This window comes from Meriones unguiculatus, chromosome X (genome assembly GCF_030254825.1).
Source record: "Meriones unguiculatus strain TT.TT164.6M chromosome X, Bangor_MerUng_6.1, whole genome shotgun sequence".
Lineage (NCBI taxonomy): Eukaryota > Metazoa > Chordata > Mammalia > Rodentia > Muridae > Meriones > Meriones unguiculatus.
In genome coordinates this window covers 48,701,069-48,773,157 of record NC_083369.1, presented here as the reverse complement: position 1 = coordinate 48,773,157, position 72,089 = coordinate 48,701,069, and positions in this window count along the sequence as shown.

Below are 72,089 nucleotides of genomic sequence, written 5' to 3'. Positions count from 1 at the left end.
TTTGATGTATAATTAAAATAAATCCCACTATCAGGTCTTTTGTTATAAAAATAGTAAAATATCTTTGTTTACATTGAATTTTCAAAGAGAATCTTTGATACATTCATTCTGTACAATCTCCCAAGCTTAGAAGTTCTCTGTATCAGAGAATTTTGTATTTCTTAACTGCCAAATGAATATTTCATATTTGTAATAAGCAGAGATGTTACTCTTTTTTTATTGGATAGGGAAAAACTCATCTTTGATAATCCCACATTGTTTATCAAACCACCTTGAAAGTGTTGCCTCCTTGCTTTTCTTATTGACTAATTATAATTTGAATATGTTTTGGCACCATCTTATAGTACAGAACCTTATTTTAGATGTCTAATGTAGCAAACTTGTCCTCTTTCATTTTCTTTAAAGTAAAACCCTTTGAAAATGTTAGGATTTGAAGTGTTTCTGAGAAATATGGTTCTCTAACAAAATTTTAAAAATTAACAGGCTGTGTGTGTGTGTGTGTGTGTGTGTGTGTTTAGGTAGAGAGGTAGGTAGGGTAAAGTAATTGGGAAGAAAGAAGACTACGGAGCAATACAGAAGACTAATGTGGGATATACTGCAGTAAAATTTCTGTTAAAGGGTGCAGGAACAGTTTGTCATTAATATGCATATCAGACAACATCATAGTAGTTGCCTGGAAACAAGTAATTAGGAGTCAAATAATGAAAAGACTGATTCCCCTTCAACTTTAAAACTACTAGAAAAATGGATAGTGACCAAATTAACTCATGGAATTCAGTGCTACGAAACGGGCTTCTAAAAAAATAAACATACTTTTTTATAGTGTTTTTTTATTTTTATTTTTTATTATTAGTTAAGTTTTATTAACTCTGTATACCAGGCTCCTTCATTTCCTCTCAATCTTTCCCTCCCTCCCTCCCTCCATCCCTCATCTCCTCCATGCCCCTTTCCAAGTCCACTGATTGGGGAGGACCTCCTCCCCTTTCATCTGACCCTGATTTATCAGGTATGTTCAGGATTGGCTGCAAAGTCTTCCTCTTTGACCTAGCAGAACTGTTCCTCCATTGTGGGGTGGGGAATTGGTTTCCCATAAACATACTTTTAGTTATCCTGTCACCTTAGCATTTTTTCAATGAGATACTGAGAATCAGTATTAATTAACATTCCAAAAATTTTGAAAAATACAATGGGAAAAGCTTAAATAAATGCTTTATGGGACCATTTGACATCATATCAATGAGAAGGTATCTCTTAGGACAACCTTTCTTATGACACATGATCATGGCATGCTGAAATATTCTGTACTGTTGAGAGAAGTGCCTGTTAATGTGACAGTTTAAATAAATGCTTAAAAGAGTCCCTGTAACAGAAACATGAAACTTCAGAAATGACTTCTCAATGTTCAGAGTGAATGATATAATGCTGCTCTGGGGTTTCCGGTGGAAGATACAAGAATATTATACAGTGAGATGAGAAGGTCGCTCTGGTTAATGCACTTCCTTGTAAGCACAGAAGATATTCCATGTATTAAACTTGACAGGACGAATGCATATGCTTTTACAGAAGGTAGTATAACATATAAGTGTGATGGGAAACAAAAAACAAAACAAGAAAAGAAACTGGTCCAGAAATTCTAACATTTTTTGCTCAAAAATAAAACTTATTAGTGATCCTTTATTTTTAATGTAGTTAAATGTCTATTTTTAAGCACTAGACACTTCTGTATTGAACTAATATATTCTGGGCTTACTACTACATAACCTTAAAGGTACTATTTATCCAACAAGCATTTACCAGTTATATAATGAGAATATATTCTGTCCAAGGTCCTATGTAAAAAGGTATGAAAGTGATAAAACTTCAGGGCATGAAATTTGGTGCCCATGGTCTAGTGAAGAATAAAGTATGTGAGTTCTATGAGTGCACAATTGTCATAGTTCAATGAACTTGTATAGCACAATGTTGCACAATAGTTTCCCGAAATGTAGAAGAAGTAATACATTATTATCACTCAGAGAACATGGAAAAAATTCAATTTTCTCAAATTGGGTTTAAAATCATGAATGGGGGGGCAGAGCCAAGATGGGACTAGCACACACAGTTTCTGCGCTGTGGAAGAGCTAAACTTCTGAGTTGGTGAGTGGAAGGACCTCTAACACAGGAAAACAATGGTGAGGCTTTCAAAACAACAGGGAACATTGCAGGAGGTGAAAACTTTGGTCTCTCCTCACCCGGGGACTTGTTTGGGGAAGGTGAGTAACGATCCTTTGATCTCCCTCACTCCCCTCCCCCAGACCTCCCTCCTCCTAGGGAAAGCAGACTCATCTTTCTCAGCGCAGACCTAACTGCCTGGGGTCTGCAGCCACTGAGGCAGAGCTCCAAGCCCTTTAGCGGCAAATGCCAGCAGTACCTGTCCCAGAGTCCAAGATTCACGAGGCGGCTGCACCATCCTCCCAGGGCCCGAGTCTGCTAGACACCATACTAGCTCCACAAGATCAGGAAAACTGAGGGTACGGCCCGCCCAATCCCACAGTGACAGAGAATACACTATATACTCACCAAAACCAGGCAGAAACACCATACAAGCTGGGCACACCAGGCACTGGGCCTCCCAAGCTTGGAGAACACAGTGAAAAGACCCCAGGACTTCCCAGAAAGCATCTAGACTAGCAACCCAGTCTCCAGTTACAGCAAGACTTTCTAACCTGGCGGCAGAGAAGCACTGAGCTGGCGGGGCACATCAGCCCTCCAGTTTAAGACTAACTAGGGCCAAACCAGAGAACAGAGAGCCTGGTTACCCTGATCCCTACTGATGTGACCACCTTGAAATCTCCAGCTGCAGCAAGACCTCATAACCTGACAGTGACAGCAGCATGGAGCTGGCAGAGCACATCAAAGAAGCAGGGCCAAACCAGAGAGCAGAAAGCCTGGATACCCTGATCTCTGCCAAGTGACCTGCCTGTAAGTGAGTGCACACTTGAGAATCTGCAGAACCCCAGATCCCGGGTACTTCTAAAACAGAAGCCAGGCATCGAACCCCTCCCACCCATATACCCACTTTGGGAAACAGAGGAGCACTTGGGACATTGAAGTTCCTGCTCTGTGGGTCTAATTGAGGAGTTAAGGCAGTTAATGCCAGAAATGGTGCTGCGATCATCACTAGCACCTGCGACATATACAGTGGAGAGCCCCTCCCACACACTCAAGGGTTAAAAATTAGCCATCACTATGTCCCTCGAGACACAAGTTCATGCACACTTACACACACACACACAAGCTTGCATTTGCCCCTTTTGTGCCTGCATACATTTCTCCCACAGGTACAGCTATTCCTCAGCACACACTAAGGACACAGGACCTCTCTCAGCTTCCTGAAGAACTCTCCAGACACAAGACATAGACAGTACCAGTCTGATATGCAGAATCCAAAAACAAACAGGGAAGGTTTCAGATAAGCCAATGGCCAGGTGTAGGTGAAAGAACACTTCCAACATAAGTCAGGACATCATGACTTCACCAGCAAACCCCAAAATCGATGGATACACCAATTCAGCAGAAGCACAGGAAAATGATTTTAAAGCCATGCTTGCCCAATTATTTGAGGCTCATACGGAGGAAATGAACAAATCTTTCAAAGAGATGGCCAGTCAATTGGAGGTAAAGAAAGAAGAAATAGACAAAATCCTTAAAGAAATACAGGAAAACATAGCCAAACAAATAGAGGCACAAGTAGAGATAAAATTAGTGACATATAAAAAGGAAATGAACAAAGAAATAGAGACCATAGTAGAGACACAGGAATCCAAATTCAAACACATGAAAGAAATGGTGTAAGGCATGAAAACAGAATTAGAATCAATAAAGAAAACACAAATTGAGAAAACGCTTGAGCTGGAGAACTTGGAGATAAGATCAGGAACCACAAAAGTAAGCATCACCAACAGAATATGAGAGATGGAAGAGAGAATCTCTGGAGCTGAAGACACACTTGCAGAAACTGATACTTATCTCAAAGAAAAAGTAAAAACAGAAAATTTCCAATCACAAAATATCCAAGAAATCAAGGACATTATGAAAAGACAAAATCTAAGAATAGGAATTGATGAAAAAGAAGACTCCAGGCTCCAAGATCCAGAAAATATTTTCAAGAAAATCATAGAAGAAAATTTTCCCAGCCTAAAGAAAGAGATGTCCATAAATATACAAGAGGCCTACAGAACACTAAATAGATTAGACCAGAAAAAAAAAAAAAAAACATCAAGTCACATCATAGTCAAACACTAAATCTACAGAAAAAAGAAAAGATATTAAAAGCAGCAAGGGAAAAAGGCCAAGTAACATATGAAGGTAGACCTATGAGAATCACACTGGACTTCTCATCAGAAACTATGAAAGCCAGAAGGGCCTGGGCAAGTATCATGGAGACTCTAAGAGATCACAAATGTCAACCCAGACTACTATACACTGCAAAGTTTTCAATCAACATAGATGGAGAAAACAAAATATTCCATGACAAAACTAAATTTACGCAATATCTACACAGCAAACCAACCCTACAGAAGATACCTGAAGGAAAATTCCAATCCAACGAAAACAACTTCATCCAAGTAAACAGGGCATACAGATAATATCCCAACAAAAATGAAAAAAAAAAAAAAACAAGCAATGAAACAGGCTTAGATCACCAACTCCATTGCAAAAGGAACTAACATGCATTGGTCACTATTATCTATCAATATCAATGGACTCAACTCGCCAATAAAAAGACACAGACTAAAAGAATGGTTACACAAACAGGATCCAATATTCTGTTGCATCCAAGAAACACACCTCTGCAACAAAGATAAACAATACCTCAGAGTAAAGGGCTGGAAAACTGTTTTTCAAGCAAATGGTTCCAGAAAACAAGCTGGAGTAGCCATCCTAATATCTAATAAAATAGACTTTCATCCAAAGTTAATAAAAAAAGATAAAAAGGGCCACTATATTCTCATCAAAGGAAAAATCCACCAAGAGGACATCACAATCTTGAATATCTATGCCCCAAATACAAGAGCACCTACATTCGTAAATGAAACATTATTAAAGCTTAAATCATACATTGATCCTAGTACCTTAATAGTGGGAGACTTCAACACCCCACTCTGATCAAGGGACAGATCAACTAGACAGACACCAAATAGGGAAATAAAAGCACTCACAGAATCCCTAAATCAAATGGACCTAATAGACATCTATAGATCTTTTCACCCAAACTCAAAAGAGTACAACTTCTTTTCAGCACCGCATGGAACCTTCTCCAAAATAGACCATATATTGGGTCACAAAGCAAGCCTCAACAGATACAAAAGGATAGAAATAATCCCTTGTATACTATCTGACCACCATGGACTACGGGTGGACAACAATAAACAACAGAAACAACAAAAAGCCAACACGCACATGGAAACTGAACAACTTACTACTCAATGACAGCTGGGTTAAGGAAGAAATAAAGAAAGAACTTAAAGACTTCCTAGAATTCAATGAAAATGAAAGCACAACATACCCAAATTTATGGGATACATTGAAAGCAGTGCTCAGAGGTAAATTTATAGCACTAAGTGCTTGAAAGAAGAAATTTGTAACATCACAAGCAAATTAATGGCCCAACTGAAAACCCTAGAAAAAAAAAGAAGCAGATGCACCCAAGAGGAGCAGACGGCTGGAAATAATCAAACTCAGGGCTGAAATCAGTCAATTAGAAACAAATAAAACTATTCAAAGAATCAATGAAACAAAAAGCTGGTTCTTTGAGAAAATCAACAATAGACAAACACTTAGCCAAACTAACTAAAAAGCAGAGCCATACTATCCAAATCAGCAAAATCAGAAATGAAAATGGGGACATAACTACAGACACTGAGGAAATCCAAACAATTATTAGGTCATACTACAAAAACCTATATGCCACAAAATGTGAAAATCTAAATGAAATGGATAATTTTCTTGAAAGTTTCCATCTACCAAAATTAAGTCAAGATCAGGTAGAAAGACTGAATAGCCCTATATCTGCCAAGGAAATTGAAGCAGTCATTAAGTGTCTCCCCTCGAAAAAAAACCCTGGACCAGATGGCTTCAGTGCAGAATTCTACAAGTCTTTCAAAAAAGAGCTAACACCAATTCTCCTCAAACTTTTCCACAAAATATAAACAGAAGGAAACACTACCAAACTCATTCTATGAAGCCACAGTCACCTTGATACCTAAAGCACACAAAGATCCAACAAAAAAAAAAAAAGAGAACTTCAGACCTATCTCTCTTAGGAACATTGATGCAAAAATACTCAATAAAATACTTGCAAACTGAATCCAAGAACACATCAAAGATAGCATCCACCATGACCAAGTAGGCTTCATCCCAGGCATACAAGAGTGGTTCAACATATGGAAATCCATCAATGTCATCCACCACATAAACAAACTGAAGGAGAAAAACCACATGATCATCTCTTTAGGTGACAAAAAGCATTTGACAAACTCCAACACCCATTCATGTTTAAAGTCTTGGAGAGATCAGGGATACAAGGCACATACCTAAAAATAGTAAAGGCAATATACAGCAAGCCTATAGCCAACATCAAACTCAATGGAGAGAAACTTAAATCAATCCGACTGAAATCAGGGAAATGCAAATCAAAATGACCCTGAGATTTCACCTTACACCCATCAGAATGGCCAAGATGAAAAACTCAAGTGAGAACACATTCTGGAGAGGTTGTGGAGAAAGGGGAACCCTCCTTTACTGCTAGTGGGAATGTAAACTGGTACAACCACTTTGGAAGTCAATCTGGTGCTTTCTCAGACAATTAGGAGTAGTGCTACCTCAAGACCCAACTATAGCACTCCTAGGTATATACCCAAAATTTGCTCAAGTACACAACAATGACATTTGTTCAACCATGTTTGTAGCGGCTTTATTTGTAATAGCCAGAACTTGGAAACAACCCAGATGTCCATCAACGGAGGAATGGATACAGAAATTGTATTTTTACACAATGGAATTCTACTCAGCAATCAAAAAGGAGGAAAGCATGAAATTTGTAGGCAAATGGTGGGATCTAGAAAAGATCATTCTGAGTGAAGTATCCCAGAAGGAGAAAGACAAACTTGGTATATATTCGCTTATATAGACCTACAAGATTTGATAAACATAATGAAATCTAAACACCTAAAGAAGATAATCAAGAAGGTGGACATGGGTGAAGATGATCAATCCTCATTTAGAAAGACAAACGGGATGTGCATTGAATGTATGACAGGAGTCTACCGCAAAAGGCATCTGAAAGACTCTAAATAGCAGTGTTTCAAAGCAGACACTAACATTCATAACCAAACCCTCGGCAGAGTGCAGGGAATCATATGAAAAAAGGGGAGTTAGTATCATATGGAAAGGATAGGAGCTCTACAAGTACCAAATATATCTGGGCACAGGGTCTTTAATGAGACTGACACTCAACCAAGGACTATCTATAGAAATAACATAGAACTTCTGCTCGGATGTGGCCCGTGGTAGCTCAGTAACCAAGTAGTTTCCAAAGTAAGGGGAACAAGAACTATTTCTAACAGTATCTCAAGGGCAGGCGCTTTGACCTCCCAAGGGGAGGAGCAGTCCTGTTAGGCCACAGAGGAGGACTTTGCAGCCATCCCTGAAGATACCTGATAAAACAGGGTCAAATGAAAGGGGAACAGATCCTCCTCTATCAGTGGACTTGGAAATGGGCAGGGAGGAGACCAGGGAGGGAATGAAGGAGCGGGATACAGCTTGGACACAGAGTTAACAAAATGTAACTAAAAAGAAAAAGAAAAATTAAAAACAAACAAACAAACACATTAAATCGGCTAGAAAAAAGTGTGAAAGACCCTAGAACTTATTGGTACAGGAGAAAACTTCTAGAAATCAATCTGGCGCTTTCTCCGACAACTAGGAATAGTGCTTCCTCAAGATCTAGCCATACCACTCCTAGGTATATATCCAAAAGAGGCTCAAGTACACAAAAAGGACTTACCAAAGCTGAATCAGGACCAGGTAAATCAATTAAATAGTCCTATAACCCCGAAAGAATTAGACGTGGTCATCAAAACTCTCCCATCCAAAAAAGGCCTAGGACCAGATGGCTTCAGCGCAGAATTCTACAAGACCTTCAAAGAAGAGCTAACACCAATTCTCTTCAAACTATTCCACAAGATAGAAACAGAAGGAATATTACCAAACTCATTCTATGAAGCCACAGTCACCTTGGTACCTAAACCTCACAAAGACTCAACAAAGAAAGAGAATTTCAGGCCAATCTCCCTTATGAACATTGATGCAAAAATACTTAACAAAATACTTGCATACCGAATACAAGAACACATCAAAGATATTATCCACTATGACCAAGTAGGCATCATCCCAGGTATGCAGGGGTGGTTCAATATATGGAAATCCATCAATGTGATCCACCATATTAACAAACTGAAAGAAAAAAAAAACACATGATCATCTCCCTAAATGCTGAAAAAGCCTTTGACAAAATCCAACATCCATTCATGTTTAAAGTATTGGAGAGATCTGGGATAAAAGGCACATATGTAAACATAGTAAAGGCCTATACAGCAAGCCTATAACCAATATCAAACTCAATGGAGAAAAACAAGGCAATCCCACTGAAATCAGGAACAAGACAAGGCTGCCTACTCTCTCCATCTCTTCAACATAGTTCTGGAAGTCCTTGATAGAGCAATAAGACAGTTGAAGGAGATCAAGGGGATACAGATTGGAAAGGAAGAAGTCAAATTATCACTATTTGCAGATGATATGATAGTATATGTGAGCAACCCCAAAAACTCTACCAGGGAACTTCTACAGCTGATAAATACCTTCAACAGGTGGCCGGATACAAAATTAACTCAAAAAATTCAGTAGCACTCCTGTATACAAAAGACAAAAGGGCTGAGAAAGAAATTAGGGAAACAACACCCTTCACAATAACCACAAATGACATAAGGTTCCTCGGAGTAACCTTAACTAAGCAAGTCAAAGACGTGTATCAAAAAAATTTCAAGTCTCTGAAGAAAGAATGAGAAGGAGATATGAGAAGATGAAAAGATCTCCCATGCTCATGGCTTGACAGGATTAATATAGTATAAATGGCCAACTTACCAAAACAATTTAATGCAATTCCCATCAAATTGCCAACACAATTCTTTACAGACCTGGAAAGAAAAATTCTCAACTTTGTGTGGAATAATAAGAAACCCAGAATTGCTAAAACAATCCTCTACAATAAAAGATCTTCTGGAGGTATCTCCATCCTTGATCGCAAGCTGTACTACAGAGCAACATTTAAAAAAACTGCATGAGGGACTGGGAGGGAATGAGGGATCGGGACACGGCTGGGATACAGAGTTAAAAAAATGTAACTGATAAAAAAATTAAAAAATAAATAAAATAAAATAAAATACATTAAAAATCAAAATGGTAAATATAAAAAAAAACTGCATGATACTGGCATAGAAACAGAATGGTGGGCGGATCAATGGAACCGAACAGAAGACCCAGAAATAAACCCACACACTTATGGACACCTGATTTTTGACAAAGATGCCAAAACCATACAATGGAAAAAAGATAGCATCTTCAACAAATGGTTCTGGTCCAACTGGATGTCTACATCTAGAAAAATGAAAATAGATTCATACTTTTCACCCTGCACAAAACTGAAGTCCAAGTGGATCAAAGACCTCAACATAAAACCAGACACATTAAATTGGCTTGAAAAAAAAGTGGGGAAGACCCTAGAACTCATTGGTACAGGAGAAAATTTCCTGAACAGAACACCAACTGCACAGGATTTGAGAGCAACAATCAATAAACGGGACCTCATGAAACTGAAAAGCTTCTGTAAAGGAAAGGACACCATCATCAAAACAAAGCGACTGCCTACAGATTGGGAAAGAATCATCACCAACCCTTTATCTGACAGAGGACTCATATCCAGTATATATAAAGAACTAAAGAAGCTGAAAAGCAGCCAACCAAGTAATCCACTTAAAAAATGGGGAACAGAGCTAAACCGAGAATTCTCTGCAGAGGAATATAGAATGGCAGAGAAGCACTTAAAGAAATGCTCAACCTCATTAGCCATTAGGGAAATGCAAATCAAAACAACCCTGACATTTCACCTTACACCCATCAGAATGGCTAAGATAAAAAACTCAAGTGACAACACTTGCTGGAGAGGTTTTGGAGAAAGGGAAATTCTCCTCCATTGCTGGTGGGAATGTAAACTTGTACAACCACTTTGGAAATCAATCTGGCGCTACATCAGACAATTAGGAATAGTGCTTCCTCAAGACCCAGCGATACCACTCCTAGGCATATATCCAAAATATGCTCAAGTACACAACAAGGACTTTTTTTGACTATGTTTGTGACAGCTTTATTTGTAATAGCCAGAACCTGGAAACAACCCAGATGTTCTCAACAGAGAAATGGATACAGAAACTGTGGTATATTTACACAATGGAATACTACTCAGCCGTTAAAAACAAGGAAACAATGATGTTCACACTCAAATGGTGGGACCTAGAAAAGATCATCCTGAGTGAGGTATCCCAGAAGCAGAAAAACACACATGGTATATACTCACTTATAAGTGGATAATAGACCTATAAGATAAGACAGCATAAACATACTAAAATCTGTACACCTAAAGAAGCTAAACAAGAAGGAGGACCCAGGGTAAGAAGATCAATTCTTACTTAGAAAGACAAATAGAATGGACATTGGAAGTAGGAGAAAATGAGAAGCAGAATAAGAGCCTACCATAGAGGGACTCGGAAGACTCTACATAGCAGTGTATCAAAGTAGATGCTAAGACTCATAACCAAACTTTAGTCAGAGTATGGGCAATCATATGAAAGAAGAAAGAGTTAGTAAGACCTGGAGAGAACAGTTGCTCCACAAGGACCAAATATATCTGGGCACAGGAGCTTGTCTGAGACTGATTCTCCAAGCATGGATATAACCTAGAACCCCTGCTCAGACATAGCCCATGGCAGCTCAGTATCCAAGTGGGTTTCCCTAGTAATGGGAACAGGGACTGTCTCTGGCATGAACTCTATGGCTAGCTCCTTGACGTCTCCACACCCCTGTGAGAGGAGCAGGCTACCAAGGTCACAGAGGAGGACATTGCAGCCAGTCTGGTAAGACCTGATAAGCTAGGGTCAGATATCAGGGGAGGAGGACCTCCTCTATAAGTAGACTTAGAGAGGGGCAAGGAGGAGATGAGGGAGAGAGGGTGGGATTGGGAGGGATTGAGGGAGGGGGGCTACAGCTGGGACACAAAGTAAATAAACTGTAATTAATATATGTATAAATAGACAAAAAGAAGATGCCAGGCTCCAAGTTCTCCAAAAAATCTTTTCAAGAAAATGGTAGAAGAAAAATTTTCCCAACTTAAAGAAAGAGATACCCTTTAATATGCAAGAGGCCTATAGAACACCAAATAGACTAGACCAGAAAGGAAACTATTCATGTCACATAATAGTCAAAACACTAAATCTACAGAACAAAGAAAAATAATGAAAGCAGCAAGAGAATAAGGCCAAGTAACATATAGAGGTAGAACTATCAGAATCACATCTGGTTCCTCAACAGAAACTGAAAGCCAGAAGGGCCTGGGCAGGTGTCATGTAGACTCTAAGAGACCACAGATGTCAACTCAGACTACTATACCAAGCAAAGCTTTTAATCAACATAGATGGAGAATACAAAATATTCCATGACAAAACATTACTTTTAAACAATATCAACACAGCAGCCTGGCCCTACAGAAGACACTAGAAGGAAAAATCCAACGAAATCAACTACACCCATGAAAACACAAGATATAGATTATTTCACACACACAGAAAAAAAAAAACCAAAAACCAAAACAAACAAAAAAAACACTTAATAGTAACACCACCAACTCCACAATAAAAGGAACTAAAATTCATTGTTCAGTATTATCTATCAACATCAAAGGATTCAACTCTCCAATAAAAAGACAGACTAACAAAATGGTTGAGAAAACAGGATCCAACATTCTGCTGCGTCCAAGAAACACAACTCTGCAACAAAGATAAAACTACCTCAGAGTAAAGGTCTGGAAAAAGAATTTTCAAGCCATTGGATCCAGAAAAAAAAAAAAGCTCTGGTAGTTATCCTAATATCTAATAAAATAGGATTTCGACTAAATTTTATCAAAAAAGATGAGGAGGGGTACTTTATTCTGATCGAAGAAAAAAATCTACCAGGAGGACATCACAATTTTGAAGATCTCAGCACCTACATTTGTAAAGGAAATGTTATTAAAACTTAAACCACACATCGATACCAACACCTTAATAGTGGGAGACATCAGCTCTGCACTCACAGAAGGGACAGATCATCTAGATAGAATCTAAATAGGGAAATAATGTCATGTACAAAGGTGCTAAATCAAATGGACCTAGTAGACATCTACAGAACTTTTCATCCAAACCCAAAAGGGTATTCCTTCTGTTCAGCACCTTCTGGAACCTTTTTTAAAAAATGACCATATAGTCGGGAACAAAGCAAGCCTCAACAGATACAGGAAGATTGAAATAATCCCTTGTATACTATCAGACCACCATTGCCTAAAACTACATCTCAACAACAACAGAAATAACAAAATACCTACATACACATGGAAACTAAAAAAACCTATACTCAATGATAGCTTGGTCAGGGAAGAAATGAAAAAGAAAAGGGACTTCCTAAAATTCAATACAAATGAAGGCACAACTTACTCAAACTTATAGGACACAATGAAAGTAGTGCTAAGAGGAAAGTCCATAGCACCAAGTGCCTCCAGAAAGAAGTTGTTGACATCTCATACAAGCAATTTAATGGCATACCTAAAAGCCCTAGGGAAAAAGAGAGAGAGAGAAGCAGAAACACCTAAGATGGTTAGAAGGGGGAAATCCAATATGGCGACACTGGAAGGACACTGTGTCGGAGAAGCAGGACAGCTTCTGTGAAGCAGGACAGGTTACTGTGATGGCACAGTAACCAAGAGACTGAACTCTGAGCCCCAAAACACCAGTGATTATATTTCCCAAGTGAAAGGAAACCCCACAGTGTGGGAATCAGTCAGGTTCAGGTCACCCAGCTCAAACCCAGAAGAGTTCCCAAGTCCCAGCAGGCACTAGGTCACCAACCCAGAGCCACATGCCTGCATATCCTGATCACTTTCCGAGGATGACCTGTGAGCACCAAAACACCAGAGCCTGGGATGTCCAGTAGAAAGAAAACTCCACAGTGAATGAATCAAATAAGACTGACCTCAGGTCACCCAATCAATCCCTAAAAAATGCCCTGGGGTCTGGAGGGCACTCAGCCACCAGCCCAGAGACTTCCTACATGACCAACTCACCATCCCAGACAGAACTGTGGGCCACAGAACACCAGAGACATGGTTTCCCTCTCAGTAGAAAACCTCACAGTGAGGGAAACAGCAGGTCTGAACTTAGAGCATTCAGCTGACCACCCACACACACGGAAAATTTCTCAGGAAAAGTTCCTGGGTATCTGCAGGTGCCCAGCTGCCCAGTCACCAGCTTGGAACAACCACTCGCTTTGCCTGTGTGCTCTATGCACCACCCCAGACAGAACTGTAGACCTCAAAAGACCACACACTGGGTCTCCCTGCTGGGAAGAAACCCCACAGTGTAAAGAAACCCCACATCATGTCTGACCTCAGGACACCTAGCTGCAGAAAAATTTCTGGATCTCTGCAGGCTCCAGGCTCTAGCCTCCTGCTGTACTCATGATAGCTTTGCTCACCTGCCACTTATTACTGCTTGGGTACTGGGGCACAGAGCTCCAAACTCAGAACTATAGAAGCCTGGGATCCCAGAGATCAACCACCATATACAGCTCCAAAGGGCAAATAGTTATACCTAACTAAACTGACAAAACTGGGGGTCTCCCACGTTCTTCCAGAGGACTATGCCTAGAAAACAGTGTAAGAACAACAGCAGCAGCTCACTAAATTCAGGGCAGCTGTCTATTGGACTTCTCTGGGTGAAAGAAGAGCCCCTGACTAAAAGAGACCACAGATATCACTCAGGTCTATATGCCTGAGGTAAGATGTGGCAATTCCTGAGAAACAACTGATATTCAATGACGATACCCAAAAAACTTAGGAGGCCTCCTTCAGGAAAAATCACCCTCCTGCCAAGAGGATTCCCTCTACCCCAGGATTTCAGGAAGCATCAGAAACTAACAACCAACACATAAGATAGCCCAGAGGGTAGAAGCCAGCATAAAAGCTCAACAAACCAAAGACAGAGTGATATGGCATCTCCAAAACCCAGTTATCCAGGGGCAAGCAGCCCTGGACACCCCAGCATAAATGAAATTCAAGAACATGAACTTACATCTATGCTTATGAAGAGTATAATAGAGGAAACAAATAAAATGTGTAAAGGAAGAGAGGAAGATAAAGTCAAACAGATTATGGCCATCCATAAAGAAATACAGAAAGATAGAGCCAAGCAGTTTGTGGCCTTTACAGAGGAAATCATGCAGAGGAAGAACTTAGGGAAGAAAACAGGAACTGCAGAGGTAAGCATAACCAATATACTACAAGAGATGGAAGAAACAATCTCAGATGTGGAAGATACAGTGGAAGAAATGGATGTACCATCAAAAAACTGTTCAATCTAAAAAATTCCTGAAACACACCATCAACAATCTCAGATGTGGAAGATACAGTGGAAGAAATGGATGTACCCATCAAAAAACTGTTCAATCTAAAAAATTCCTGAAACACACCATCCAAGACATCATGAAAAGACAAAACTTGAGAGTAATAGGAAAAGAGGAAAAAGAAGATTCCCTCCTCCAAGGTCCAGAAAATATTTTCAATAAAATCATAGAAGAAAATTTTGCCAACTTGAAGAAAAGGCCTATAAGAATACAAAAGGCCTACAGAACAACTAATAAATTAGAACAGAAAAGAAAATCCTCCTGCAATATAATCATCAAAACACTAAGTATACAGAACAAAGAAAAAAATATTAAAAGATGTGAGGGAAAAAGGCCAAGTAACATATAATGGCACACCCATAAGAAACACACCTGAATTCTCAACAAAGACTATGAAAGCCAGAAGGACCTGGACAGATACAATGCAGACCCCGAAAGAACACAGATGTCAGCCCAGGCTACTATACCCAATGAAACTCTTAGTCATGATAGATGTAGAAAACAAGATAGTCAAAGACAAAAACAAATTTAAATAAAACCTACCCACAAATCCAGAGTTATGGAAGATACCAGAAGGAAAAATACAACCCAGAAAAGATTACTACATTCAGGTAAACACAGGAAACAAATAATCTCACTACAGGAAAATTAAAAAGAGCCAAACACACAAGCACACTACCATAGCCAACAGCAAATCAAAGCATCTAACAGCCACTGGTCATTACTCTCCCTCAATATCAATGGACTCAATTCTCCAATAAAAAGACACAGACTAACAGAATGGATGATTAAACAAGACTGAACAATCTGTGGTATACAAGAAACACACCTAAGTCACAAAGATAGAAATTACCTAAGAGTAAAGAGCGGAAAGATGGTTTTCCAAACAAGTGGACCCATGAAGCAAGCAGGAGTAGCTATTCTAATATCTAATAAAATACATTTTAAAGCAAAATTAATCAAAAGAGATGGGGAAGATCACTTCATACTCATCAAAAGGAAACTCCACCAAGAAGACACCACAATTCTGAACATCTATGCCCCCAAGACAACAGCACCCACATTTGTAAAAGAAACATTAATAAAACTTAAACTACACATAGATCCCCACACGTTAATAGTGGGAGACTTCAACACCTCACTCTCAACAAAGCACAGATCAACAAAACAGAAATTAAACAAAGAAACAATGAACTCTGACAGGTGCCATGATACAAATGAACCTAACAGTCATCTACAGAATCTTTCACCCAAACACAAAAGAATTTATCTTCTCAGCACCTCATGTAACATTCTCCAAAATAGACCATATAGTTGGTCACACAGCAAGTCTCAACAGATACAAGAAGATTGAAACAATCCCTTATGTCTTATCTGACCACCATCGACTAAAACTGGGCCTCAACAACATCAGAAATATCAAAAAGTCTACACACATATGGAAACTGAACAACTGGCTTCTTAATTACAGTTGGGTCAGGGGAGAAATGAAGAAAGGAAAGACTTCCTAGAATTCAATAAAAATGAAGGCACAATTAAATCAAACTTATGGGACACAATGAAAGCAGTGCTAAGTGATTCATAGCACTAAGTGCTGTCAAGAAAAAATTTGAAACATCTTATTTAAGCAAATTAAAGGCTCACCTAAAATCCTTAGGAAAAAAAAAGAAGCATACATAGCCAAGAGGAGCAGACAGCAGGAAAAAATCAAACTCAGGGCTGAAATCAATAAATTATAAACAAATAAAACAATACAAGGAAGCAATCAAACCAAGAAATGCTTCTTTGAGAAAAAACAATAAGAAAGACAAACCCTTAGCCAAACTAATCAAAAGGAAGAAAGATACCATCCAAATCAACAAAATCGAAATGATAAGGGGGACATAACAACAGACACTGAGGAAATCCAAACAATCTTTAGGTCTTACTTCAAAAGCCTATGTGCCACAAAATTTGAAAATCTACATGATATTGACAGTTTTCTTGACAAATTCTATATGTCAAAGCTGAAAAGAACAGGTAAATCTATTAAATAGCCCTGCATCTCCTATTGAAATAGAAGCTATTATCAAAATTCTTCCATCAAAAAAAAAATCCCAGGTCCAGATGGTTTCAGCACAGAATTCTACCAGACTTTCAAAGAAGAGCTAAGTCCAATTCTCTTCAAACTATTCCACAAAATAGAAACAGAAGGAACATTACCAAATTCATTCTATGAAGCCACAGTCACCTTGATACCTAAACCTTACAAAAACCTAACAAAGAAAGAGAATTTAAGACCAATCTATCTTATGAACATTGATGCAAAACTACTCAATAAAATACTTGCAAACTGAATCCAGGAACACATCAAAGATATCACCCACTATGACGAATCAGGGAGAAGCAAATCAAAAAGACCCTGAAATTTCACCTTACACCCATCAAAATTTCTAAGATCAAAAACTCAAGTGACAATACTTGCTGGAGTGGTTGTGGAGAAAGGGGAACTCTTCTCCATTACTGGTGGGAATGTAAATTTGTACAACCACTTTGTAAATCAATCTGGTGCTTTCTCAGACAATTAAGAATAGTGCTTCCTCAAGATCCATCTATACCACTCATATATCCAAATATGCTCATATATCCAAAATATGCTCAAGTACACAACAAGACATTTGCTCAACCATGTTTGCAGCAACTTTATTCGTAATAGCCAGAACCTGGAAACAACCCAGATGTGCCTCAATAGAGGTATGGATACAGGAATTGTGGTACATTTATACAACGGACTACTACTCAGCCATTAAAAACAAAGAAATCATGAAATTTGCAGGTAAATGATGGGATCTAGAAAAGTTCATCCTGAGTGAGGTATCCCAGAAACAGAAAGACACACATGGTATATACTCACTTATAAGTGGATATTAGATATATAATATAGGATAATCATATTAAAATATGTATACCTAAAGAAGCTGAACAAAAAGGAGGACCCTGGGTAAGATGGTCAATCCTCACTGAGAAAAGGCAAACAGGATGGACAATGGAAAGAGAAAACAGGAAATATATTCACTTAATAAGTGGATAGTAGACACATAATATAAGATAATCATACTAAAATCTGTATGCTTAAGGAAGCTAATAAAGAAGGAGGACCTGGGTACATGCTCAATCTTCATTCAGAAAGACAAAAGGGACAGACATCAGAAGAGGGAGAAAACAGGGAACAAGACAGGAGCCTAACACAGAGGCTCTCTTAAATACACTACCCAGCAGGGTATCAAAACATATGCTGAGACTCATAGCCAAACTTTGGGCAGAGTACAGGCAATCTTATGAAAGAAGAGGGAATTAGAAAGAACTGGAGGGGACAGGAGCTCCACAAGGAGAGCAACAGAACCAAGATATCTGGGACATTGGTCTTTGGTGAGACGAATACTCCCAACAAGGACCATGCATGGAGATAATCTAGAAACCCTGCACAGATGTAGCCCATGGCAGCTCAGTGTCCTAAACGGTTCCCCAGTACTAGGAACAAGGACTGTCTCTGACATGAAAACATGGGCTGGCTCTTTGATCACCTCTACCTGAGGAGGGAACAGCCTTACCAGTCCACAGAGGAAGACAATGAAGCCAGTACTGATTAAACCTGATAGACTAGGGACAGATGGAAAGGGAAGAGGACCTCCCCTATCATTGGACTGGGATAGAGTCATAGGAGATGAAGAGAGAGGGAGGGTGTGATTGAGAGGGATTCGGGAGGGGACTACAGCTGGGATACAAAGTGAATAAATTCTAATAATAATTACGAAAATAAAATTAAAGTAAGAGGGGTAGATGATTGGAAATAATTAATCTCAGAGCTGAAATCAGTAAATTAGAAACAAAGAAAACAATCCAAAGAATCAATTAGACTAAGAGCTGGTTCTTTGAAAAAATCAAGAAGTTATACGAAAACTTAGCCAAACTCAATAAAAGGCAGAGAGAAACAATCCAAATCAGCAATATCAGAAATGAAAGGGGGGACATAATGACAGACAATGAGAAAATTCAAAGAATCACTAGGTCTTACTTCAAAAGCCTATATGCCACAAAATTCGAAAATCTAAATGAAATGGACAATTTTCTTGATAGTTCCACTTAACAAAACTAAACCAAAGATCAGGTAAATAAACGGTCCTATATGCCCAAAGGAAATAGAAACAGTCATTAAAAGTCTCCCATCCAAAAAAAAAAAAAAAAAAAAAAAAAGCCCAGGGCCTTTTAGTTTCAGCTCAGAATTCTACCAGACCTTCAAAGAAGAGCTAATACCAATACTCTTCAAACTTTTCCACACAATAGAAACAGAAGGAACATTATCAATCTCATTCTATGAAGCCACAGTAAATTTGATACCCAAACAACAGAAAGACACCAAAAAAGGAGAATTTCAGACTTATCTCTTTTATGAACATTAATGCAAAAATACTAAAGAAAAATGCTCCCAAATTGAATCCACGAACACATAAAATTATCATCTACCATGACCAAGTATGCTTCAGCCCAAGCATGGAGGAGTGGTTCAATATAAGGAAATCCACCAATGTAATCCACCACATACAGAAAAAGAAGGGGAAAAAAAAAAACACGATTATTTCCTTAGATGGAAGAAAGAATTTGAAAAAGCCCAACAACCATTCATGTTTAAAGTTTTGGACAGATCGGGGATACAAGACACATAGTTACCTCATAGTTTACACATAGCAAAGGTACAGCAAGCCTATTGCCAACATCAAACTAAATGGAGAGAAACTTAAATCAATCCCACTTAAATAAGGGTCAAGGCAAGGTTGACCACTCTCTCTTTATCTCTTCAACATAGTACTTGAAGTCCTATCTAAACCAATAAGACAGGTAAAAAAGATCAAATGAATACAAATTGGAAAAAGAAAACAAAGTATCACTAGTTGCAGATGATATGAAAGTATAAATGTGTGAAGGCATACATTCTACCACAGAACTCCTTCAACTGATGAATGCCTTCAGCAAAATGGCTAGATACAAAATTAACTCAAAAAAATCAGTAGCCTTCCTGTATATAATAGACATAAGGGCCAAGAAAGAAATTAGGGAAAAAATACATTTTACATAATCCATAAATAACTTAAAGTTCTTGGTGTGACTCTAACCAAGCAAGTGAAAGACCTACATGAAAACAAACAAACAAACAAAAAAAACAGAACAACAATAACAACCACAAAACCTTCAAGTCTCTGAAGAAAGAAACTGAAAGAGATATCAGAAGATGGAAAGATCTCTCAGGCTCAGCGATCTGTAAGATTAACATAATGAAAATGGCCATCTTACCAAAAGCAATCTACAGATTCAATGCAATTCTCAACAGAATACAAACACAATTCTTTTTTTAATTTAAATTTTCTTTTTATATTAATTATAGTTTATTCAATTTCTATCCCAGCTGTAGCTCCCTCCCTCATTCCCTGTCAATCTCACCCTCCCACCCTCATCTCCTCCCATGCCCCTCTCCAAGTCAACTGAGAGGGGAAGTCTTCCTCCCCTTCCATTTGACACTAGTCAATTAGGTCTCCTCAGGTCTGTCTGCATTGTCTTTCTCTGTGACCTGGTAAGGTTATTTGTCCCTCAGTGGGAGGTGATCAAAGAACAAGACACTGAGTTCATTTCAGAGACACCCCCTGATCGTCTTACAAGGGAACCCACTTTGAGACTGAATCTATGGGTTACATTTGAGCAGGAGTTCTAGGTTATTGCCATTCATGGTCCATGATTGGAGTAATCAGTCTCAGAAAAGACCCCTGTGCCCAGAATTTTTAGTCCTGTTTCTCTCCTTGTGGAGATCCTGTCCCCTCTGGCTCTTTCTATCTCTATCTTTCATAAGATATCCTGTACTTCGCTCAAAGTTTAGTTATGTGTCTCAGTATCTACTTTGATACACTGCTGGGTAGAGTCTTTCAGAGGCCCTCTGTGGTAAGCTCCTGTCTTGTTCCCTGTTTTCTCCCTTTTCTGATTTCCATCCTGTTTGCCTTTCTGAGTGAGGATTGATCATCTTACCCAGGGTCCTTTCATACCTTCTGTAGCTGTACTGATTTTAGCATGCTCATCCTATATTATATTTCTAATATCCAGTTATAAGTGAGTATATACCATCTGTGTCTTTCTGCTTCTGGAATACCTCACTCAGGATTATCTTTTCTATATCCTACCATTTGCCAGCAGATTTCATGATTTCCTTGTTTTTATTTTTTAATTAAATTGTTATTTTTTAAATTAATTACAGTTTAGTCACTTTGTATCCCAGCTGTAGCCTCGTCCCTCCTCCTCTCCCAATACCATCCCCTCCTTCATCTCCTTTTATGCCCCTCTCCAAGTCCATGGTTAGGGAGGACCTCCTCTCCTTCCATCTAACCCTAGCTTATCCAGTCTCATCAGATGCATTGTCTTCCTTTGTGGCATGGCAAGGCTGCTCCCCCATTAGGGGGAGGCAGTAAAAGAGTTAGCCACTGAATTCATGTCATCAACTTACTAGGGCACCCACTTGGACCCTGTGCTACCATGGGCTACATCTGAACAAGGGTTCTAGGTTATATCCATGAATGGTCCTTGGTTGGAGTATCAGTCTCAAAAAAGACCCATGTGCTCAGATTTTTTATTCCTGTTGCTCTCTTTATGGAGCTCCTGTCCTTTCCAGGTCTTACTATCTCCCCCTTCTTTTGAAGGATTCCCTGCACTCTGACCAAAGTTTGGTTATGAGTCTCAGCATCTGCTTTGATACACTGCTGGGTAGAGTCTTTTAGAAGCCCACTGTTCTGTTTCCTGTTTTCTCCTTCCTCCAATGTCCATCCCATTTGTCTTTCTGACTGAGGATTGATTATCTGACCCATGGTCCTCCTGCTTGCTTACCTTCTTTATGTGTACAAATTTTAGTATGATTATCCTATATAGTGTGTCTAATATCCACATTTAAGTGAGTATATTCTGTGTGTATCTTTCTGCTTCTGGGATACCTCACTCAGGATGATCTTTTCTAGATTCCAATATTTGCCTTCAAATTTAATGATTTCTTTACTTTTGATTGATGAGCAGTAGTCTATTGTGTAAATATACCACATTTCTTTATCCATTCCTCATTTGAGGGACAATGGCTTGTTTCCCAGTTCTAGCTGTTATGACCAAAGCTGCTACAAACATGGTTGAACAAATGTCCTTGTTGTGTACTTGAGCATATTTTGGATATATGCCTAGGAGTGGTATAGCTGGATCTTGAGGAAACACTATTCCTAATTGTCTGAGAAAATGTCAGATTGATTTCAAAAGTGGTTGTACAAGTTTACATTCCTAAAAGCAATAGAGGAGGGTTTTCCTTTTTGCACATCCTCTCCACCATGTATTGTCACTTGAGTTTTTTATCTTAGCCATTCTGATGGGTGTAAGGTGAAATCTCAGGGTTGTTTTGATTTGCATTTCCCTGATGGCTAATGAGGTTGAGCATTTCTTTAAATGCTTCTCTGACATTCGATATTCCTCTACAGAGAGTTCTCTGTTTAGCTCTGTTCCCCATTTTTTAAGTGGATTACTTGGTTTGCTGCTTTTCAGCTTCTTTAGTTCTTTATATATACTGAATATGAGCCCTCTGTCAGATAAAGGGTTGGTGAACATTCTTTCCACAGGCTTGTCTTGGTAATTTGCTCCAAGCACTCAGGTCTGTCTGGGCTGCACCATCTTGGCTCCAGGAATTGTTCCTAGAATTGTTTGGCTGGACTCCACTGGGAGTCCCACAGAACAGGGGCTTCAATGTTATGAAGGGATCTCTATCTTTCCCAGAGTGTTAGTGTGGGTGGGAGGGATCTGAGGTTTGGTGGCTAGTGTTGAGGGATCCCAGATCTAGACACTTAGTAGGTAAGATCTCAAATTTGGACTGTTTCAGATGAAGAGGATACAAGGAAATACTGTTTTCATTACTGTTCTAGTGCTGTGATAAAAACATCATGACTAAGGCAACTGACAAAAGAAAGAGTTCATTTGGGTTTATGGTTCCAGAGTATAAAGAATTTGTCATAGCAGGGAGGTATGGCAGCAATCTAGCAGGCTGTGAGCTCACATCTTGACCCTCAAACATGAGGTAGCAGAGAGTGAGTTACTAATGGTGTGAGTCTTTAAACTTCAAAAGTCCCCATAGTCTTTTACAGTCACAACACTGTTTACAACTACAATATCTTTTCTAAGCCCAAGGTAATCTTTTCATTGTAGCTTCCCTGTAAAATCTAAAAGTAAATTAAAAACTTCTTACACGGATATGTTGTTTGTCCTGCCAGATTGTGATCTTGTCTTAGTCCAGTATTTCCTATTTCATCATTCCCTACTTTTAAAATGGAACTGTATACTTTGTGCCATTATATGTTGAAAGGATATAGTTTTCTTTTTTACTACATGTGTTTTACATTGTAATATGGCCATGAGTCTATATAGTGTGTAATGTGGTGGTTTGAATGAAAAGTATCCCTAATAGGTTCATACATTTCATTACATGGTTCCCAGTTGGCAAAGCTGTGAAGATTTAGAAGGTATGGCTTTGCTGGGGTCATTAGGGGCAAGTTTTGAGAATTTAAAAACTTACTACTTCCAGAGCATTCTCTCTGCTTCATGCTTTTTATTCAAGATGTGAGCTCTCAGATTGCTGCTCCAGCCATTATTCCCATAACTTTCCATCTACAGTGATGGATGCTTATCCCTCTGAAACTTTAAGTTTTTCTGTGTGTCGCAGATGTTATCTGATGACATTCTTAGCTTTCAGGTTGGGGGAAACTAGTTTAGATACAGAGGAAGCCAAGAATTAGCTGTTCAGGAGGCAAAAGTTAGTTCAGAGAAGGTAATTAGCTTTTGGACAATCAGATTCCAACCTTTCTAGGTCACTTTTATTATATTCAGGCAATCAGTTTCCGAAGATTCTTTTCAAGAATCCTCATTCATATATGCATGTCAAATTACATTTCTATATTCAATACTAAGTTAATGTTTTGAAGTATTATGTATATATTTCTTCACCTAGACTTTATCTCTAGAACCTCTACTAATGCTGTTATGTTTTTGAACCTTGTGTTGGAAATTTCTCTGTTTTGTCTTGACTTTTCACATAAATATTACCCCCATCCATTAGAAAACATTACTTGGGTTTGTTTGCCTCTCTCAAAGCTCTAATTTGCTAAACTAGTCATCATATGCACTCTTTCCAGCAATAATGATTGATTCAATAAAAGGTAATTCAGATCCCTTCAAAGCAGTGTAATTTCTGCCAGAAAGGATTTTTACTCTTCTCTTTAATAGCAACTATCAAGGTTGTAGTTGCTGCAGCAAACGGTTAGCTGTAAAAAATAAGCATCAAGCTGAGATAGATACAGAAGTATGAGTAGAGGAGTTCAGGTACAGAAACAGTACTGAATACAGAATAGAACAATGGTGAGAAATGTAACTGGTATTAGCCTGCTGATTAAGTTTTACCGAAAGCCAGCCCACCTTCAAGCTTTCTAGTAATTAAAGAACATATATTTCTTTCCTTTCTCTTCTTTCTTTGCTTTCTGAAGTGTACTTAAATTCAAGGGGGTTTTTTGGTTTTTTTTTTTTTTGTTGTTGTTGTTGTTACTTACCACTAAAATTCTTTGGGTGTACACCTTGACTGATGATTTCAATCATGATTATCAAGCTTGAAGTGGACAAAGCAGGTTCCAATTACAGAAAGGTTATGGCTGCCCAGAGTTTGCAGTACATTACACATGTTTTAGTACCCAATTTTTACAGAATATTGTTTATGGTCTATCTTATTTTAAAATAAGAAAAACAACTTAATCATCTGGTTCCTGAAACCAGGAAAGAAGTTGTAAATAAGAAAAGAAGGAAAAATACAGTTAATACACAGGTAAGTCTCCAAGACTTTTCCTACAACTAGGGCACAACAAAAATAATTCACAGAGAAGTAGCATATAAACAAATCTAATGATTTGGTAGAATGAATTGAGTTCATTCAAGCTATCCTGACTATCAGAGACAGTAATTTATATTTAATGTCCTAATATATTATTTCAGATGGACATTTAGTAACAAAAGTTGAAAATGCAGTGAAAGTTCTAGATAATATTTAATTATCATGAATTTTTTAATGTTAGCTTTTTATTTTTAATTTTTTTTATATTTTTCCACTTTGTATTCCAGCTGTAGCCCCTTCCCTTATTCCTTCCCAATCTCACCCTCCCTCCCTTCTCTCCTCCCATGTCCCTTTCTAAGTTCACTGTTAAGGGAGGTCCTCCTCCCCTTCCATCTGACCTTAGTCTATCAGGTCTCATCAGGACTGGCAGTTTTGTCTTCTTCTGTGGCTTGGCAAGGCTGCTCCCTTAAGACGGGGAGGTGATCAAAGAGCAGGCCACTGAGTTCATATCAGAGACATCACCTGTTCTCCTTAAAAGAAACCACTTGGAGACTGAGCTACCATGGGCTACATCTGTGCAGGGGTTTTAGGATATTACCATGTATGGTCCTTGGTTGGAGTATCACTATCAGAAAAGATCCCTGTGCCAGGTTTTTTTGGTTCTATTGCCCAACTTGTAGGGCTCCTGTCCCCTCCAAGTGTTTCTATCTCTCCCTTCTTTCATAAGATTCCCTACACTCTGCCCAAAATTTGGTTATGAGTCTCAGCATCTCCTTTGATACACTGCTGGATAAAGTCTTTCAGAGGCTCTCTCTATAGTAGGAGCCTCTCCTGTTTCCTGTTCTCTCTCTCTCTTCAGATGTCCATCCTGTTTGCCTTTCTGATTGAGGACTGATCATCTTACCCAGGGTTCTTCTTGTTTAGCTTCTTTAGGTGTACAGATTTTAGTATGTTTATCCTACATTATATGTCTAATATCTACTTTTAAGTGAGTATATATCATGTGTGTCTTTCTGCTTCTGGGATACCTCACTCAGGATGATCTTTTCTAGATCTCACCATTTGCCTGCAAATTTCATGGTTTCCTTATTTATAATTGCTGAGTAGTATTTCATTGTGTAAATGTACCACAGTTTCTGTATCCATTCCTCCATTGAGGGACATCTGGGTTGTTTCCAGGTTCTGGCTATTACAAATAAAGCTGCTACAAATATGGTTGAACAAATGTCCTTGTTGAGTACCTGAGCATATTTTGGATATATGCCTAAGAGTGGTATAGCTGGATTTTGAAGAAGCACTATTCCTAATTGTCTGAGAGAGTGTCAGATTAATTGCCAAAGCCAGATTCCTTAGGTAATAAGAATAGAACCAAGAATCACTAGTCACATGACTGCCATATGGCAAAGACCCTTAAAGATTTGGGAAACACTACCATTCTATTTTCACTTCATTGTCTCTTTAGATTTCCAATGGATATTCTCAGTTTATTTTTCTTAATGACAAGAAAGAAAACATGAACTCTGTTGCCTACTCCTTGATCAAGTCCCCCTGATGGGGCAACATAGCCTGCCCACAGAGAAAAAGGATCCATGCAGTTCTGATGGGACCCCTTAAGCTAGGGTCAGACAATAGGTGAGGAGGAATTCAGCTGTTTGTAGACTAGGGAATATCTATAGGGGAAAAAAGGGGTAGGGAGTAAATGGGGGAGGGGCTACAACTGGAGTACAAAGCAAATAAATCGTAAATAATAACAACAATAATAATAACAATAATATTAAGAAAAATAAAGAAAGGAAACAAACCATAATATAATCCTGTTAAACTATTCACCAAAGTAAAAAGAGGTCATATCATACCTTTAAAGACACTTAAGTGTTTCATAGTTTAACTTATAAGACATATTTTAAACTAGCTCTGTAATAGCAGGTTGCAATTGTTATTTCTATTTTTTACAAAAATACTATATTTTACTTTGTTTTTGAGCCATTCCCATTTAGAATACTTACAGCAGCATAGTACCCTACTGAGTATTCATTACTTCACAAGTACTCAAACTTTTACTGAATTCTAGAAGAAAATTACCTAGTATAAATTGAAATAATTTCCTTTTTTTAAACATGTTCATTTCATAATATTTGTTTATCCCACAGAAAAGCTTATATTCTCTCCAAAACAACTAACATCATATTTTGCAAATGACTTAAGTGTGTGTTAGCCAGTGTTATTCAGGTAGGTGTGATATGTACATATTTAAGATAAGAGATTACTATAAATCTTATTTGAGCCATTGCAGATCTAGGTTATAAAAAGCAGGTGCAGAGTTTAGGAAGATTAAATAGAAATAAGTATTTCAATGGTATAATATCTTAAAATTACCATTAAAATTTTTGGAAAGAGTGTAATAGTAAAATGGGATTTCTACTCACTCTCTTAGCGATACAATGTATCATGCAATTTGATTTTATTACCTGTCAAAAAAGATGTTAATTTATATATTAATCTTTTAATTTACATATTTAATCTTTTTTTTAAACCAGAGTCATGTTAGAATGTGGTCTTCTATGGATTTTGACCTTTATGAATTAAATTTTACTGTGAATTATATGACATCATTGAGGTTTATAGGTGCACCATATCAATTATCAGAAAGTTAAGAAATCAGAATTTCTTTTACTTCCATTTTCTTAAAGTGTTTAAATGTTGAAGCATGCAAATATCAGTATCAGTCAGAATCCTCGAGAGAAAGAAACAGAAACACTGTGATGTGTATATATTTCAAGCTAGTGAGTAAACTAGCTCTGTATATCTATGAATACAGAGGGAAAGAGTGGGGAAGTAACACTGTTTTAAAGATCGGTCTCGCCACAAAGCTATTATGCAAATTTGAAATTTATCGGGCAACCTGGCAGGCTGGTAACTCAGGCAGGAGCTGAAGTTTCAGTCTTCCTTCATTGAAACTGATTAATTAAGTAAAACAGAATGAGCTAATGGAGAGACAAAGCTAAATTATATAAATGTAGGTGTATTGGGAGCAGCTAAGGAGGGGGAGGGAAAAGGGGAGCACACGCTGAGGGTTAGCAGGAAGGATGGTGTTGTGCCTGATTCGTTAGACCCCTGAAAGACCACCAGGAGTCAAGTTTGTTGCAAAACACACGAAGATTTTTATTCACAGCTGGAGCTGGGACTCTCACAGACACCAAGACACTGACATACAACTGAGAGCCCCAAGCTCAGAAATGAAGGTGATTTATAAGTCCCAGTACCTTCCAGCATGCCCAAAGCAGGGGAATTCCAGCCTGGCAAGCATATGTTGTTTGAAACACAAAAGGACATGTTGCATTTTGTTGCAATTGGCTGTGGGAAGGAGCCAAAACCATTACTGGTTCTGGATTTCTTTGTTAGGGGAGGGAGCAATCTGGGCAAGTTTCTTAGCAACTGTATCTCTAGTGGGCAGGAAAGAATGCACTAAAGCTGGTCCCTCCCTGCAGGTGGCCAGGCATGTCTGAATATGTCTGTCCTTTGTTCAGGCTTGTGATTTAAACTTTAATCCAATAACCCAAAGAAACTAATTTTTAAATCTTTGGTCTCTCAATGGAAAGGGAGAGAAAGGGAGGGAAAGGGCAACGGAACTAAGATGTCTGGTTATATAGTGAAAGGCCTCTGGGTAAGAAGTCCTGACCCTAGGTGGAGGGCAGTGTATGGCAACCACACCCTGCAACAGGTAAGGACTTTGATAGAAACCTTACTTTTAATTTGCTCTTCCATTCTTGTAGCTGATTGGTTAAGACCTAGCCACATTAGAGAGGGCTGACTTCTGACTTCTCCACTTAAAAGCAACTGATTATAGATATTAACCACATCTACAAAGTACCATCATCTAACACCTTTATTAGTGTTTCACTTGATAGCTAGATATTATAATCCAGCTATGTACATACAGGAAAGTAATCATCACAGTACCTAACAAAAAGGTATAGTTCTTCAAGTTTCCTTAAGTTGATGATCCTTAGGAAACTTTCCAGTAGAAAACATATTTTTCTTTAAATCATTAAATGAATATTATTCATAGAGATTAGATCTGTTGTCGTGAACATTTTTCTTCCTGGGAAGAGCACTATCACTGTTGGCTGACAGTTTTTGTTTTTTAATCACCAATTTAGTAGCCTGATATAACCTGTTTCTGTGTTCATGTTTGTGTAACATTTGGTTACTAGCTTTAGAACACTTCAGTCCTATTCCCTTCCTCAAACTTCATAAATAGCTGTTCACTTGAGACATGACCTAATTTCAAACTGTCCATCACCCTTCTGTAAATCAAAGCATTTTTATAGAAGACAGCAATATCACATGTTCAAGCAGTTCCTTTCCTTTTGGGGGGGGGGGTTGTAGTACAAAAGTGTTACTGTTAGGGCCTACAGATACTGTACAGTAGTTAAAAGCACTTGATGCTATTGGGAAAGACCCAGTTTTAGTTGCCAGTACACATAATGTCATATAACCATTTATATGGTTTATATGTTTATAACCATATAATTCCAGTTCTAATGAATACAACAATGTTTTCTTGGATCTCTATTTTCATTTTTTTGGCTTTAGGCATAGACAGTGGTGCAGACATATAAACAAGCAAGCCTAAAAAATAAAATAAAATAAAGATGTTATTGTTTACAAGTTGGTAAGCACTTAGTATTTTAGTACATTCACTATTCACATATATGACATGCTTCTTTTTGTATATAGGCAAATGATTTACCACTAAGCTATACCCTCAGCCTTCCTCTAGCTTTGTTAATAATAAATTTAACTCTGTTAAAAATAATTAACAGTTAATAATAAATTAACTGTTCTTTTTCATGACAGTTTTCATAGTTAAATTATTTTTGAGGCTTTCAAGATGGCATATAAGTTGTCTAACAGATTGGAACACTTAAGTTGACCAAAAGCAAAGATAACCATTAGATTTGGGCTGTGTCAGGATGATTATAGTTTGCAACTAGATGGGGAAATGATGATATTCTGTTCTTTTCTGATTACACTGAATAAATATTTAGAAATTCTAATAGGTAACATGTAAAAATGATATTCCATAATATGATTTCCCTCTTATTTATTATTTATTTCAATTTATTCACTTTGTATCCTAGTTGTGGCCCATTACATCATCTCCTTCCAATACCACTCTCCCTCCTTTTCCGCCTATGCCCCTCCCCAAGTCAACTGATAGGGGAGGTCCTCCTCCCCTTCTATCTGACCCTAGCCTATCAGGTCCCATCAAGACTCACTGAATTGTCTTCTTCTGTGGCCTGGCAAGCTTACAACCCCTCAGGGGGAGGTGATCAGAGAGACTGCCACTGAGTTCATGCCAGATGTTCATAGCAGGTCTTATTGTAATTGCTTAAGTCTAAAAACAACCTAGAAGTCCCTCAGCAAAGGAATAGATACAGAAATTGTGGTACAGTTACACAATGGATTACCACTCAGCAATGAAAAACAAGGAAATAATGAAATTTGCAGGCAAGTGGTGGGAACTAGAAAAGATCATCTTTAGTGAGGTAACCCAAAAGCAGAAAGACACACGTGGTATATACTTACTTACTTACAAGACATATAATATAGGATAATCATTCTAAAATCTGAACACCTAAGGAAGCTAATCAAGAAAAAGGAGCCTGGTAAGATGCTCAATCTTCATTTATAAAGGCAAATCAGAAGGACATCGGAAGAGGGAGTAAACAGGGAACAGGAGCCTATCACAGAGGGCCTCTGAAAGACTCTGCCCAGTAGGGTATCAAAACATATGCTGAGATTCATAGCCAATCTTTTTGCACAGTACAAGGAATCTTATGAAAGAAAGGGGAGATGGAAACACTTGAGGGGCCAGGAGCTCCAAATGGTGACCAACTGAGCCAAACAAACAAACAACACACACACACACACACACACACACACACACACACAAAATGGGCCTTGCAGCGACTGATACCCAAACAAGGACCATGCATGGTAGAGTAGTTAAAAGCCCTGAGTCCATAGACTAAGTTTCTAAGTAGGTTTCTTAGTAAGGGGACAAGGATATTTTTAAAGGAAAGTTTTACTTTTAATATATATATATATATATATATATATATATATATATATATATACATGTATTTGCTTATTTGTATGTATATGACTGCCTACCTGCCTGCACATAAGTGTACATTGTGTGCACAGTACTGACAGAGTAGAGAATAGGGCTTTGGGATCTCCTGAAACTGATATTACAGACAGTTGTGAGTTGCCATGTGGGTGCTGAAAACTCATGTAGGTCCTCAGCAAAAGTAAGAATGTAGGTGCAGCCTGGGCTATATTCTTATATGTGGCCAGTGTTGCCATCAAAATCCAGGCTGATGTCCATGGTCTGTGTTGCAGCCTGTATCCATGTTGATATTCATGGGCCATGCTGCCTTGTGAATCCATTTGATGAGAGTGGCATGCACTGCTACCTGAGGCCGTGCTAATGTCTTTAGCCTATGCTGTCATGTATGGCATAGTGGCCCTTATTCACACAGAGTGCTTTGTTGATGTTCATGGTATAAACTGCCACCAGAAATCATGCTGAGGTCAGTGAAATGTGCTGATGCTAGATGCCATGTGGAAGTCCATCATCCTTGTGCCCACTGGCTGTAAAGGACAAAGAAACTATTTTAACCATAGTATTGATGACGGCAGACTCACAGTTGAGAAAGAGGGACATAGAAGGTCTATGTGATAATTCTTATTCTCACCTTCAACCCCCCTCAAAAATGTAACAGCTTAGACAGAAAGCCAGTGAAGGGAACTTTAAAAATTATGAGGATACTAAAGTGTTCACTCTTCATAACTGATGTCTTCTAATGGGGATTTGGATGGGACAGACGTACTTTTATTTAAAGTGCTGGCCACCAGAAATTTGACCATTCTCCAGTGAGTATATGGGCAATAAAAAATTATTCTTTTCTTTTTCTCTGGGGGTATGCAGGTCACATGGGTTTGTAGGTGAGGTGGATCTGGAAGGACTGGGAAGTGATTGTGGTGGTGACCATGATGTGAAATTCTCAAATAATCGATACAAATATTATGAAAAAAGGTAAAGGTACAAAACAATGAAAAATAGCAGTTGTATATCTGTAACATACCTGTTTTGCACATTGTATTTCTGGAAAGATATTAGCAAAGATGGAAGCTAAGAGAGGATGGCCAGGAGTCAGGGAGGACTTAATTTTAACAATATATATTTGCATGGTTTGAAATTTTAATTCATGCTATCCATGTTTAACCTTTTTTGCTCATTTATTTATTTTATTCACTTTACATCCTTGTAGCCCCTTCCCTCTCCCCTCATAGTTCCATCCCTCTTTTTCCTTCCCCTAAGGGGAGTTCCCTTTCCCATCCAACCCAGATCATGAAGTTGCTTCAGGAGTGAGCCTGTCCTCTTTCCCTGTGGCCTGGAAAGGCAGTCCCACCAGGATAAAGTGATAAAAAAAAAAAAAACTCTCAAGTAACTCTGTGTCCAATGCAGATCCCACTCCCCTTACTAGAGTACCCACTTGAAGCCTAAGCTGACCATCTGCTACATATTTGTAGGGGGTCTAGGTACAGTTCATGCATAGTCCTTGGTTGTTACTTCAGCCTCAGCAAACCCCTCTTGGCATTCCTTAGTTGGCTCTGATGGTTTTGTTTGTTTGTTTGTGGCGCTCCTGTCACTTGCTGGTCTTTTTTGCTTACCTCTCACTATTCCTCAAGACTTCCTATGCATTGCCCAATGTTTGACTGTGAGTCTCAGCATTTGTTTTGAGGTACTGCTGGGTAGAGCTTCTCAGAGGACAATTCTGACAGGCTCCTGTATACAAGTTTAGCAGAGTATTGTTTATAGTGTCAGGGGTTGGCACTTTTACAACCCTAAGACATTTAAAAATATATCAAATGTGAAATTAAAAAAAAAAAAAAGAATACCAAGCAGGGCTTAGCCACCTCTCCAGCGCCTCCCCTTACTTCTTAATGCAAAGAAAGTAGCCTCCAAAATAGGCCAAGATGACAACCTCAAAAATTTGATAAATGAGAGTTAAAGGGGGAAACCCTAATGTTAAATATTGCTGAGTATAGGCAGTTTTGTTTGGGGAAAATGGCATGTAATTGTCCCAAACATGTAGAAATGTATGGATTTAAATGTAAGACTTTTAGAGGAAAAGAAAATCACCTCTAGTATTCCATTTTGATGTTTGAAAGTCCTAAAAGTGTAGGTTCACCCCAGATACCTGTTTTGATCAGTTAACTGTGATGATATTTTTTATCAGAAAGTGCTTGTTTTCATGAATAAGCAACACATCTAATAATTCTAGCTTGAAGCTGTTAAAGCATGCCTCATTTTAAAAGTTAGTATTTTAGAAGGTTATAAGGATTCTGAAATTCCCAATCTAATATGATTGACAGACTCCATAGGAAAGCCCAAATCAATATTGACCTTTAGTATAATTGTACACAGCCTAAGAAAAGAACCAGATTTTACTTGACACATGTTTAGAAAAAAGACACTTGATTGAAAACTTTGTCTCTTAAGTTGTTTATCCATTAGTGACACAGACATAACCCTGATTCCTTTCTAGCATAATATAAGACAGAGTAAAATTTGTATAATATGTTTTAATCTTAGGTTCTGATTTTCAAAAACCAAGTGGGTAGTTCACAGAAATTACAATTTTATTCTTAACGTGTTATTTCACACATAGTTTGACTCTATATGTGTCATCCAGCAAAACAAGATTATTAAGTGTATTAATGACTGTGCAAGAACTACAGATCTGCAAGTGGCAATAGTGTAATTAAACTTCTTTTGGAAAATTATATAACTATGCTCAGATGAAGAAAAAAAATCATTAAAACAGAAGTTCAGCCAAAATGCTATTTGATTTGTACACCACTGTACAACCTTGCCCCATGCTATCTAGAAGAACACAGTAGGAAAATGTGCTCTAGCATGTAATACACAAGGCACAGAACATATCCTATAAAACAAGAGGGATAATTAATTTTTAATTCATTTGAAATGCCTGACTACAGATAATAAAGTGAAAATATAGTCAATTTAGAAACCTGATGGCTATGATCAGGAATAGGCCCTAAATTACTTCTTAAACTAGAAATGTATTCAGAACCACAAAACCAAGATCCATGGGATTTTTTTTCTATTATGATAGTAAACATTATGGTAAACTACCTTATATATTTAATACAAATGAACATAAAACAAAATAATGCTAAATCTCTTAAGTGCTGCAGAAATTTTCAAGGAGACCAGAAGGTGGGTTTGCTCATTTTCAAGTATGCCACTGTAGATGTTGGGAGGAATCCAAATGCGATTTCTACATTCTTTCATATGGATTGTGTTGACTGTTGTGCTATTGCATTTTTGATGTTTGCAGCATAAAATATATATTTGTATATTTTGTATATAATGAATGTTCCTTGAGAAAAATTAGTAAATGCTTATGTTAAGGTAGTATGTACTATTATTGCTTATATAGTTCAATATGTCACTCTGTAAAGTTTATGTAATATATAATTCACACTTTTTAATATATACTTTATAAAACAGATAAAACAAAACATATACATGCTATGATACTATTGTAGACAGGGTAAGCACACATATGAATCACTAAAGATGTTTCTTGCAAATATGCAAACCTCTATATGGTGTGACCTCAACTATTACATTTGAAAACAATGCTTATTGAGACTCAAACAGCAGTATGGGCTACCAGATTATTGTAGTTTTAGAAAGATGAACATAGCTTTAAAAATCCCTATAGTAAGGTAATTTAAAGCATTTATATCACAGTTACTTCATTTCTTAAAGCTTTTGAGAAACTCTTCTACATAATGCTTAACTGTTCATCAAAGCCAGAGTAATGCAAACCATATTTGGCAAAGATTTAGCTACTACTCTTAGAATTTCAAACATGTTGGCGTGTCTCCTATTCATTTTTGATCATTATAGGCATCTCCCATTCAGAGAAGTTTTTTTCCCTATGAATATTCATGCCATCTACTAGCTTTCCCTGTTCTTTCAGCTGATGTCTTATAAGGTGACATAATGAAAAGAGTGAATTGCCTAATCAAGCTTTTTATAGTACTAAGAACTGGGAAAAGATTTTTAAAATTATATATACATATATATAGTGTATGTCATCAAAATCAGTGGTATTTTTAATGAGAATGAGCTCCAAACACAGTCACTTGAAGAGATGATTTAGTCTCCCCACTACCATGATCATCACACAGAATGGAAAAACAAAGAAATGCAGACTGTCAACATCTGTAAAGTGAAATTTTCAAATTTATAATGCAATTAATTATTTTGGAGTTGTAAATATCTAAATGCTGCTATATATCAGCAAACTCACTCTTATTTACAACCAACTGTTCTATTGACATTCCACTGGTATTGCAGGTGAGCTCTTTGGAATGTGAGATTGCAATTTGTTTGCTTTCTGATACACATTGATTGTCCACATGGTTAGTCATTATGAAAATAATTTACAAATTATTTAAGAAAGAAAATTAAAGAATTATGTAGGTTCTATGAAGATTGGTACAATTCACCAAACTCACCCACTTTTTATTCATCCATCTCACAGTTAATTATGTATAGTTTTCATTAATATACCATATGTTGGGAGGAATTTAAATGAGATTTTCTTGTTCATATATAACTGTATTAATTATTATGCAGTAGCACTATCTTCTCTATGACAGATCTCCCTCTATATCAAGCTAGGTAATGAGTAATTTATCTCTTTTTGAGAGTTAAAGACACATAGCTTAAATTAGTGGCTTTCAATTTTCTTTACATTGTGAATCCTTTAATACAGCTCCTCATGTTGTGGTGACCTCAAACCATAAAATTATTTTGTTGTTACTTTAAAATTGTAATTTTGCTACAGTTATGAATCATAATATAAATATCTAAAATGCAGGATATCTGGTATGAAACCCCTATGAAAGGGTTGTTGGACACCCTAAAGGGATTGTGACCCACAGGTTGAAAATTGCTGGCTTAGGTGAATAATCAAACTCCCCATAGTTATTCTGCAATTATGTTATTACTCACAATATATGTGCTTTTCTACCACAGGACAGTTTTATTTTCACATTTGTTTTCTTTCAGGTGCATTGTTGTACATAGCTAACATCAATAGTTCAGAGCACGACCATGAAAAGTCTACTTGTAATAATATTCTATTCTGTCTAATTTAATAACTAAGTATATACACTCATAACAGAAGTCAACAAAAGTTATCACAAAGTGAGTATCATAAGTGTTTCCTACCACCTGGGTGTGGTAACACATTCCTTTATTCCCAGCACTCACAAGGTAGAGGTGGATAGACATTTGACTTTGAGGTCATCATAGTCTACAAAGAAAGTTCTAGAACAATCAGAGCAACATAGTGGGTCCCCTGTCTCAAAACAAACAAGAAAAAGAGTGCTACTTTTACATGGTTAAATGTACGTCATTGTCTTAGTCAGTGTTCTATTGCTTTGAAGAGACTCCATGACCAAACCAACTCTTATGAGAGGAAGCATTTAATTGGTGTCTGGCTATCAGTTTCAGTGGTTTAGTCCATTATCATCATGGCAGGAGCACAGAAGATTGCAGGCAGGTGTGATGTGGAAAAGATAGCTGAGTGTTACATCCTGACCTAGAGACAGAGAAAAAAAGACTCTAGGCTTGGTAGGAGCTTTTGACTCTTCAAAGTCCAGCACCCCAAGTGATAGACTTTTTCCAATCAAGACACACCTCCTAAACCTTTTAAGCAGTGCAACTCTTTGGTGACTAAGCACTCAAATACATGAACCAATGGAGGCCATTCTAGTCAAACGACCACAATCATGGAGATCGGGTACTTTCAAAAGAGGTGGAAAGTCTTCAGTCTTCAGGGAAAAAAATGTTATTTTTACAGTGTGTCTATAGACACTCAGCTTTCAGTCATTCAGAGCAGACTGGGGCTTTATGGTGAAACATTTCTAATACTTCTGTCTTATGAGTTTTAACAATTTTTATGTTTAGAACAACAGGATGTACATCTTCTTAATACTATGTTCTCAACAATGTGACAAGTAAGATCTGTCTCAAAATAGAAATTGAATGTGTACTGAATAAACTGTCCACCTTTGCTTACTACTGCTGTGTTTGCAACTCTAAATTTCTAATTCTAGTGAGGATTATTATTATTTTTTTTTTGCTTCAAGTAAAGTGAATGGATAAAAATGCCCAAGGTGACAGCTATTATTTGTAGGCTACTCAATAAATTACTTGATTATTAAATTGACTGAAAATTGACCTGACTTAATTGTCTATAAATGTAAAGTATTGGGATAGTTGCCTTGCCTGGAATAGCTGTAAGTTAAATGTACCTTCAATTTCTTATACTGCTGGAGAAATTCTATGGTATTATATTCAGGGCTGCTGTTCCTTCTGAAGGACTACCCACAGGTGGTAATAGCCAGGGTTCCACAGTTAAAGGATGTGTGGATTTTCCCTTTTATTTAACTTGCTCTTAAAAGGCTTTCAATGCTTATTTCAACTAGGAAGTTGCTTCAATACATTTTTATATCACCCATCATGTTCTGGCACCATTTAAAATTTTGATGAAAAAAATCTGCATATACTTGAATCGGGTTTAAAGACAATTTCAAGCTTATATTGACCATTTAGGCTTGAAACCATAGGTTTAGTAGTTCAATCTTAGAGGAACAATATAGCTTGAGCTCTCCAAACTGGGCACTTGTGCTTTCAGTTATGCATCACACAATTCGTTCCAGCACTGTAGTTACAATCTCTTATATGCACTTAACCTTTAACCTGTACCTAGTTGTAACATTTAGTTGATTATTAGCTACTTAATATTTTATGCTCTGGGCAAGATTTATTTATTCTGTAGAGAAGTTGTTAAATATCACCATTTTGTTTAAGATGTTAGTTGGAATCCTAGACAACAAAAGTCAAAAGCCCTGGGCCAAGATTTTATTGCAATAGGCATGGCAGAAAGAAAATACTCTGAAATAGTTGTGTCTGTCCACCTAACTATCAGACTGCTGATAAAGTGGACACCAAAGATACAGTAATTTCCCCAGAAAGTGTTGTACCCAGTTTGTGAGATCCCAAAACACCACCGACCACAACAGGAGTCAGAAATCATCTGCAAAAGCAAAGAACTCTTATTTTGAGCTTAAGCTAAGGTTCCCAGCATGAACTGACACAGCAGTCAGAGGCCAGGAGCCCCTAGGCTAGAAAGAAGCTGATTTTTATAGGGTTTTTAGCAAGGGAACAGGTTTCCAGACTTAGAAGTTACATGATTGGATGAAATTTAGCAAGGGCAGCTTGTTACATAGTGATTGCTTAAAGGCAAGTTGGAGTAACTATTTTGGCAACCACAATGAAAAACATATAATTGTTTTAGCAAATTACAAGGACAACAGTCATTTCGACCTGTTTCCTGATTGACTGGTATCAGGGTGGGCACTGTGTTTTCTGGAATGTTATGGTTTCCTGCAAGTACAAACATCTTTTTCAGGTTCTGGGGGTGAGAGCCATGCCAATTACAAGATGGAGGCTAGTACCAAAATGGAGTCTGTTGTGCTCGGAATCTTCAAAAGCACATTCTTGGAAAAGAAGATTGTGCTAACCAGAAGGGGTATTTGTCTCCTGGCAGATTTCATATAGTTCTAAGAACTTGTACAAACACCTCATATGATGAGACTGAATCCTAGACAATGATGGGTCAATCTCAGCAGGCCCTACCTTGCGGCTGCTGAGATATGAATATTCTTGGCTCTCTATTTAAACAACCCCAAATTACTTGTTGGGAGCAAGGTTTGCTGGATTTGTATGTCCCTCTTTCCAATGTGGTCATGTTGAATACATCTTTCTCTGTTTTTCACTATTAATTTGACTGTTTTTCTCAGCTTATTGAGGATAGGCAGCAGCACCTGGCTTGGGGCACAAATTTGATAACAATAGTGAATGTTATACCCAGCTCGCGAACCCCCAAAAGATCTCCAGGAATCGACTCTGTTGCAAAACACATGAGGGTCTTTTTATTGTAGATTACAAGCTGCAGCTTGGGCCTACACAGCCCCACCGCCAAAGCGGTGGGAGCTGAGCGCGCCACCCCCAGGTTAGTCGGGTGATATATAGATTCTGGTTCATCCCAGCATGCCCAAGGCAGGGGCAATTCCTGCCTGGCAGGCATCTATTGGTCAAGATGTTACATTTTGAATCGATTGGCTATAGGAAGGTTCCCAGACCATTAATGACCAGGTGTCCCTCCCTAGGGGGAGGGTCCAGTTTCCTAGCAACTGTATCTCTAGTGGGTGGGGAAAGAACGCAGCGAGGTAGCTCTCCCCTCAGGGAATTTACTAACTGCTATACCGTGCCTACTCTACATAGTCTTAACGATCGCTGCTTATCTTTTGGTCTCTCATGAACACATTGTTCCTCAACATTTGTGGCTTGCTAGAGCTGAAGTCCAGCTGGCTGGGAGCAGAAAGTGCTGAGGGAATTTAGTCCAGAGGTGGAGAATTAGAGTCATTTTGTTTGGCAACAACTTTAGGAGAGGTCATTAGCATTTCCTGAAGAAGGAGGTGGAAATATTGATACTAATGTAGGTCAGAAGTCATTACCTTTTGTGGCTGAGGATGTCACTGCCATGGCACCTGCCTAATCTGCCTCCTGTAGCCCCATTAAGGGATGAGGTTTCAGTCTTTCTGCCAACTGGGTTCTTTTATATGTTAATTCTAATTCTCTCTCTCTCTCTCTCTCTCTCTCTCTCTCTCTCTCTCTCTCGCTCTCTCTCTCTCTGCTCTGGTCTCTTGTCACATTACCATTTACTGGCAATATGGAGAAATATGTATTCTAGTTTAAAAATATTGCATAAAGTTTAGGGATTAGATTTATGTCATAGAAATATCTGCCAAGCAATAAAGAATGGTAAAGAAACATGTATGTAGCGTTCTTATCTGGGGCAATGACAGCAGCAAAACAAAGAGTTATTGATACCTGAGCCTTATATAAGGCACAAGTACAGAGAAATTCTTTTTCATTTTGCCCTTGCTGTTAATTACATGAAGAAATGTAATTTCATAGAAATGGTAGTTGACAGATGCAGAGTAGAGAGATTATTATTATTTCAGGCATTCTTTTTTAAATGAGAATGACTACTTCGGTGAGTTTTTGCTTAGATGACTTCTAGTCAATAAAACAAAAATACCACTTGGGTTTTCTGTATAGTTTTCTTCTGGCAGGAGTAGGGACAAATTCGAGGAGAAATTCTGTGATTGTCATAGTTCTTTTGGATGACTACCAAGTGAATATGTCAAATCCATGTGTCACACTACCAACCTGAACAAAACATACTGTAAAACACACACACCAGATCAAAAGCAAGACAACTACCATGGTTAGTGGTATACATAAATCTTTTTTGCTTTTCTCACTGTTATTCTCCACTTCAAAAAGTCTCTTCCTTCCCAACCTTTGATGCAGACAAATGCTGCTTTTCACTTAGTAATTCAAACAGAGGAAATGATTCCACACAAAGCATCAGTTTATTTATTTTTTTTTTTTGGCTCATGTGAATCTTTAGCAAACTATCATTATGAGAAAAAACAAATTCAGAAAGCTCCTTTTTATAATAGTAGGATTTCCCTTTGAGTGGCATTGCAATCTTCCTGACCTGAGCGTCCTTCTTTTTTGTTCTCTAGAGAAATGGGATGGCTACCATTTACATAACGTTTTCCCCCAAAAGGCTATGCACTGGAGTGTGTTAGGATAGGGATAGAGAACAATAGATGTTACACTATAGGGTACAGTAATTAGAGAACTTGATCATTTGAATTTGACTGGCCTCTCTTTCATTCCTGAAAACATGAGCCATTTCAGATGTGCTAAGCCACTGCATTAAAAGGTCACATTTCCACTGGCAGAGTAAAAGCTGAAGAACAAAAGAATTCAGTTATACAAATAATCCAGGTCTGCTGTTTTTCCCTTAAAATTTTATTTCAGTAATTATTCCATTGTATTTTGACTAATAACAGGGAAAATAAAATTAAATATTTCTTCATGGCATAAGCATGTCTGTTGCTGTCCATTTTATAGTCAAGTTTCCCATGAAAAATGGTTCTATGAGATGGGGAAGGTTGTAACAAATCCAAGTTGTTATAATTGGATGCTGTTATATTTCATATAGTGTTTGTGTTTGATAGGGCATAATGGTTGGGGAGCTGTGCCTTCCTTTATAGCCATCTTGTTTTTACTGAAAAGACAAGGGGTATTACACAGTCCATCCATCCCCTGCTGCCAGGTAGGTGACAGGAATTTTTCCTGATTTTTTTCTGCATTTGTCTCAGAATCGTTTTTTCACCTTTTTGACTTAAGCAACAAAGAACTGTTGTTGAATGCTGATGAAACATTGGGTAAAGCCTCCAGCCAGGTTTTGTTGCTGTTGTTGTGTTTTAAATTTCATTTGGGGTAATTTGTTTCAGGAAGACACCTGTCGTGCTCTTAATCAGATCCTCTAAGGTCAGTTAAAACCATTTCCCATAGCTGTTTAAGATGTGCTGTGGCTGTCTGACCAGGTGACTAGGAAAACATTTCAGTCATGCTCCTGAGAATAAATCAGCTTGTTCATGTGAGATTTGGAGAGAAGAATGAATGGAATGCCATTCTCTTAACTGAAACTTGTCATGGAATTTGGTGGAATGCTTCAGTCTTTTGCAATGCAAATAGAATTTCTTTCTTTCCCAACAGCAGGTCAGCTACAAGGAATTTTTTTCTTCCAAGGTGGGAGAGCTAATTTATCTTGCCCTTATGCTTTTCTACAAGATTCTTATTTACAACAGTTTCCTAATGAGTTATGTCAGTATAGCTGCTGGTCTGATCCTCTTGATATCAGAGCCTGTGAAGCAGAATGGTTAATGATGCACGCCTTGCTAGCTCCAGTGTTGAACATTACAGAATGAGTACAGTACCTCAGACTAAATGCCAAACTCATATTAGATAGAACACTGCCACCTTATGGTCATAAACAGGGAACACAGATTAGAATGGAGAGGATTCAGCAAGACAGAGAGGGTATTTTAGACTATTTGTGACTGATTTTGTGGTCTTGCAATTATTAAATAATACGAAACAACTTATTTTTGTATTCTTTATCTTCCTTTTACCTGCTTTATGGCAGTATCTATAATTTGCATATATTTCACACAATAGTGATGATCAGGAGAGATGGAAGTATGCTACATTTTAATTATGTTTTGCACAGAAATGAATTACACATGCATTATGCAGATAATATGAAGGATACCATGGTTACCCTTGTACACATGGCAACTATTTATACAGTGACAATTAGTCTGGAAAATATTTGGGAAGAATTTTGAAAAAAAATAATTAAGCTTTTTAGTATTTGAGGACATTGAGAGCTGGACAAGGATTCTAAATTTAAAATATACATATATATATATATATATATTTTCTGCCTTGTCCTTACTTTTTCATACAAAATATCAGCATGACAATTAGTTTAAACATAAATAATTATAAAGTTTACAACTTGAAACTTATTTTTCTCTATTCTTCTTTTTAATAGGCTTCATTATGCTGATTAGTTTTAGATATAAAACAAGGTGCATGAAATGCTCATGCGCAAAACAGATACTATATAAAAACATGTTTATTAGAGGTGAAGAGATTGAGAGGAAAAGGAAAGAGAGAGACATGGTAGGGGAGAAGAGGGAGCTCCCCAACAAAGAAAGTGGAGAAGGCAGGACAGAGCAAGCAAGCACAAGAGTAAGAGATAGAGAGGTAAGAGGCAGGGTCCATTTAGAGCTTCTACACAGCTGAACCACACCTGCCAGGTGTGTCTACCTGGTGAGGGACGCATGAAGACATCATAGGTTACTAGGCAACCAAGAAGCAGGCTCCCTAAATGCTAACATTCTTCCTTTTTTCTATAATTAAAAATAAGGAGCTCACACTCCTTCTCATGTAAGGCAAGTTAAAGTATATAAATGTAGGTTATTTGGAAGCAGCTCTTGGTTGCAATGCAAGGGGGTAAGAGTGAAAGAGAAAAAAAAAAGTAATAGCATCAAAATGTCTAGATTACATGGTGAGGAGGAGGGGAAGCCCTTGCCCTGAAAATTTCAGGTTGGAGGATGGCATTTGCCAGCCACACACTGTAGCCGATAGGGACTGAGGCATGCTGGGAGAACCTGGAGCTACTTGTCCTAGGCATGAAGCACACCTTTCTAGCCTTTTGTTAATAATAAGTAAATAACAGGTGGAGATTCTCTTTTGGCTACTTCCTGGTGACACTGGGGGCACTGTAGGGAGGTCAAAAGGATGAAATGCTGGGCAAGTCCAGGAAGAACAGGTCGTTTTGATGCTGTCCAGAGTGTGTTAGAACATCCGTGACTGGGAGGGTAAGTGCCCGTCCTGCTTGATGCAGTCTGTGAGGTTATACTGGAACACCTGCTGCTTTGACGCTCTTGTGGATGTAGGAAACACCTGGGTCTGGCAGGATACGGGAACAATTTTTTTTTTTTTTCAGAAGACAAAGTTTAGTATGTTATGGAGAAAATTCCTTTAGGTATACATTTAAAACTTTTGGGAGAACAAACAGAGGTAGAAGGTTTGGATCAAAAATTAGACGTTAACATGGGAACTTCCATGTACCCAATTGCTAGCAGTAATTTTAAAAATTTTGTTTTGAATTTGTCATCTAAGGAAATTGAGGCCAAGTTTGGTTTCAGAGGTATGTAAGATTAGAGGCCTTGTGTATCCAGGCCAAATTTGAAAATGGGCAAAATATGTGTTTACTTATTTTTCTCAAAACCGTTTATACTGTATTAGCTGTATTATCCAGCATGTTCTTTGTTGTCTTTGACTGCTATTGGGCAGAGGGAATTTAAATCCAAAGTATCAGTGACTTTGTGCTTTACGTACTTAAGAAAATGTTTCTTTTGACCTTTTTACTTATCTCAATATGTCTTCTACTTTACTTATGTTTAATGACATTGCATTTAATTTTGTGAATATCTTATTTTGTCATAACAAATTATCCATACATTCATTTCTCCATTTCTAGAGACTGGAAAGTCTAAGACCAAGTTGTGGAGAAAGTTTCAATCTGAATTATGTGGATTTGTAGGCAGTATTCATCTCAGTCTGTATTCCTATGATTTCTGTGTTTAGAGATTGAGGGAGAGATTAAAAGAAAGGATACAAGAGAAGAAGAGAGAGATTTCATTTTTATGAAGACACAGATTATAAGGATATCTCATGACCTTATCTTTCAAATGCTCAACTCCAAAACCATCACATTAGAAGTATGCATTCAGCACATGGATTTTTTTTTTCTGTGTGTGACACAGTTGACCTCTTTAAATCCCTTAGGAAATAAACAATGCTTAACAATGAAAAATATTGCATGTGAAGGACAATAGATTAGGCACTTGAGAGACTCAAAAAACATTTCTGAAAGAGCTCTATTTTTGGAGATTTTATGTCATTAAAATAAATACAAATATGATATATGAACTAATAACTTCTTAAGAAAACACACCCATATTAATGATTCTCTACAAAGTTGACTGATTAGAACTTTGTAGCTGTGGAGAGTCAGAACGTCACTGATCTCAGAGCTAAATTATCTGTTTATTTTTCATCATGTGTAAGAACATCTTGCCTGCCATGTATGTATGCAAAACACCTGTGTACCTGATGTGCTCAAAGGTTAGAAGAGTGCTTGGTCCCTTGGAATTGAATTTACAAATTGTTGTATGCCACCATGTAGGAGTTGGTAATCAAACTCAGGTCCTATAAAAAAAAAGTAGGAACAGTTATGAGCCTCAGAGCCACTTCTCTACTCTCAATATTTAGTCATTTTAATAGTCATGCATTACTCACCTCTGTATTCTTATAACTACCATATATTTTAGAATATATTAATGGACCAATGCTGACCCACAAGTTAACAACAATGATTATCAAATAAACTGAAAATTATGGCATGTTATTCTCCACCTATACACTGTTCCCATCAATATATTTGAAACATGTCTTGATTTCTGAGATTTTTTCCTCTGTATCTATAAAATCATCATGCAACCATTTCTACATCAGAATGTGTTATGTGCGATAATCTAAATCCAGTTCCAAGGCCATGATCACTCATAATTTGGATCAACAGCAAACTATCTCTTATTCTATTTGAAATGAGAGTTGTGTTTCATGTTGACAGCTTATTTGAGTTGCTTTATAAATTAAACTTACTCATACAGCTGGGATACAGAATTAACAAAATGTAACTAATGAGAAAAATAAAATTATAAATAAATAAATAAATAAATCAGATACCTGTATTATTAAGCCAGTGAAACATATTTCAAATAGAGTTTTCATCATTTGCATGCAAAAATGTTAAATTTAATATGTTTGAGTATAAAAATGTTATTGTTTCAGGAAATCAAATATATTTGTCCCTTCTACCTTGATTGAAAATGCTTTGATAGTCTGCAGGGGAGAGCCTTTGAGAGGCCCTCTGTGGCAGGCTCCTAACTTGTTTTCTGTTTTCTTCTTCTTCTGATGTCCATCCTCTTTGCCTTTTGGGATGAGGATTGAACATTTTAGCCAGAATCCTCCCTCTTGATTAGTTTCTTTAGGTGTACAGATTTTAGTAGGTTTATCCTATATTATAGCAGACTTAGGGAGGGGCATGTATGGTGTGGAGAAGGGGAAAGAAAGGTAGGATTAGGAGGGGAGGAGGAAGGGGTTTATGGGGGGATACAAAATGAATAAATTTTAATTAATAAAAATTAAAAAAAGAAAATGTTACAAAGTGGTTCCATCCATTATCTTTTTTTTCTCATTATCATCATCATTATTATTTACAGTTTATTTACTTTGTATCCCAGTTGTAACGCTCTCCCTCTTCTTCTCCCAGTCCCACCCTCCCTTGCTCTTTCTCCCCTATCTCTCTTCCCTAGTCTATTAATAGCAGAAGTCCTCTTCCCCTACTGTCTAACCATGGCCTGTCAGGTCCCATCAGGACTGTCTGGATCCTCTTCTTCTGTGGGATTGCTAGGTCACCTCACCAGACAAAAGTGATCAAGAAGCAGGCAACTGGGTTCATGTCATAGACTGTCTCTTTTCTTCTTACTAGGGAACCCACATGGAGACTGAGCTGTCTATAGTCTATATCTAAGCAGGGCACCTAGGTCCTCTATATGAATGGTCTTTGGTTGATGCATCAGTCTCTGCCATCTCTTTTCTTTCTTTCTTTCTTTCTTTCTTTCTTTCTTTCTTTCTTTCTTTCTTTCTAGTCTGATGGGGAAAGGATAGGAGCTCCACAAGGACCAAACATATCTGGGCACAGGGTCTTTTCTGAGACTGACATTCAACCAAGGACCATGTATGGATATAACCTAGAACCTCCACTTAGATGTAGCCTGTGGTAGCTCAGTAACCAATTGGTTTCCCAAAGTGAGGGGAACAGGGACTATTTCTAACAGGAACTCAATGAGTGGCTCTTTGGTCTCCCCACCCCCGAAGGGAGGAGCAGTCCTGTTAGGCCACAGAGGAGGGCTTTGCAGCCAGTCCTGAAGATACCTGATAAAACAGGATCAGATGAATGGGGAGGAGGTCCCCCCTATCAGTGGACTTGGAAAGGGGCACGGTGGAGATGAGGGAGGGAGGGAGGGACTGGGAGGGAATGAGGGATCGGGACACGGCTGGGATACAGAGTTAATAAAATGTAACTGATAAAAATAAATAAAAAATAAAAAAAAAGTTTAAAAAAAAGGAGCCAGAGGTGATGCCATCTATATAAGGAGTCCATCCATTATCTTAATGCAGTTGTAATGTATTGTTGTATTTGATACACTTTCAGCATAGACATGATTACTGTATAATATAGCAAAGGTAATGAATTTTTAGTTTCAAGAAAATATAGTGAATGATGGAAATTAAAAAGGTTAAATATATGGTTCTCTTTAAATCAATATATTTAATTAAATATAATATTACACTTAAGGAACTAGTCATGTTTAATTCATTGTAAGATTTATATTTTCTTAAGTACTTAAAAAACTGCCTCTGACACAATCTGATAGGCCTGCTCTTTGATCACCTCCCACTGAGGGGAGAGCAGTCTTACCAGGCCACAGAAGATGACAATGCAGCCATTCCTGATGTGATCTGATAGACTAAGATCGGAAGGAAGGAGGAGGACCTCCCCTATCAGTGGACTTGGGAGGGGCATGCATGAAGAAGGGGGAGGGAGGGTGGGGGAGGGAGGGAGGAGGGAGGGGCTTATGGGTGGATACAAAGTGAATAAAGTGTAAAAGAAATAATAGTAATAAAAAAATTCTTGCGAATTTTGTGTATATTTATTTTCTTTAAGAAGCAACTTCAAAGTCTCCTTAAAAATCACCTTTACTGGTTCTTAATATATTATAAACCAAGAAAATACTATTTTCTAAATATGGAGGCTTTGTAGGGGATATTACAGATAGATCAAATAAGAGCCTACTCTTTTTTTACATTAGCAATGTGCATGCAGTAGTAAAGATGTATAGCAAAGACACATGATGTGCAAAATTGGAATTTTTTTTTTGCCCAATTCACTCATCTAAGATTTCAAGGGCTAAAAGTTAATAACCCACAAGAAGTCATATTTCTCTTAGCTTTTGTTATCAAATCTTGTTAAGTCATGGTTTCAGTTGGCCTCACATATGCATTTGCTAAGCCATAAAATATCTGCCCACTCCCATGTTTTACTATATATAGTCAGAACATGGTTGAATATCTATACATTATTCCTTATTCCAAATCACCCTGACTAACTTGATGTAGCATTTCACCTAACTAAAACAAGCCAGCCTAAACCAAATAAGCCAACATAATGTAGAAAACCCCTTTAGAAAGATACCTGCCTGATGAAAGAAAATTGATATGTACTATCTTCTAACAGCCATTAAAACTGAGGGTTTTTAAAGTATTATTACATTACAAATTTTTAAAGCCACTGGAAAAAAAATTGGAAAGAAACTCTCTCTCTCTCTCTCTCTCTCTCTCTCTCTCACACACACACACACACACACACACACACACACACACACACACACACAGGACTATCCCAGAGGCTGTTTAGGAAAGAACCCCTGTTGGTTTTCATATCCCACTAATATTTAAAGCTATTTTATTCCTATTACATCTCCATCACCCACAGGCATAAAAGACTGGAGAAGAAGACAACAAGTAAACAACACTTCGTGATAATATATTTACTGAAAGAAATCCTTGAAAGATGGCTCTGTTGATAAAGTGGTTGCCACACATATGTGAGGCTCTGTTTGAATGCCCATTACCCACATAAAAAGCAACTTCCATCTGTAATCTCAGTGTTGAAGAGTTAGAAATAGGAAGATCCCTGGAATCAGTGGGCTTCCAATCCAGTGACCAATCCTATCTCAAAAGATAAGGTAGAGACCCATTGAGAAAGACAGCCAACACACAAATATCCACCTATGACAGCCCCAATACAGGTACAGGTACTTGCAGGTGTATGCACACATTCTGAAAAGGAGAAAAACAGTACTTAAATCTACATAATTATTTTTTAAAAGGCAACCCTAGATTATTGCTAAGAGTTGTTTTCTAATTGCTTACTTCTCCTCCAATCTTTTATGTCAGTGGGTGATGGAGATATAAATTTAATAAAATTGGTTTCAATGTTAATGAAATATAAAACACAGCAGAGGTTATTTCCTAAAAAGCCTCTGGGTTAGTCCTTTGTTGGAATTATTTTTTATTAGAAATCTGAGTACATGTGTGAGTACAGGTCCTAGGTGGGGAAGAAGTGAAGTGACAAGAGCTATTGTGCATCATCCTTCACTATGGTTTCATTTTTTATTATTCATTACAATTTATTCAATTTGTATTCTGGCTGTGGAACCCTCCCTCATCTCTCCCCAATCCTGCCATCCCTCCCTCCTCTTCCCCTATAACTCTCCCCTAATTCACTGATAGGAGATGTCCTCCTCCCCTTCCATCAGGTCTCATCAGGACTGGCTGCATTTTCTTCTTCTGTGAACTGGCAAGGCTGAACCCCCCAAAAGGAGCTGATCAGAGAGAGAGCCTTTCACTGAGTTCATGCCAGAGAAAGCCCCTGATCTCCTTACTAGGGACCCTACTTGGATATTGAGTCTAAGAACTACATATGAGCAGGAGTTTTAGGTCTTCTCAATGCATGGTCCTTGGTTCAGATAACAGCCTCTGAAGTGCTCCCAGGGTTCAGTTTATTAGGCTCTGTTGGTCTCCTTTTGGAGCTCCTGTCCCCTCCAGCTTTTTTCTTTTTTTAGTATTTTTATTTTATTTTTAATTAAATTTTTATTTTTATATTAATAACAGTTTATTCACTTTATATCGAAGCTATAGCTCCCTACCTCATTCTGTCCTAATCCTACCCTACCTATCTCATCTCCTCCTATGCTGCTCTCCAAGTCCACTGATAGGGGAGGTTCTCCTCCCCTTCCATCTGACCCTAGCTTATAAGGTCTCATCAGATCTGGTTGCATTGTCCTCCCCTGTGGCCTGGCAAGGCTGCTCCCCTCTTGGGAGGGAGGTGGTCAAAGAGGCAGCCACTGAGTTCATGTCAGAGACAGTCCCTGTTCCCCTTACTAGGGAACCCACTTGATTAACTGAGCTGCCATGGACTACATCTGAGCAGGGGTTCTAGGTTATATCCATGAATGGTCCTTGTTTGGAGTATCAGTCTCAGAAAAGACTCCTGTGCACAGATATTTTGGTTTCCTTCAGGTTTTTCTATCTCCCTCTTTCATAAAATTCTATGCCTTCTGCCCAAAGTTTAGCTATGAGTCTCAGCCACTACCTCAAATCCTGGATCGGTAGAGAATTTCCTAGGCCCTCTGTGGTAGGCTCCTGTCATATTCCCTGTCTTTTCCTGCTTCCAATGTCTATCGCTTTTTTAAATCTGAATGAGGATTGAGCACCTTCTCTAGGGTCTTCCTTGTTGTATTGCTTCTTTATGAGTATAGATTTTAATATGTTAATCATATATTCTATGACTAATATCCACTTATAAGTGGGTATATACCATGTGTGTCTTTTTGCTTCTGGGATACCTCACTTAGGATAATCTTTTCTAGTTACCACCATTTACCTGCAAATTTTGTGATTTCCTTGTTTTTAAAGGCTGAGTAGTATTCTACTCTGTAAATGTACCACAATTTCTGTATCCATTCCTCCACTGAAGGACATTTAGGTTGTTTCCAGCTTCTGGCTATTATGAATAGAGCTGCTACAACATGGTTGAGCAAATGTCCTTGTTGTCCAATTGAGCATATTTTAGGTATAAGCTATGAGTGGTATAGCTGGATATTGAGGTAGCACATTCCTAATTTTCAGAGAAAGTGCCAGATTGATTTCCAAAGTGGTCGTACAAGGTTAAATTCCCACCAGCTATGGGGAAGGGTTCCCAATTCTCAACATCCTCTCCAGCATGTGTTGTCATTTGAGTTTTGGATCTTAGCCATTCTGATGGGTGTAAGGTAAAAGCTCAGGATTGTTTTGATTTGCATGTCCCTGATGACTAAGGACATTGAACATTTCTTTAAGTGTTTCTCTGCCATTCCATATTCCTTTACTGAGAATTCTCTATTTAGCTCTGTAGCCCATTTTTTAATTGGATTACTTGGTTTGTTGCTGTTTAACTTAGGTTATTTATGTATTTTGTTTATTAGCCCTTTGTCAGATAAAGCATTGGTAAAGATCCTTTCCCAGTCTGTAGACTGTTGTTTTGTTCTGATAACAGTGTCCTTCCTTTGCTTTACAGAAGCTTTTCATTTTCATGAAGTCCCAATTATTGATTGTTGATTTTAGACAATCAATAATCTGTTGGTGTTCTGTTCAAGAAGTTGTCTACTGTGCCAAAGAGGTCAAGGTTTTTCACCACATTTTCTTCTAACAAGTTTAGTGTGTCTGGTTTTATATTGAGAGCTTTTTATCCACTTGGACTTTAGTTTTGTGCAGGGTGATAAATATAGATCTTTTTGCATTTTTATACATGTAGACATCCAGTTAGACAAGCACCATTCTTTGAAGATGCTATCTTTTCAAAAATAAAATATCTATAGGTGTGTGGTTTTATTTCTGGGTCTTCTATTCTATTCTATTTATCCACCTCTTTGTTTCTATGCCAGTACCATGCAGTTTTTATTACTATTGCTCTATAGTACAGCTTGAAATCAGGAATGGAGATACCTCCAGAATATCTGCTATTATACAGGATTATATTAGCAATTCTGGGGTTTTTGTTTGTTTGTTTTTCCATATGAAATTGAGAATTGCCCTTTCAAGTTCTATAAAGAATTGTGTTGATATTTTGATTGCAATTGCATTGCATCTGTAGATTGCTTTAGGCAGGATGACCATTTTCACTATGTTAATGCTACCAATCTCATGAGAATGGGAGATCTTTCTACCTTCTGAAGTCTATTTCAATTTCTTAAGAGAACTGAAGTTTTTTCATACATGTCTTCAATATGCTTGGTTAGAGTCACACCAAAGCACTTAATGTTATTTGTGGCTATTGTAGAGGTTGTTTGTTCCCAAAGTTCTTCCTCAACACTTTCGTCTTTTGTATACAGGAGAGATCCTGATTTTTTTTTTTAGTTAATTTTGTATCCAACTATTTTGCTAAGGTGTTTATCACCTGAAGGAGTTCTCTGGTCAAAGATTTTGGGCTCAGTCATGTATACTAACATGTCATCTGCTAATAGTTATATTTTGACTTCTTCCTTTCCAATATGTATTCCCTGATCTCCTTTAGTTGTCTTATTTCTCTAGTTAGAATTTCAAGTACTATGTTGAAGAGATATGGAGAGAGTGGGCAGCCTTGCTTGTCACTGATTCAGTGGGATTGATTTAAATTTCTCTCTGTTAGGTTTGATGCTGGCAATAGGCTTGCTGTATATTACCTTTACTATTTTTAGGTATGTGCCTTGTATCCCTGATCTCTCAAAAACTTTAAAACATGAATGGGTGTGGGATTTTGTCTAATGCTTTTGTGGCATCTAAGGAGATGATCATGGTTTTTTTCCCCTTCGCTTTGTTTATGTGGTGGATTATATTGATGGATTTCCTTATATTGGAATACCTCTGCATGCCTTGGATGAAGCCTACTTGGTCATGGTGGATGATATCTTTTATGTGTTCTTGAATTCAATTTGTGAGTATTTTATTGAGCATTTTTATGCCAATGTTGGTAAGGCAGTTAGGTCTGAAGTTCTCTTTTTTTGTTGGGTCTTTGTGAGGTTTAGGTATCAAGGTTACTGTGGCCTCATAGAATGAGTTGTGTAATATTCCTCCTTTCTGTTTCTGTGCCAATACCATGCAGTTTTTATTACTATTGCTCTGTAGTACAGCTTGAGTTCAAGGATGGAGATACCTCCAGATGATCTGTTGTTGTACAGGAACTTTTCGGGAATTCTGGGTCTTCTGTTTCTCCAAATGAAGTTGAGAATTTTTCTTTCAAGATCTGTAAAGAATTGTGGTGGTATTCTGATGGGAATTGCATTGAATCTGTAGATTGCTTTTGGCAGGATGGCCATTTTCACTATGTTAATCCTACCAATCAATGAGCACAGGAAATCTTTCCTTCTTCTGATATCTTATTCTATTTCTTTCTTCAGAGACTTGATTTTTTTTTTTCTCAAACAGCTCTATCACTTGCTTGGTTAGAATCACACCAAGGTACTTTATGTTCTTAGTGGCTATTGTGAAGGGTGTTGTTTCTCTAATTTTTTTTTCACGGCCCTTTCGTCTTTGGTATACAGGAGGTCTTCTGATTTCTTTTCTTTGAGTTGATTTTGTATTCAGCCACTTTGCTGAAGGTGTTTATCAGTTGAAGTAGTTCTCTGGTTGAATTTTTGGGGTCTCTCATGTTTACTATCTTATCATCTGCAAATAGTGATACTTTGACTTCTTCCTTCCCAATTTTTATCCCTTTGATCTCCTTTAGTTATCTTATTGCTCTAGCTAGGACTTCAACTACTAGTTTGAAGAGATATGGACAGAGCGGGCAGCCTTGTCTTGTCCCTGATTTCAGTGGGATTGATTTGTTTCTCTCCATTGAGTTTGATGTTGGCTATAGGCTTGTTGTATATTGCCTTTACTTTGTTTAGGTATGTGCATTGTATCCCTGATCTCTCCAAGACTATAAACATGAATGGGTATAAGATTTTGTCAAAAGGTTTTTTGGCATCTAAGGAGATGATCATGTGGTTTTTCTCCTTCAGTTTGTTTATATGATGGATGACATTGATGGATTTCCATATATGGAACCACCCTTGCATGCCTGGGATGAAGTCTACCTAGTCATAATAAATGATATTTTTTATGTGTTCTTGAATTCCGTTTGCAAGTATTTTGTTGAGTATTTTTGCATTGATGTTCATAAGAAAGATAGGTGAGATAGGTCTGAAGTTCTCTGTTTTTGTTGGGTCTTCGTGTGGCTTAGGTATCAAGGTGACTATGGCTTCATAGAATTAGTTTGGTAATGTTTCTTCTGTTTCTATTTTGTGGAATAGTTTGAAGAGAATTGGAGTTAGCTCTTCTCTAAAAGTCTGGTAGAATTCTGTGCTGAAACCATCTGGCCCTGGGCTTTTTTTGGAAGGGAGACTGTTGATGACTGCATCTATTTCCTTGTGGGATATGGGACTATTCAATCTTTCTATTTGATCTTGACTTAATTTAGGTAGATGGAATCTATCAAGAAAATTGTCTATTTCTTTAAGATTTTCAAATTTTGTGGCATATAGGCTTTTGTAGTAAGACCTAATGATTGTTTGGATTTCCTTGGTGTCTGTGGTTATGCCCCCCATTTTCATTTCTGATTTTGCTGATTTGGATAATTTCTCTCTGCCTTTTTGTTAGTTTGGCTAAGGGCTTGTCTATCTTGCTCAAAGAACCACCTTTTGGTTTCATTGATTCTTTGAATAGTTTTATTTGTTTCTAATTGATTGATTTCAGTCCTGAGTACGATTATTTCCAGCTGCATGCTCCTCTTGGGTGTATCTGCTTCTTTTTTTTTCTAGGGCTTTCAGTTGGGCCATTCAGCTGCTTGTATGAGATGTATCAAATTTCTTCTTGAAGGCCCTTAGTGCTATGAGCTTTCCTCTTATCACTGCCTTCATTGTGTTCCATAAGTTTGGGTATGTTGTGCCTTCATTTTCATTGAATTCTAGGATGTCTTTAACTTCTTTCTTTATTTCTTCCCTAACCAAGCTGTCTTTGAGTAGTGAGTTGTTCAGTTTCCATGTATGTGCAGGCTTTTTGCTGTTTCTGCTGCTGTTGAGGTCCAACTTTAGACCATAATGGTCAGATAGGATACAAGGGATTATTTAAATCTTCTTGTATCAGCTGAGGCTTGCTTTGTGAACAACTATATGGTCCATTATGGAGAAGGTTCCATGATGCTGAAAAGAAGGTATACTCTTTTGATTTTGGGTGGAAAGTTCTGTAGACATCTATGAGGTCCATTTGATTTAGGGCCTCTTTATGCACCCTTGTTTCCCTGTTTTGCTTCTGGCTGGATGACCTGTCCCTTATGAGAGTGAAGTGTTCACATCTCCCACTATTAAGGTGTTGGGATCAATGTGTGATTTCATCTTTAATAATGTTTCATTTACAAATGTAGGTGGTCTTGTATTTGGGGCATAGATGTTCAAAATTGTGATGTCCTCCTGTTGGATTTTTTCTGTGATGAGAAGGAAGTGCCCTTCCTCATCCTCTTTGATTAATTTTGGTTGAAAGTCTATTTTATTAGATATTAGAATCGCTACCCAGGCTTGTTTTCTGGGTCCATTTGCTTGAAAATAATTTTTATATCCCTTTACTCTGAGGTAGTGTTTAACTTTGTTGCAGAGGTGTGTTTCTTGGATGCAGCAGAATGTTGGATCCAGTTTCCACAACCATTCTGTTAGTCTTTGTCTTTTTATGGGAGAGTTGAGTCCATTGATGTTGATAGATAATAGTGACCAATGACTGTTAGTTCCTTTTATTGTGGTGTTGGTGGTCTTACTATGATTCCTTGCTTTTTTTTTTCTTTTAAATTTTGTTGGGAAATTATCTGTATCCTATATTTTCTTTGGTGTAGTTGTTTTCATTGGATTGGAGTTTTCCTTCTAGTATCTTTTGTAGGGCTGGGTTGCTTGTGTAGATATTGCTTAAATTTAGTTTTGTCATGGAATATTTTGTTTTCTCCATCTATGTTGATTGAAACCTTTGCTGGGTAGAGTAGTATGGGTTGGCATGTGTGTTCCCTTAAAGACTGCATGACCTCTGCCCAGGCTCTTCTGGCTCTCATAGTTTCTGATGAGAAGTCTGGGTGTGATTCTGATTGGTCTACCTTCATATGTTACTTGACCTTTTCCCATGCTGCCTTTAATATTTTTTCTTTGTTTTGTAGGTTTAAGTGTTTTGACTATGATGTGATGTGAAGTATTTCTTTTCTGGTCTAGTCTATTTGGTATTCTGTAGGCTTCTTGTATGTTTATGGACATCTCCTTCCTTAAGTTGGGAAAATTTTCTTCTATGATTTTCTTAAAAATATTTTCCAGTCCTTGAACCCTGGAGTCTTCTTTTTCATGTATTGCTATTATTCTTAGGTTTCGTCTTTTCATGGTGTCCTTTATTTCTTAGATGTTTTGTGTTTGGGACTTTTTTGATTTTACTGTTTCTTTGAGGGAGGAATCAATTTCAGCAAGTGTATCTTCAGCACCCGAGATTCTCTCTTCCATCTCTTGTATTCTATTGGTGATGCTTACCTTTGTGGTTCCTGATCTTTTCTCTAAGTTCTCCAGTTCCAGGGTTTCCTTTGTGTTTTCCTTATAGATTCTAAATCTGTTTTCATGTTTTGCACCATTACCTTCATCTGAGTGAATGTGGCTCCTATTTTTTTGTTTGTTTCCTCTCTATATGTCTCTAATTGTTCCTGTATGTGTGCAGTTATAGTCTTCTGTATTTCTTTGAGAGCTCTGTTCATTTCCTCTTTTTGTTCCTCTAATAACTGCATAAGTATAGTTTTAAAGTCATTTTCCTGTGTTTCCGCTGAATTAAAATATCCATTGCTTTTGGGGTTTGCTGGTGTGGCCATGGTGTCCTGACTTTTGTTGGGTGAGTTCTTATGCCTACCTTTGGCTATTTGCTTATATGTGATCTTCACTGTTTTTCCCTTGAGTCTGAACTTCAGACTGGAATTGTTTTTCTCTGGTGTCTGGAGTATTCTTCAGGAAGATCAGGGAGGTCCAGTGGTTTGAGAATGTGTGTTGTTGCTTCAGTTGTACCTGAGAGAGGAAAAGCCGCTGGTGAAGATTCATTATTGTGGGGGAGTAAGCATGTTAGTATGTGTTTCGACGTGCACGTGTGTCTTGAAGGGGAGTGCTAGAGAGTGTAGGTGCTTGGGATATGGGGGTTGGGAGCAAGCACAGGAGGGGTTGTGGATTCTAGCAAGGTTAGCAAGCACAGATTGCTGGTAAAAGTTCCTGCGCAGGCTTCCTAAATGTCCAATGGTCTCCAATCTATGGAGGGCTCTTCAGGCTGGACTCTGAGATCTGTGCTGTTGCTGCGTGCAGGACAAGTACTCTTTTGTGGGCTCTGTGTGCCCAGCCCTGTGCTCTGCGCTAGAAGCTATGAGCACGGCAGGTGGGGCTCTGCTCTCTGAGCTGGGAAGCACTATGTGCTTCCTCTGCCGCTTCCCCCTTAGGCAAGGCTGGAGATCAGAGGTCGTAGGGGAAATGCCACAGGAGTTGGGGGGAGGGGGTGTTGAGTGTTCTCAGTCTAAAATCTCAAGGAGGGAGATCTGTGCTTGGAGCAGACAGCACTGTGTGCACTTCGTGGTGCCTCCTCTGCTTCTGCTGCTAGTTGAGGTACCTTCTGCTGCTGCCTCCCTGTTGGTTGTACCTCCACCACCTCCACTGCTTCCTCCACTGCAGGCTTCTCTACCTCCACCACTGCTTTTGCCTGTTAACAGGGAAGTGCCTGGGAATTGATTCCCCAGGAGAGGTCCACAGAGATGTCTGTGGTTGACCTGTGTCCTATTGGATTCAGATCAGGGTTTGTCCCTCTACTCCCCAGACTCCTCGTACCATTGTTTTGGGTTCCACAGCCCCTTGACTCACCAATTCGGAGTTTTAGCTCCTCTGAATATGGTGTGTGCTGGTCCCCGCCATCTTGGATTCCCCTCTAATTGCTTTTTTAAAAATGTCTTCCCTAGTCCAGCTGTTGTTGAGTAACGAGTTGTTTAATTTCCATGCATGTGTAGGCTTTTTGTTATTTCTGTTGTTGAGGTCTAATTTTAGGCTATGGTAGTCAGATAGGATACAAGGGATTATTTTGTTCAATCTTCTTGTATCTGTTGAGGCTTGCTTTGTGTCCAACTATGTGGTAATTTTATAGAAGGTTCTGCGGGGTGTTGAGTAGAAGGTATACTCTTGAGTTTTGTTACTTGACATCTGTAGACATCTATTAGGTCCATTTCTTAAAGACCTCTGTAAGTGTCTTTATTTCACTATTTAGCTTCTGTCTTGATGATCTATCCCTTGGTGAATTGTTGAATTCTCTCATTAATAAGGTGTAGGGATCTATGTGAGATATGACCTTTTATAATGTTTCACTTAAGAATGCATGCACTCTTTTTCGGGGGGGGGGCATAGATGTTCAGGATTGTCATGTCCTCATGGTAGATTTTTCCTTTGAAGTGAATGAAGTATTCCTCTTCATATTTTTTTATTAATTTTGTTTGAAAGTCTATTTTATTAGATATTATGATAGCTATTCAAGCTTGTTTTCTGGGTCCATTTGCTTGAAAAACACTTTTTCCAGCCTTTTTTTCTGAGGTAAAGTCTGTCATGGTTGCAAAGGTGTGTTTCTTGGAAGTGGCAGAATGTCGGATCCTGTTTCCCTAACCATTCTCTTAATCTGTGTCTTTTTGTTGGGTTGTTGAGTCCATTGATGTAGAAAGATAATAGTGACCAATTAACATTAGTTCCTTTTATTGTGAAGTTTGTGGTATAACTGTGTTTGCGTGCTTGTTTTCTTTTGATTATTTGTTGTAAGGTTTTCTATTTCTTGTGTTTTCTTGGCTGTAGTTGATTTTATTAGATTGGAGTTTTCCTTCTAGTATCTTAATTAAGGGTGGGGTTGCTCTGTAGATATTGTTTAAGTTTAGTTTTATCACGGAATATTTTGTTTTCTCCATCTATGTTGATTGAAAGTTTTGCTAGTAGTCTGGTATGACATCTGTGTTCTCTTAGAGTCTGCATGACATCTGCCCAGGCCTTTTTGGCTTTCATGGTTTCTGTTGCAAAGTCTGGTGTGATTCTGAGAGGTCTACCTTTTTATGTTATTTTGCCTTTTTTCCTTGCCACTTATAATAGTTTTTCTTTGTTTTGTAGATTTAGTGTTTTGACTATTAGTTTCTTTTCTGGTATAAGTTATCTGGTGTTCTGTAAGCCTCTTGTATGTTTAAGAGTATCTCTTTCTTTAAGTTGGGAAAATTTTCTCTGTGGTTTTCTTGAAAATATTTTTTGTACTTTGGAGCCTGGAATCTTCTTTTTCATCTATTACTATTATTCTTAGGTTTTGCTTTTTCATGGTGTCCTTGATTTCTTGGATGTTTTGGGACTTATCCAATTTTATTTTTTCTTCCAAAGATGTATCAATTTCTTCAATTGTATCTTCAGTGCCTGAGATTCTCTTTTCCATCTCTTGTATTCTGTTGGTGATGCTTACATTTGTGGTTCCTGATCTTTTCTCTTAACTTTTCCAGCTCCAGAGTTTTTTCTGTTTTTGATTTCTTTAGTGATTCTAATTCTGTTTTCATGTCTTGTGCCATTTCCTTCATCTGTTTGAATGTGGATTCCTGTCTTTCCATGATGTTTTCTATTTTTATTAATTTCCTTTTTATATGCCTCTATTTGTGTGGCTCTATTTACCTGTATTTCTTTAAGAGTTTTGTTTGTTTCCTCTTTATGTGCCTCTAATAACTTGATAAGCATAGCTTTAAAACCTTTTTTCCTGTTTCAAATGTATTAAAATATCCATTGTTTTTGGGAGTTGCTGGTGAAGCCATGATGTCCTGTTTATTTTTTGTTTTTGTTTTTGTTTTTTTGTTTTTTTGTTTTTGGATGTGTTCTTAAGCTTGCCTCTAGACATCTGATTCAGTAGCCTTTGCTGTTTGTTCTTGGACCCTGTACTGCAAAATGGGGCTGTCTGTTTCTGGAGTCTGGATTATTCTTCAGGAAGTTGAGAGAGTTCCTCTAGTTTGAGAGTTGGTATTGGTGTTTCAGATTTAGCCAAGTGAGGAAGGTTGCAAGTAAAAGTGTGTAAGCACACAAGTGCAGGAGCGTGCATGGAGGTGTGCCTTCCTGGATATGTGAAGTGTAAGGGAGGAGCATAAGTGCAGGTGGTGGTGAAGGTGTTTTTTGCTGTTTGCAGTCTCACTGTGAGTGTGAAGGAACCCTGAATGGCCCAGTGGCTTACAGGCCTGTCTAGGTATTATGCTCCTAGTGTTCAGATCTGTCTGGATGGTACCATCTTGGCTCCTGAGATTGTTTGTCTGGAATCCACTGGGAGACCCACAGAACAGTGTTGAGAATACTGTGCCAAAGATTCCTATGTTGCCCACAGCAGAGGTGTGGGTTTGAGAAATCAGATGTCTGGCTGCTAGTTTAGAGGGACCCTAATCTGTGGCTCTGTAGGCAGCACTCTCTTGTCTTCTGCACTATTAGGCTTGTGCAGTAAGAGCAGAGTGCCTGTGTGCACTCACTAGCCAGTCTGTGTGGAAAGTCCTTAGGGTCCATGAACTCACTTGCAGGTATATGGGTGGTAATCGTAGAGAGTCCACAATTTTCTACTCTCAGATTTGGGTCCCCTGTTTGGCCTTTAGAGTAAGGATGTGCCCAGTACCTGGGGTTTTGCATTCCCTGCTTCACTTCATCTGCTCCACCAAGGCAAGTGGAGTAAGGGAAGGTGAAGCGGAAAGGGCAAGGGTCAATAGTTTGCCACTCTCAGATGCAGGAGATGTCCATGAGGGTTGGGGCTATATCCAATCTGTCCCAGCTGAGGGGTTGTTCCCTCTAACTCTGAAAGCCTTAAAGTCAATGCTCTGGCTTCAACTGCCCATCTACTCACCAGTTTTGGAGTTTTGGATCTTCTAATCTTCAGAAACTGTGCACATTGGTCGCCGCCATCTTGCAGGTCCCCTTCACCATGGTTTTGCCTAAAGTCAGAAGTGCTCTGTAGGTTAGTTGCTTGTGGTACAAAAAAAAAAAAAAAAAAAAAAAAAAAAAAAAAAAAAAAACAAAACAAAACAAAAAAACAAAAAACCGAGAGGCATCCTATTGTGCTATGGAACCAGATATCCAGATATTATGCGAAACTCATGTTGCATTCTCTCTCTCTCTTTCTTTTTAATATTTTTAGAAGTTATTAATTTTATATCCTGATTGTAGCCCCCTCCTCATTTCTTCCCAGTCCCACTTTCCCTCCTTCTTCCTCCTTTATCTTCCCCTAGTCCAATGAAAGTAAGAGTTCTCGTCCTTGCCATTTGACTCTATGTTATCAAGTCTCATTAGGATAGCCTAAATCCTCTTTGTCTGTGGCCTGGCAAGACTGCATCACCAGGAGTAAGTAATCAAAGAGCAGGCAACCAGGTTATTCAGAATGGCAAACAGGATAAACACCTGAAGCGGTGGAAAAGAGGGAACAGGATAGGCACCTACCATAGAGGTCCTCTGAAATGCTCCAACCAACAGAAGATAGAAGCAGATGTTGAGACTCACAGCCAAACTTTGGGCAGAACACAGGGAGTCTTATGGAAGAATGGGGAACAGAAGGACCCAAAGCAGACACGAACTCCACAAGGAGACCAACAAGGCTAAAAATCTGAGCCCAGGGTGCCCTGCAGAGACTGATGAACTAACAAGGACCAGGCATGGAGAAGACCTAGACCCCATGTTCAGATGTAGCCAACAGGCAAAGGGAGCAGAGGCTGCTTCTGCCATGTTGCATTCTCACATGACCTGAATGTTATCAGATTTATCCCTGAAATGTACTGACACTCATTTGGGGAAAAAAAATCACTGTACTTTTGTTACAAATTTAATTTTTTTTCATGATTGTTAGTTGGGCATTATTCCAGAAATATATCATGGTTGTATACCATTACACTAGATGTGCTTAACATATATATTCACAATACTGAGAGCACACTTAGCACCATTTTCAATACTTCCTTTTAAATTAAACATGAACTTTAGTACAATTCCTTGTGAATATGAACAGAACTTACTGTACTTAGCAACAGCTGTATCTTATTCCTTTTATGGGTTTATTGGAATTTATGTAAATTATGGAAGCCAAATGAAGAACTTTTCAATTGATTCTGATTTTTCAGAATTACAAGCAAACTTATAAAGAATATTGTTGAATATTTAGGTTTATGTACATGTACACATATATATCTGGATACATTCTTTTTTTCATTAAAGAAACATCATCAATAATTTCTTTTATTACATAATATGGTTATAAAATCTTGAAGGTTTACTACATAAACTTCTTGTTTTAAACCAGGGTTGCTCCACATTTACCAAGAAAATATTTATTGAGGATCTGGTATATGCCAGATTCTGATCTAGGCTCTAAAAAGAAAAGAAAATTCTTTCTCTTGGTTGCACTCTAGTTGGGAGCTCAAATGCAAGAATGTAGGGAGGACCATTAGCATGTGTTCGTTTAGTTTGGCCTAAAGGCTTTCTAAAGGACAGGTTTGTCATCCTGTACTGTTCCTGTTTGGCATTGCCTTTCCTTCTACTGCTACTATTGTTATAGGACTTAGCTTTGGTGCCAGAGAAGACTACTCAAAAAATTCCCAGGGGTGGTATGAAAAGTATCTCTCTCTCTCTCCCAGTAGTCTGTACCCAACAGAGTACAAAGAACAAAGCAAACCAAACAAACAAACAAACAAAAAACAGTTGTAAACAGCACCCTTCTCAATGTAAGTAATCATGTTCAATCTGAATACTTTTAATACTTGGTCTCTCAGGGAATTTAATGCCCTTCAGATTCACATGCTCTTGGTATTTCCCACATATTCATGGTTCTATGTACAAGCTCTCTTGTTTTCAAGATTCACAGCTGTTTCCAGTCAGCAGTAATAAACTAATCCCTACACCCAATTTTGTGATAAAGCATTTAGCAACAGCCTATGTATTCAATAAATTGTTGGCTCTATTCAGAAGTCAAGAATGGCAATTATGACAGTAACATATTTCACCTGGTGATACAGCAGATAGGGTGAGTAAGAGATTTATTCTCATCAGCTGGTTCTTTGGATGGACAGAAACCCAGATGGACTAGTTTTGAGTGACTGAACATTAGTAAGGTTATGTATTAAGCTGGTATGGTAGTCATCTCTGCTTCTGGAACATTGTACTCGGTTGGTAGCAGTTAAGAACTTAAAACAAGAAATGAAAACATAAGAGGAAAAAAAGAATTTAAAAAGTTATGGAATATTCTAATTATACCAGACATGTCTTGAGCTTACTTTAGCACACTAGCTTTTTGAAAACATAAACACAACAACTAGCAAATTAGGTTTGAAATAAAACTTTTAGAATTAAAGTTTATATCATTTTACTCTGGCTACAAATAGCAGAATATACTTAATTTTTATTTTTAATGAAATAGACTCAAAGTCTAAATGGCTTATATGAATTTTTTATTATTTTATTTGTTTGTTTGTTTGGTTGGTTGGTTTTTTTGAGACAGGGGCTTCTCTTTGAAGCTCTGGCTGTCCTGGACTCAACTTTGGGGACCAAGCTGGCCTGGAACATGGAGAGATCCACCTGCCTCTACCTTCCTTCTGAGTGCTGTGATTACAGGTGTGCACCACCACTGCCCAATTTATGTTTTTTGCTTGGTTGGTTGTGTTTTTGTTTTGTTTTTACATTAATGCAGAATCCACTAGCCTCATCTCACAGAGTTCAGCTTGCCACTGATTCCTGAGTGCCATCTAATTGGAATGCTTTAAATTGAATATTCATAACATTAACTGAAAATTACAGGAAAAATAACAAAGATATGGCATAGGTTTCCAGTTCTAGATATTCTGAATTGGCTTCTTTATAGTACGATGTAGTGCTGAGAGGGACAAGGAAACCTTTGTAGGTTAACAGCTAAATGTCTAGTAAGAACTATAGATTTAATTTATTATAGAATGTTCTAAGAAAAACTTAAAAAAATTTTCAGGAAATATCTTTCCTCCAAGTGAAAATAAATACATATCAATGTTTTAGATTCTCTTTATGGCATGTCATATTATCTGTCATATGTATTCACACTTTGATATCCTTTGTTATATTGATTGACTCATTTAGATTTTTTATGAATAAACCAATCATTTTTAAAGTGGGTTTAATATAAACTAAAATAACTCAAAAGAAATCTTTATGGTATAATTATTTTTCGGTACAAAAATTTGAACAGCTACTTGATCATGCAGCCCACTGCTTGTTGTTGAACCTTAAGAATAGTTGAAACATGAGCCAGAAATTCATTACCGTGTAATCTACACTCAACCCATGTACATGTTTCATAATATCAGATATTTGCAAAAGGTTAGACATGAGAGTGATTTAAAAAGTAAACTTCACTTATAAATTGATTATTTGTTTATTTTGTTCCATGTGGTAACATTAACAAAAATAAAATAAGATAACCTATTACATTCAAATATTACATGTGAAAATATGTTTTACAAAAGTAAAATTGTGTTATATAGTTTTCCTGTATGAACTGGCATTGTAGTCTACCTAGCCAAATCTATTGATCATGAAAATCTAGTGTTTTTCAATTGAGTATTTATTTATTATTTTATGTGCCTGAGTGATTGGATGTTCAGGAACTTGGAAAGTTAAAAAGAAAATTTTGTTTAGCTCTGTACCCCATTTTTAAATTGGATTGTTTGATTTGCTGCTTTTTAAAATCTTTAGTTCTTGATATATTCTATATATCAGCCCTCTGTCAGATGTAAGGTTGGTGAAGATCCTTTCCCAGTCTGTAGGCTGTCATTTTGTTTTGATGACTATGTCCTTTGCTTTACAGAAGCTTTTCAGCTTCATAAGGTCCCATTTATCGGTTGTTGCTCTTAGAGTCTGTGCTGTTGGTGTTCTGTTCAGAAAGTTGTCTCCTGTGCCAATGAGTTCCAATGTCTTACCCACTTTTTCTTCTAACCGATTTAGTGTATCTGTTTTTTGTTTGTTTGTTTGTTTGGTTGGTTTTTGTTTTTTTTTTTCAATGCAGTTTATTCAGGAACATTGAACAATCATCTGACCCTGGGGAAAGCCAGCCCACAGTTTAAATAGCCTCTGGGTAGCCAACCCCAGCGTGCCATGTGCGCAATGCAGATAGGTCCACAGACATGGAAGCAAGCCAGATCCTCGGCCTCAGCCAAATGTGGAGTTGTTTGTGACAGAGAGCACTCACCATTGGGAAGGTGGAAGGCAGAAACCAGCTCCATCTTTAAGTTGCAGCATTACTCAGCTCTCTACAGTTCCCCCTTTTTGTTTTAGACACATCAGGCAAGAGTAGAGGTCTGATCTCTGATATTAGAAATGAATTGGGACTTTGCACCGATGTTCATTTAGGTGTCATCCACCCAAAGAGCATCAGACCCATCCCATACCTTTTTCTCAGAGGCGGGACCTGGGGCATCAACCCGCATGCAATCAGACTTGCTCTTCTCTGGGTCGAAAGCAGCTGACCCTGAGTGCAGTGCTTAGCCTCACATCCTGAGCATAACATTTTAGCTCCCATGCTTGAGGACACTGTCCTGCTTCAATGGCGGTAAAGGCCTGAATGGTCATGGCTGCATTACGCTGTTGTGAGACTCTAATCTTGCATATATACCACAGGCAAACCAAGGAGACCAACACCAGAAGGCCTGCTAATGCTCCCATGCCCGCCCATTCCTTCCGATGATTCATGGCTGCAGCAATCCATGATGATATTCCTGTGGCTAGTCCTGCGTCTACTCTGGTAGAATTTACTGTGACAATGGCCACTCTCAGCTGCTCCATCGTAGTATCGAATTCTCCAGTCCAATCACCTAAAATATAGCTAGACAATTGTTTAGACAGATTTGCAGCACTGGAAAAATTCTCATGTTGTATGCTAGTGACACAAAGTCCAGCATAATTTCATTGACAGCCAAGTTGAGCGATTTGCCATAGGGTATCAATTTGCTCCTGCATGAGGTCAATCCTCTGATTGAACACCATCAATCCTCCTTTTAGTTGAGCATTAATTACTTTTTGTACATCTAGGGCATGAGCTACATTGGCTAAAAGATTATTCAGGGTCTGAGCAGTTTGCACAGTATGACTCATGGCTAATGCTGCGGTGGTAGCTCCAACAGCTGCCAATGAGATGGCAGTAACAATGGCGCTGTAGTTCCAAGATCCCTTTTCTGTCTGAAGAGAGTCATACTGTGAGGGGCATCAATGGGCACAGGCACCCAGCGAGGCATGCGAGTAACCAGGGCATACCTAAATTCACTAGCATTCCAGCATTGGGCAAAAAAGCAAGTATCATTACCACAATTACTTGGCTCTATCTGGCTAATAATGAATAAAAATGGGGGATATAAACAACCAGGTGTGAGCTTATAGGAAATATTATGAGAAGCCTTAACCCCCTCATTGGAACATCCTGCATCAGTTCTAGCAGTGGTGGTGTCCGAGGTCTGAGTAGGTTCAGGAGACCATTGCCCCCAGGGGCGAGACGTGCTCCATGTAAATTGACAAACTCCATGTTTTCCTCCACTTTTGAAAGTCATTTAAGGTTCTTAAATTATTTTTCCCTTTTTTAAAATTTTTCATCAATTATACTTTATTCATTCTGCATCCCCCCCATAAGCCCCTCCCTCCTCCCCTCCCAATCCCACCCTCCCTCCTCCCTCTGCATGCATGCCACTCCCCAAGTCCACTGATAGGGGAGGTTCTCCTCTCCTTTTTGATCTTAGTCCATCAGTTCACATCAAAAGTGGCTGCATTGTCCTCTACTATGGCCTGGTAAGGCTGCTCCCCCCCCCAGGAAGAGGTGATCAAAGAGCAGGCCAATCAGATTATGTCAGAGGCAGTCCCTCTTCACATTGCTATGTAACCCAATTGGACTCTGAACTGCCCTGGGCTACATCTGTGCAGGGGTTCTGGGTTATCTGTATGAATAGTCCTTGGTTAGAGTATGAGTCTCTGGGAAGTTCCCTGTGTTCAAATTTTCTTCTTCTGTTGCTCTCTTTGTGGAGACCCTGTCCTCTCCAGCTCTTACTATTTCCCAGTTCTTACATAAAATTCCATTCACTCTGCCCAACAGTTGCCCATCAGGCTCAGCATCTGCTTTGATAGTCTGTAGGGCAGAGGTTTTCAGAGGCCCTCTGTGGTAGGTTCCTAGTTTGTTTCCTGTTTTCTTCTTCTTTGGATGTCCATTCTCTTTGCCTTTCAGGATGGGGATTGGACATTTTAGTTAGGGTCCTCTCTCTCCTTTAGTTTCTTTAGATTCACAGGTTTTAGTGGGTTTGTCCTATGTTGTATGTCTATATGAGTGAGTATATACCATGTGTGTCTTTTTGCTTCTGGGACAACTCACTCAGGATGATCCTTTCCAGGTCCCACCATTTACCTGCAAATTTCATGATTTCCTTATTTTTCATTGCTGAGTAATATTCCATTGTGTAGATGTACCACAATTTCTGCATCCATTCTTCAGTTGAGGGGCATCTGGGTTGTTTCCAGCTTCTGGCTATTACAAATAAAGCTGCTACAAACATGGTTGAGCAAATGTCCTTTTTGTGTACTTGAACCTCTTTTGGATATATGCCTAGGAGTGGTATGGCTGGATCTTGGGGAAGCACTATTCCTAGTTGTCCAAGAAAGCGCCAGATTGATTTCCAGAGTGGTTGTACAAGTTTACATTCCCACCAGCAGTGGAGAAGGGTTCCCCTTTCTCCACAACCTCTCCAGCATGTGTTGTCACTTGAGTTTTTCATCTTGGCCATTCTCATGGGTGTAAGGTGAAATCTCAGGGTTGTTTTGATTTGCATTTCCCTAATGGCTAGTGAGGTTGAGCATTTCTTTAAGTGCTTCTCTGCCATTTGGTATTCCTCTACAGAGAATTCTCTGTTTAGCTCTGTTCCCCATTTTTTAAGTGGATTACTTGGTTTGCTGCTTTTCAGCTTCCTTAGTTCTTTATATATACTGGATATGAGTCCTCTGTCAGATAAAGGGTTGGTGAAGATTCTTTCCCAATCTGTAGGCGGTCGCTTTGTTTTGATGACAGTGTCCTTTGCTTTGCAGAAGCTTTTCAGTTTCATGAGGTCCCATTTATTGATTGTTGCTCTTAGAGCCTGTGCTGTTGGTGTTCTGTTCAGGAAGTTTTCTCCTGTACCAATGAGTTCTAGGGTATTTCCCACTTTTTTTTCTAGCTGATTTAATGTGTCAGATTTTATGTTGAGGTCTTTGATCTACTTGGACATTAGTTTTGTACAGTATGATAAGTATGGATCTATTTTCATTTTTCTACATGTAGACATCCAGTTGGACCAGCACCATTTGTTGAAGATGCTATCTTTTTTCCATTGTATGGTTTTGGCATCTTTGTCAAAATCAGGTGTCCATAAGTGTGTGGGTTTATTTCTGGGTCCTCTGTTCGGTTCCATTGATCCACCATTCTGTTTCTATGCCAGTACCATGCAGTTATTAAAACTGTTGCTCTATAGTACAACTTAAGATCAGGGATGGAGATACCTCCAGAAGATCTTTTATTGTAGAGGATTGTTTTAGGAATTCCGGGTTTCTTGTTATTCCATATGAAGTTGAGAATTTTTCTTTTCAGGTCTGTAAAGAATTGTGTTGATAATTTGATGGGAATTGCATTGAATCTGTATATTGCTTTTGGTAAAATGGCCATTTTTACTATGTTAATCTTGCCAAGCCATGAGCACGGGAGATCTTTCCATCTTCTCATATCTTCTTCTTATTTTTTCTTCAGAGACTTGAAATTTTTTTCATGCAAGTCTTTGACTTCCTTGGTTAGGGTTACTCCGAGGTACCTTATGTCATTTGTGGCTATTGTGAAGGGTGTTGTTTCCCTAATTTCTTTCTCAGCACTTTTGTCTTTTGTATACAGGAGTGCTGCTGAATTTTTTGAGTTAATTTTTTATCCGGCCACTTTGCTGAAGGTGTTTATCAGCTGTAGGTGTTCCCTGGTAGAGTTTTTGGGGTCACTCATTTATACTATCATATCATCTGCAAATAGTGATAATTTGACTTGTTCCTTTCCAATTTGTATCCCCTTGATCTCCTTCAACTGTCTTATTGCTCTAGCAAGGACTTCCAGAACTATGTTGATGAGATATGGTGAGAGTGGGCAGCCTTGTCTTGTCCCTGATTTCAGTGGGAATGCTTTAAGTTTCTCTCTGTTCAGTTTGATGTTGGCTATAGGTTTGCTGTATATCGCCTTTACTATGTTTAGATATGTGCCTTGTATCCCTGATCTCTCCAAGACTTTAAACATGAATGGATGTTGGATTTTGTCAAAGGCTTTTTCGGCATCTAGGGAGATGATCATGTGTTTTTTTTTTTCTTTCAGTTTGTTAATATGGTGGATCACATTGATGGATTTCCGTATATTGAACCACCCCTGCATAACTGGGAGGAAGCCTACTTGGTCATGGTGGATGATATCTTTGATGTGTTCTTGTATTCGGTTTGCGAGTATTTTGTTGAGTATTTTTGCATCAATGTTCATAAGGGAGATTGGCCTGAAGTTCTCTTTTTTCTTTGGGTCTTTATGAGGTTTAGGTACCAAGGTGACTGTGGCTTCATAGAATGAGTGTGGTAATGTTGCTTCTGTTTCGATTTTGTGGAATAGCTTGAAGAGAACTGGAGTTAGCTCTTTTTTGAAGGTTTGGTAGAATTCTGTGCTGAAACCATCAGGTCCTGGGCTTTTATTGGATGGGAGACTGGTTCTTTGAGAAAATCAACAAGATAGACAAACCCTTAGACAACCTAACTAAAAGACAGCGAGACACCATCCAAATCAACAAAATCAGAAATGAAAAGGGGGACATAACTACAGACACTGAGGAAATCCAAGCAATCATTAGGACTTACTTCAAAAGTCTATACACAACAAAGTTTGAAAATTTAAATGAAATGGACAATTTTCTTGATCGATTCCACTTACCAAAGCTAAATCAGGACCAGGTAAATCAATTAAATAATCCTATATCCCCCAAGGAAATAGAAGCAGTCATCGAAAGTGTATCTGGTTTTATGTTGATATCTTTGATCCAGACGTCCCTCAGTTGAGGAATGGATACAGAAATTGTGGTACTTTTACACAATGGAATACTTCTCAGCAATTAAAAACAAGGAAATCATGAAATTTGCAGGCATATGGTGGGACCTAGAAACGGTCATCCTGAGTGAGGTGTCCCAAAAGCAGAAAGACACACATGGTATATACTCGCTTATATAGTCCTATAAGATAGGATAAATATACTGAAATCTATCCACCTAAAGAAGATAAACAAGAAGGAGGACCCAATCCTCACTTAGAAAGACAAATGGGATGGACATTGGATGTAGGAGCAAACAAGTAACAGGACAGGAGCCTATCACAAAGGGCCTCTGAAAGGCTCTACCTAGCAGTGTATCAAAACAGATATTAAGACTCATAACCAAAACTCTGGCAGAATGCAGGGAACCAAAAAAGGGGGGGGGGGTTAATATGACCTGGAGAGGACAGGAGTTCCACAAGGACCAAATATATCAGGGCAGAGGGGTCTTTTATGAGACTGTTTCTCCAAACAAGGACCATGTATGGATGCAACCTAGAGCCCCTGCTCAGATGTAGCCCTTGGTAGCTCATTATCCATGTGGATACCCTAATAAGGGGAACAGGGACTGTTTCTGACATGAACTCAATGGCAGTCTCTTTGAACCCCCTCCCCCGGGAGAAACAGCCTTGCTAGGACACAGAGGAGGACTTTGCAGCCAGTCCTGAAGATACTTGATAAACCAGTATCAGATGTAAGGGGAGGAGGTTCTCCCTTATCAGTGGACTTGGGAAAGGGCAGGGAGGAGATGAGGGTGGGAGGGTGTGATTGGGAGGGAAAGAGGGAGTGGGATACAGTAGGGATACAAAGTTAACAAACTGTAACTAAAATTAAAAAAATTAAAATTAAAAAAAATATTTTGGAGTTCCTGGAACTAGATTTCCTGATGCTTTTGTGCTACTTTGTGGGTGCTGGAAACTGCATTCAGATCCTCTGCAAGAACAGTAAGTGTTTGCAATCATCAAGCCTCATTGACCCACATCTCCAGCTCTACTTATCTAGTAGTTTGTCCATTTGTCATGTTCCTAGCATAGCACATTCACTGAAGGCACTCCTCTTTAGCTTTTAGATTTTTTGTCACTACCTTTGTATTTCCTAATTCTCAGTGAAATTGATCAAACTTTCTTTAGTGTCTTTTTCTACTTTTGGGAGAGAATTGCTACTCACATTTCCTGGTCTGTCCCTCCCAGTTTCCATCTATAGTGAGTATATTTAATAGCCAGCACAAATGACTTATTTTACTGGCAATACTTAAAAATAACTATTCGGTTTTTTCTTCTTATACATTTTTTAGATTTCTTTTTGAGAGTTTCATACTTGGAAAAATGGTGGTAATGATGGTAGTGGTGTGAGTGTGTGTGCACACCTGATATGGGTGTGCACTATGAATGCTTTCTAAAGAGAATCAGGGAATAAGCAACATGGGAATAACTTAAAATTTCTGATTCTTTGGATGACTGTTAATTCTGATAGCCATTGAGATTCGTGAAACAAAATGCTTTGCTTGCTAAGATACACCTATCAGAGCAGTACACTCTTAAAATTTCTGGTACAAAAGGGTAAAATATTTGAATAACTGATAAACGGAATTATTATTTATATTGCCTAAAATGCTTTCTGTATGTGTTTTTTTTAACTTGAGTTTGTTATATTATGAAGAGATTTTTATATCCTATAATGAGCTCACAGAAATATTTGTAGATCTTTACTTATCAAACTTTTTGTTGAACTTTATTTTTTCCTAAAACTCTTTAGGTTTAGAGAAATAATATATATATCAATTATTTATTTTTGTATGTTTATTTATACAAAAACAAAATAATTTGTTATTGTGCTTTGCTTCCTTTTTAGAATCTTCCCATTTGCATTATAAGCACTAAACTGAGAAATTCCTGTCAGAGTAAATGTAAGACAGTTAAATATTTAACAAGAAAAAATTATTTGTAGCTATATTGTGAATGATAACAAAATATCTAGCCTTTAACTACGAGCATATTTTCTTAACTGAGAAAAATGAAACAAGACTGATAGTGACTTTAATTGGTATTCTATATTTTGTGCAAATATTTATTGATTTTTGGAAAGGTCTAATCCTGAATACTAATAGCTCTTATATCCTGATGGCTTTCATACACTAAGTAAAAAGACGCTTAAACATACTGATAAACTACAGAGAAATTTAATTGTAGAACCATTCCAGATAATTCAATATTGATTATAATTTATCTGAATTCCTGTAAACTCTATTTACAGAATCAGCTCTTGTGTTGTGGTACTCCATGGAGGTATTACTTTTACATTCTGGCCAACTGACACCAGTTTATAAGATTTGAGTCAGTAATATCCAGTGTTTCTGTGGTCATACTCTCTACCACCTTTTATTTTCTTATTAGTGAAACAAAAACATCTGGCTTCTTAACTCCAGGTAAAAAACAAATTCATTGCTTTTTCACTTTTGTCCCAAGATGGTACTGTTTTTCTTAGGATGACAGTTAGCTCTGGCATTTGTCTGTTCTCCAGGAATCTTTTAGAAAAACACTTTTTCACATGAAAGAGAAAGTATATCATTATACCACATCAATACATGATGGAAAACTGCCCCCAGGATTTTATTTCAGCTGCTAAGCTTGGAGTTTGATCTTGTAATACTTTCTGCATTCACTAAAAATTGAGAAAGTTTATTGTTTAAACATGATTGAGCATCAAATGTATACAAAAGAATATTTACAAATTAAGTGTAAATATAATGCATTGCAACACGTACTTTTATATATCAAGCTTTGTTAAAAAAGTTATCAGTATCTTCTAAG